The sequence below is a fragment of the Acomys minous genome (genome assembly GCF_964271855.1).
Source record: "Acomys minous genome assembly, chromosome: 16".
NCBI lineage: Eukaryota > Metazoa > Chordata > Mammalia > Rodentia > Muridae > Acomys > Acomys minous.
The window spans coordinates 56,153,437-56,223,504 of record NC_140498.1 but is presented as its reverse complement, the minus strand read 5'-3'; the positions used below and the strand labels follow the sequence as shown (position 1 = coordinate 56,223,504).

Genomic DNA, 70,068 nt, shown 5'->3' with positions numbered 1-70,068 from the left:
GGCCAGAGACGGCTAACCATCAGAGTAGGTTCTGCGCCAGACATGTCCCCAGTCTCAGCCATGGCAAGCCTTTGGGGAGCCCAGGTCTCTCCTTTTCTTCTTCTTCTCCTTCTTCTTCTCCTTCTTCTTCTCCTTCTTCTTCTTCTCCTTCTTCCTCTTCTTCTTCTTTTCTCCTTCTCCTTCTCCTTCTCCTTCTCCTTCTTCTTCTTCTTCTTCTTCTTTTCTTCTTCTTCGTTCCTCACTGTGCCTTCTTGACTGCTAAGCTGACTAACTTGTCACCAGAGTTTCATCAAGTTCCCAAGCTGACTGACAGAGGGGATGGAGTTAGGAGCACTCGCTTCTAGGGGACCTGAGTCCGGTCCCTAGCATGCATGTTTTGGGCAGCTTGTAGCCACCTATCACGCCAGCCCCAGGGGATCCAACAGCCTCATCTGGCCTCCCAGGGCACACCGCATACATGCGGAGAGACCTATAAATTGGTAATAAAAATAAGTCTTTAAATAAAACAAAACAAAACACTCTTGTGGGCAGTCGCTGGGCGTGGGGACACGCTCCTGGAATCTTGGCAACCAGGTGGCTGAAGCAGGTGGCTGCTGTAAGTTGAAGGCCAGCCTGGGCTACACAGCCCGTCTCAAAACAAAATGCTAAGTAGTTCATCGCAGCTACTACTGCCTACTAGCTGCAGACTACGGGCGGCCTTAAGTCAAGGAAGTCTCCAACTACAAGCTTACCTAATTTGCTAGTAACTGAAGGAGTCAAAGCTATCAGCCCAAAGCCAAGAGATAGAAAGTAGACAAAACCCCTCCGGAGTTACAGCCCAGAAGACACTGGGCTGCGTCTTCAGAAGTACCTAAAGGCCAGGAAGAAGGGGGAATGTGGCGCGTGGGCATCAGAGGCCGAGCTGCAGATGGCGCAGCCTCAGGCAGGCACCAGGCGCTCACAGAGCAATGCCATCTAAACACTGGAGGCCACTGAGAGTGGAAGGCCTGGGGGGGGGAAGGCCCTCTCAGGATGGGAGTCGGCTGCCGGTGGTCCCTTCGAGGTCGGCTTCTGAGGCAACAGGAAAGTCACCTTTATGGTCTCGGGAGCCTCCACACAGGAGCCTTCTCTGTCAACTGTCGGGGGACAGCTGTTAGCAAGGGGAACTTACAACAGGCATTGTGGAATACTGAGACTATCCGAAGACAAATTTAGATACTGCTTTAAGTTGGGTTTTTTTTTCTCACCCTGATTGGCTAGTGTAAAACCCTCATTTACAACCTTGACAGAACCCCCGACTAATTTCTGTCGTTGGCAGAGCTTTTTATAGTCACAGCATCGAGATGTAGAATGCATTTCCTCTTCTTTCTCAACATATCACATTTCTTGGCAGAAACATGTAGCAGAAAGTACCCAAAAAAAATTTTTTTTTATAATGAGAACAAAATCGAAATTCCACCCATCAGCCTTCTCTCGGAGATTACATCCGCCTGCTAGCCCGTCCCCTGCTTCAACTCCGAGTGACTCACAGTCAGACTTTGATTTCAGCAGCCTCCCATCCTATCACAGGGTCCCGTTGCCACAGTGCGGGACCCAAGACCTTACGGTTTCTAAGGCGTGACGTTGGCTTGGCTGCTGTCACTTCCCACTCGGGTTCCAGGGATAACTCCAGAACGGCCCTCCTCTCTTCCATGGAGGTTTAATTTATCTTCTAAGATTTACCTCTTTGAAACCGTGTGTGTGTGTGTGTGTGTGTGTGTGTGTGTGTGTGTGTGTGTGTACACGCACATGCACATGCATGGGAGTGTTCAACTATTGCAAGAAAAATATGGTTTGTAATGGCCTTTAAGGGTAAAGAAAAAAAAATTCAAGTCCAAATCCAAAGTACCACAAGATGCTGTGTGCCAACCACATGAAGGGTCTTTGCTCGACAGCCGGGAGGGAGGCCTCTGCCACTCCTGGTCACCATGCCTTGCTTTCTGGCCTGAAACAGCCTTCCCAGCTCAGCTCTGCTTGGTGACTAACTCCACCAGGAATATGACCCAGTTTGCTTGGCAGGATGTGATTTTTTTTTTTTAAACTCGCTGCTCTCTCTCTGGTCACGATTCTCTCCAGGCATTTAGCGACTCCCTCTTGGCACGCGTCTGGTGCCGAGCCGGATTGATAACTCTCTCCCCCCAGCTGTTCCCTTCCAGCCGGCCCTCCTCTCTCTGGTAAGCCCATCGTCCATTTGCTTTTCGGCAGCAGTCTGCTATCTCTAGGGTCTCCTTAAAATAGATAAACAGTGCTCTCCAAGGGAAGGCTCCAGGCAAAACTCAACAGCACACACCAACCCCATAATCTGCTCCAGAAGGCGCTGGATAAAAAGAATTGCAATAAGAAACACCCACCCTTACGGGCTTTTATCACTTACCAAGCACTTTTGCCCCACATGGTCTTATTTAATACTCACAGTAAGCCATTAGACAGGTATAAAGGCTATTTGCACCTTATAAAAAACAGTCCCTAAAGAAGTAAGGAATTCTGTGCAGGAAGGAGAGCTGGAGCTGGGATGGGTGGGGGGAGCTGTGCTTTTGAAAACTGCTATGTAAATGATATTTGCCCAGACACACAGGGCCAGGCATGCGTCTCCAGGGCAGAGCACTTTGCCAGCTCACACAAGACCCTGGATCCCATCCCCAGCACCTTGAGGGGGGCAAAATAGACATAAGGATCTCTGGTGTTCACTTCGATGGATTCTGGCAAAAGGCCTTCCCGATGCAACGCATAGAACCAGAATGTTTTGAGTTGAAGAATTTCCCCACTTTGGGAATATTTCCATGTACATGGTGATCTCATCTTGGGGATGGTACCCAAGTCCAAACACAACATCTGTTTATGTTTCCTATACGTAGTCTGAAATAATTTTCACACAATATGTTTAGCGTGCCTGAGTGTTGACTGTGCCCTGTCCTCGTGTCATCAGGCACAGAATTTTCCACTTGTGGCATCACGTACACGCTCAAAAGGTTCCAACATTTTAAATTTTGTTCTTTTTCTTGTGCACCATGCTACATCTCTGCAGTTAACAAAATGGGTACCATGGGCCTTGCCTAGTACCCTGAGGAGGTCCTTTCTCAAGGCTGGGCATTTAGACAAACGCCTCCTGTCCTGCTTGCTGAAAAGGGAATCTGTCTCCATATCTCTGGCCGGAGGAACTTGTGGCACTTCCATTAACATTTGACTGTGGTGCCTATTCACTTTTCAGTTCAATGGCAGCCAGTCGGCTCGCTCTGTCCCGGCTCACAAGCCCCATTCCCGGGTAACCCTAAGCATCTTTCCCCTGTTGCTTCCTGCTTTCCCAGGAAGACAGCTTTGACAGGTTTGTTTTGGTTTTTTGAGACAGGGTTTCTCTGTGTAGCCTTGGCTGTCCTGGACTCGCTTTGTAGACCAGGTTGCCCTGGAACTCACAGCAATCCACCTGCCTCTGTCTCTCTAGTGCTGGGATTAAAGGCGTACGCCACCATGCCCGAGACCTTGGCAGTTTTTAACAAGCCTTTTTCCTTTTTCCATCCCCAGAGAGGCTATTTTCATTCAGGTCCCACATCTAGCTAGAGCTGGTGGGTTTTGGAAAGGCAGCTCAGCTGGTTGAGTGGACCTCAAGGTTTGCAATTTATGGGAAATAATTCCGAAATGAAAGCTGCAGTAGCAAATGAAACCTGCCACGCACCACCTTCAGAAACATCTGTATCACTGTTAGGGGGCTGGAGAAATGTCTCGGCGGTTTAGAGAGGGCTGCTGTTGCAGAGAACCAGGGTTCAGTTGGCAGCACCCACATTGTGGCTCACAAGTACCTTTAACTCCAGTTTCAGAGGCTCTGATGCCCCCTTCTGGCTTCTTTGCGCACTGCACTCTTGTGACACATCCATACATGGAGTTGACAAAATACTCATACACACAGTAATAAAAATATAAATATCCCTGTTAGGAATTGGATCTAGAATGTCCCCACAGGCTCATGTTTTCAAGCCTTTGGTCTCCAGCCTGGGCCACTAATTCCAAGGGGCCTGGCTGGTGAATGCACCAGAGACAGGCCTCTGAAAGTTACTGTTGGCTGCAGCCTGCACTCTTTCCTTCCTGCTTGTCATGTGTGGTGGGCAAACAGTTGCCGTACACTCCCACCACCACTAACAGAAATGTCCCGTATTGCCTTCCCCAACACGACAGACCAAAATCACTGAGACCCTGGGCCAAACTAAGCAAATCTACCCCACTCCCAACCCCTGTCAAGTTGGTTTTTTTTTGTTGTTTTGTTTTTGTTGTTGTTTTGTTTTGTTTTGTCAGCAGTTCTGGCGATAAGTAACTAATTCGATCACCAAGTCTTGCCCTCACCCTTCCAGAACTTTCTGGTTAACCTTCAACTCTCGACATGAGGCTCCGAGGCCATTACTTTGAAAGGGGAAGGGGGAAAAAACGTCTGAATTTTCATATCAGAAAATTCACTTTCTGTAGTCAACATACCCATTAGGCACCTGGATCCAATACCTAGAGGCTTTGCAACCAGAGACTTCTATTTATGGGTGAAAAAGGAGAGAAAACAAATGCTAAAAGCCTGCCGTGCTGTTTTCTCAGCCTGTGTGAGTCACTCCCCATGTAGTTGTGAAGTTCGGCCCTTCTAGAAACATCCATTTAGGGAAACGCTGCTTTAGACAATCTTATCCAGCCAGACAAGTGGCACAGGCCTGCAATCCCAGCACTCAGGAGGCAGAGGCAGGAGGATCTCTGTGAGTTCCAGGCCAGCCAGGTCTACAGTGCGAGTCCCAGGGATACACAGAGAAAGCGTGGCGGTAGGGAGGAAGGCACAATCTTATCTGTGGCACCATCTGCCCACCTTTATCCGAACTCTGTGTCGGGCCTTGCAAACTCAAGCTGCTTCCTCTTGGATCCTGTTTACACCCAGTGGCGGCTGGTAAATAATTAACAGCTAATTCCCCAGGAGGAGAAAAGCCCTAGTGTGCAGAATTCTGCAGAATTCCAAGATGAGCGGATGTGAGGGTCTGCCTCTGTGACTGTTTCCAGAGCCCTGCCATCTTGAATGGCTTTGATTCATCTTGCACCCCACTTGCCCACAGGCAACCCAGGAGCCAAATGTCTGACCTGAAGGCAGGGTGCTTAGTGGCTGCCCAGCACCCTCTACCCAGTCCCCCAGGCCCTCTCCACTCAAGTCGACAGTTTGCGAGGATTCCAACAAAGCTCCCAAGTCCCTTTGAAGTGCAGCCTTCATGTGACTCAGACTGAGAATTCCCAGCGTCTTCAGGGCAGGGCAGTCTGCCTTGCAGCCTTGTCTTTCTTGTCTGGTCTCTCTGAATAGCTGGACTGGGGTGTGCTTAGAGTCTGTCTGAACATCAGTGTACTTTGGGGGCTTTACTTGATTTCCCTTTTAATAGACAAATTGCAGAAAACACACACACACGTCACACACACACACAACTTCATTTCTGGCTTCCAGCTCTGCGTCCACAACCAGGAAGAGGCTAGAAGCAGCAGCGTCATGAACCGGAGTGAGCAGGGCGCATTCATAGACAGCCCTAAGAGCGGCTGCCACTCTTCTCCCCCCTCCCCCGACCCCCACCCCGTGATCCGCATGGTAGCCACAGAGCCAGGAGGGCAGGAGGGAGGCCTCAGGAAACGGGTTGGGTGGTAACAGGGCTGCATGGCTTTCTAATGGACATGGCATCCGTGCTGGCTCCTGGCTCTTGCTCCTGGCCTCCCTATGGCACATACTCAGCCTGCTTCCTCTCTCTTCCTTCCAGACCTTGACCAGAAGCTCCCTCACCTCCTCTCCGTTGCCCATCTGACTCCCAGGCCCCTTGCCTCATCTTGGCATACTGTAACATGACTTGTTTTTCTACGGTGGGTACCTGTTTTCTTTTTCTTTCTTTCTTTCTTTCTTTTTTTATTTTACGTGCATTGGTGTTTTGCCTGTATGTATGTCTGTGTGGGGGTGTCAGATCTTGGAGTTACAGTTCTAAGCGCCCATGTGGGTGCTGAGAATCGAACCCGGGTCCTTTGAAAGAGCAATCAGTGCTCTTAACCTTGAAGCCATCTCTCCAGCCCCCCCCCCATACCTGTTTTCTATGTGGGAGCCTTGGCTTGCCTTTTTAAGCCTTCTGGTGTTTGTACGCATTCAGCCAATTACCCAAGCTCCCTGTCTCTCGTCCTGTGCAGTGTCATTCCTGTTATGGAGGAGTTTAAAGAGGTCTTAACTTTCAGAGATCTTAAGGTCTAGACTGGGCAAGCTACTCGGACAGACTCCCAGATGTCAGGCGGTCTTCCTGTAGCCTTGGGTCTCAGAAGGGAGGGATGGAGGGAGGGAGGGATGGAGGGAAGGAGGAAGGGAGGAAGGAAGGGAGGGAAAATGGGCAGTAGGGGCTAAGGAGCAAATCCCCAGAGCTACAAGCACATAGGCAGCAGAACCCTCATCTGTCACAAAGTTCACCCACATAAAGACATCACGGTCAAGGATGAGTTCCTGTCAGCAGTGGACCGTTCTACAGGAGGATCCCCGAGGATTTCAGTTGAACTGCAAGTGCCCTGTCCCGGAGCTGGTGTTTTCTGTTTCCGTTCGGGAAATGCTCACTTTGCTGTTAAAGATGGTAGCCACGGGTTCAGTGAGCGCTGTACAGACCTGGGCCCAGTAAAAAGGCACTGTGGGTGTACGGTGGCCTCCAAGTCACACAAACGTGCCCTATGGTGTTTAGGACCACCTTGTCGCCGGTTCGGTTTCAGACCTGGGACTGAGATGCCTATAACATATCAAAGCAGACCTGGCCTCCAGATTCTCCCAGCATCCCTCAGTCCTTACCTGCTTCAGGGCACATAGCAGGCATAGCCTGCCCAGAACTTTCCAGCCCACAAGCTCTTTCTTCCTTCACTCCCCTTTCTCTCCCGCCCCCGTCCCCCTCGCCTTCCCCTTCCCCCCCGCACCCCCCCTCCCCCCGCTCCCCGCGCGTCTGCACAGCGACTTCCCTGACCCCGTTCCTTGGGACTAGTGAACCCACCCTTGCCCCCCACCCCCATACACCTGCCTTTGTACTTTAATTCGGCTTGACTTGGCTCACTCCGTCCATGGAAAAATACCCATCATCCCATGCCACGCTTCTCACGGTGCAGCTCAACCTCCGCCACACTCAGCCTTAAAACGTCAAGGTCCTTAAGACACTGGTTCTTAAGTTACGCTCCTACCTTTTTCTCATAGGGTTTTACAGGTTGGACTTGGGTGGAGAGGGTGGTTTCGGGGAGGACAGATTGTGGCCATCAGCCCCCAAGGACAAAGAGAGCGGGGCGGAGGGTGGGGGTGGGGATAGGGATGGAGGCAGAGCCTCCGAGGGCTGTGAGCATCGAAAAGATCCTTCTGGAACCAGCTACAGGGAGGCAGATCAGGAGTGAGGGGGATATATAGAACTTTGGGGAAGGGGTGGGGATTCCAGGGTGGGTGAACGTCATTGGCTGGAGGTCTAAAGTACCGAGACACCTCATTAGCATGGAGAGGCTTGCTTGCTGAGCAAAGAACAGGGTCTAGGGGAGGGGTGGCGGGGCGTCCTTCGTTTTGCTGAGCTCAGGCTTTCTGGTCATGAAGGACTGAAGGACCTCAGCCTTAGTAGTGGAGTCCAACGGCAGTGGCAGATCCAGAGGTCAGATGGAATTGTTTTATAAAACAAACATTTATTTTATTTTACCCCCCCCCCCCCGGTTCTAGTCTGCTCTCTATCATTGCGACGAACCCCATGACCAAAAGCAACTTGGGGAGGAGACAGCTTATTTCAGCTCACAGCTTGTAGCCCATCGCTAAGGGAGGAAGTTGGAGGCAGCCGCTGTTGCAGAGGCCACAGGCGGGGGGAGGGGGAGGGCGGGACCAGCTTGCTCTCCTTGCCTCACGCAACCTCCTTTCTTATACAATCCAGACCCACCTGGTCAGAGGTGGCACTGCCCACAGTGGGCTGCCAACCACCACCACCACCACCCCGCCCCTGCCACATCAATCATTAATCAAGAATTGGCCCCACAGACTTGCCCACTTGTTGGAGGAAGGTCCCACTGTGTTTTCAAATGCTGATGTCAGTGCCCTGAGGTCTGGTTACCGCCCTGCCACGGGCATTGCTCTGAGTGTTGAACTGTCTCCTGTCACCGTGTGATGATATGGAACGTTCCCCGGTTATCCCTGATTGGCTAAATAAAGATGCTGGAGCCTGTGACTGGGTAGAGGAGAAGGAGGTGGAGCTTTAGGGTCGCGGCCTGGGGTCCAGAGAGGAGAGAAAGCAGAAGAGGTAGCAAGAGAAAGCCCGAGAGAGATGAGGCGCCCTGAGGCAAGATGGCGCTGAGCACGTGGCTGTAGGACCAGCCTGATGGAGTAGAAGCCGCCCGGCAGTCATCAGCTTGGCAAGCGATCGGCTTTTATGTGGGTTTTAAAGGTACTAGGATTAGAGTAGCTCAGAATCTGCCCAGCATAGTGCTTACAGCTTAAAAATAAATCACAGTCTCTCTGTGTCAGTCATTGAGAAACTAGCTGGTTAAAGAAAATTACTGCCTAAATAATTTACTGTATTAATTAATATATAGAAAGAATAATTTGTCTTACATCTACTGGCTAGCTCCTCCGGTCCCCTCTTTCTAAGTGGCTCTAGTTGTGTCAAGTTGGAAAAAAAGAAGCCCCTAATCAGCACACCAGCTCTCAGGGTGGGAATGCCACCTTAGTGTCTGAAAACTTCCCAAACTTCAGAACACTCCACTGAAAATGTGGTTAGCGTGTTGGCATTTCCACCGATTGTCTGCCAGTGAACACAGATGCACGAAGACACACATTGGAGTGGCTCACAGAGATGAGCAGAAACACAGAAAGCATCCTCTGTGTGTGTGTGTGTGTGTGTGTGTGTGAGAGAGAGAGAGAGAGAGAGAGAGAGGGAGAGAGAGAGAGAGAGAGAGAGAGAGAGAGAGAGAGAGATCGATTTTTCCTTCATAGATAGTGAGAATTTTAAATTGTCCATATATTCTGGAGTCGACTTTCTCCTCTGTGAAAATAAGGGCTTTATAATACCTGTCCCAGCCCCCAACTAGTGACATAGAGACCTTTGTCTGTGTGTGTGTGTGTGTGTGTGTTTGTGTGTCTGTCTGTCTGTCTCGCTCTGTCTCTCTGGGCCCCAGAAGTCCTACCTCAACTCTCCTCTCCTGTCCAGCTATTGGCTGTTCATCTCTTTATTAACCAATCAGAAGCAATGGAGGACAATTTTTACACAACATCGAGACAGGAGATGCTTCTTAACAACAGCAATGCCCACATCCAGACTGCAGCCAGATCTCTGGGCCCAGAAATCAGCAACTGAATACACAGTGCTCAAAAACATGCTACAGTGCTCACCATAACCTTGTTCTTAGTCCACCTAGTAGAAAATAAATACTCCAATATTGCACACTGTTCTCCCAAGGGCCCTCGGCTTTAGATGCTGTCCTGCATCCTCTGCTCAGCCATGGGACTGAGTGGTGATTGCAGGCTTGTTTAACCTCAGGCAAAGACACAGGGGTGAGGGGCTGGAGAGATGGCTCAGCGATTAAGAGCACTGACAGCTCTTCCAGAGGTCCTGAGTTCAATTCCCAGCAAACACATGGTGGCTCACAACCATCTATAATGTGATCTGATGCATACTGTATACATAATAAATAAATCTTTAAAAAAAAAAAAAAGACACAGGGGTGGGAAGTAGAGATGCTGTCACAAAGGATGAGCTCTGTGTCACTGGGGGGAGGGGAGGTCCTTGAAGCACTGATGAAAATGTTGCTCCAGGCTTGCCTTCCCCACAGTGGTTTCCCCACCAGGCAAGGCCTGAAAGGCTCATCTTTGACTTTTCCAAATCAAACCCCACTTCTGACTCCCAGGAATAACTGAGGCTTGGGCCAAACCTGTGCTCAGGACAGCCCCAGAGACCCTGGGAGAAAGAGGGCGTGCACACCGGAAAAGCCCTGACAGGAATGCTTGCCTGGATCCCAAGGACAAAGCTGGCTTGACTCTGGCCTGTGACTGACAGAATGCTGTGCCTGCTGCTTTTCCGCAAGCCCCACCTTCTCCAAACTTTGTGACACATTTGGCATGGGAACAATGTCCCAGGCCTTAAGAAAGGATGCTGCGACCCTCAAAGGTCAGTCTAGGGGCCTCACCTCTTCTCACTGGAATCAGTTAAGAACCAGAAGCCAAGCCGTGTGCTTTGAGCTGAAGCCAGGCCTTCTCTGCAGTAGCTCAGAGTTGTCCCTCTCTCTGTCTCTGTCTCTCTGTCTCTGTCTGTCTGTCTGTCTGTCTGTCTGTCTGTCTCTCTCCAGGCTACCTCCCTATCACTCACTCTGCAGTAGAGCCTCCCCCTCCCCCAGTGCACGTACGGTGTCCAGCACTGCCTAGATACCCAGTGGGAACCTCACAGCTCATAGCTGTCCCCTTTATCTTTCCAGATCTCCACCCATTCACGCATTCATTAATTTTATTGAGACAGAGTCTCAGTCTGTAGTCCAGGGTAGTGTGACACTCACAATAGACCAGGATGGCCTTGAACTCTCAGCAGTCTTCTTGCCTTGACTCTCAGGTGATGGGATAACAGGCATGAGTCACTACATCCGCCCTTACCATTGTTTGTTTTTTTTTTTAATTTGCACGTATTTATGGAATATAGTATGATATTTCAATATATATCTAAATTAGGTAAGTTGCATTTGGGTAATTAGTGTAGCCATCATTTCTTTGTGTTGCAAATATTCAGCACTCAGCCATTTTGAAATATAAACTCTAATTATCCTGCTGTGCTATAGGACTTTAGAATTCATTCCGTTGTGGTGGTGTACGCTTGCAGTCCCAGCACTCTGGATGCAGAGGCAAGCCAATTGCTGTGAGTTCGAGGTCAGCCTGGTCTACAAGGTGAGTCCGGGACAGCCAAGGTTACACAGAGTAACTCTGTCTCAAAAAAAGCAAAGAGTATGTTCCTCCTATACAGCTTTGCTGTGTGTGTGTGTGTGTGTGTGTGTGTGTGTTGTTTTGTTTTGTTTTTTGAGACAAGGTTTCTCTGTGTAGCCTTGGCTGTCCTGGACTCACCTTGTAGACCAAGCTGGCCTCGAACACACAGCGATCTGCCTGCCTCTGCCTCCCTGAGTGCTGGGATTAAAGGCGTGCGCCACCATGCGAGCTCCTCCTATCCATCTTTTACCCTCCACCCAATAATTTTGAACCAGACAGCAGCATCCCCATCCACCTCTCCACCCAAGATGGAACCTGTGAACGGTCTTTGTGCCCTCAGCTCTTTCTCTCATATGCTTCGGTGTAACCAACCAAGCATCAAGTCCTGCCTGCTTTACTTACCTGATGCTATGGTTGACATGCGCCCCTCAGAGCTCATGTGTTGAAAACTTAATGCCCAGCACAGGGTTGTGGGGGATGGGAGGGATGTCTAACAGCAGGTGATTAGGTCTGCCGTGTGCTGCGGTGGGTTAATTAGCACAGGAGTGGCCTTGCTTCCTCTCCCGTGTTTCCTTGCTCTCCCCTCTTCCACCGTGGGATGATGCAGGAGGATGACTGTCACCAGGTGCCAAAGCCTCAGCCTCATTAGCCTCTGGACAGGCAAAGGATAAAGGTCTTTATAAACGACCCCGTGTCGGGTATTCTGTCACAGCAACAGAAGGCACTAGGACAAGGGCTGCACCTCTTCCCACTCACTGCAGCATGTGGACTTCTCATGGCCCCATCCCTGCTGACCGGCCAGTGCAAGCCAAGCTCCATCCTCCAGACGCCATGCCTGACCTGGCCTCCCCGTACTTCTCTCCACCTCGCCTTGCCTGAGATTTTAGGTGCCATCGACTCTTCGTCTCTTGGCTTCCTGTCACCCATCTGTCCACACCTCCGCTTTTCCTGTTGTCCTGAAGGCTGATGTCCCGAGCTGTCTCTGACTCCATCTCTTCTCTTCTGGGGTGAGATGACCTCCCCCCAGGCTATGACCTTCCGTGACCACCTCTGAGATACTCCTTTGTTCATTGGTTGGGTTTTGATGTTTTATTTGGGCCCCACCTTTATCATCTTCCTGCCTCAGCTACTCTGGGATGACAGGCACGTGCCACACACCAACCCAATTATTCTCGGATTAAAAAGAAATACACACACACACACACACACACACACACACACACACACACACACACGAGAGAGAGTCTGTGTGCACCGTGGAATGCATGTGGAAGTCAGAGGACTTATGGGAATCCAGCTGGGGTCACCTGACCTGGCAGTAAATGCCTCTACCCACTGAGCCATCTCACCAGCCACGTTCTGAGCTTAAGCCCTGTGTTCCTTCCCACGAATGAGAGCTCCTTGGGGGCAGGGGTGGTGATGCGCACCCTCACTGAGTCACCTTTCCCTAGACTAGGGCTTGACCAATCTAGGGAATCACAGGCAGGGGTGGGGGCCCAGGCAAGTTCCGGCCACGGAAGGTCAGTCTGCAGACCGACCCAAGAGGAGGCAGAAACTAGGCCACCTGAGGATATATGGACGAGGTGCCCCGTTTTACAGGAACCTGACCACTGTTAAAAACATTCCCGGGAGCTCCTAAAACAAAGGCGTGGAGGTGGGGGGGGGCGAGACCCTGTTTCCTCCTTCTCGATCCCTGGAAGCAATGGGTTTGAGACCCTGGTAGCTCCAGCCCACCTATCCGCTCTCCCTCAGGAGTCGGCCAAGGTCTTCAACAGCCTCCCTAGACACACCTGTACAAGCTCAGACGGCTCAGGGTTGCCCAGTGGCTCCGGGGGCCACTCTCCTGCATGGTACAGGCTCATACCGCTAGATTGGCTTAAATTAGCAACAGCCTGCTGACATCCCAGTGTCCCATCTTGACTCTTGGCTTGACAGCTCTCACGCCGCTGGTCGCTCTAGTCCCGCGGAGCCACAGGTCTGAGGGAGCTGGCCTTGTGCTATGGCCGGGCCTCCCTGGCTACTCTTTCCACATCTGTAGGTTCGCCAGCCACTAATTAAAGACGTGCAGGGTGAAAAAACTGCACACGTAGTGAACACACAAAATGCCTGGGAAGTGTGTCAGCTGCTTGTAAAGTGTGTATGAAGGGACTGTGAGTTCAAGGCCAGCCTCGGCTACATTGCAAGATTCTATTCAAAACAAAACAAAACAAAATTGCCTAGTGATGATTGAAGTCCACAAGAGGAATATAGAGGTTCTATAGAAACACTACATGGTCTTACAGAAAAGGCCCAGGCCCTGTGGATTCTGACATCTGTGGGACCCTGCAGCAAGTACCCCAGTGGACGCCACAGAGCTCTGTATCACCCCTCTGACGCCGTGCTTCTGGCCTGGACAGCATCTGCTTTCTGCTCAATACGCACGGAGCACTCCCTGACTTCGTGTCACCTACAGATTGTGCAATCATGAGCAATGGCAGGGTGCCATCCGACGTGGGCCCCTTCACAGATGTGTGACTTTGGGCAAATTTCCCTCCTGAGATTCCATTTCTTCTGGGTCACATGGAATGACCCCAGTGCCTGGCTTCCAGGGCTACCTTCGGACATCAGTGGGTTAAGAAAAAGTACTAGACAGCGGAGGCTAGTAGCACACACCAAGTATTTGGGAGAGAGACAAATCTCTGTTGTGAGTTTGAGGCCAGCCTGGACTACATAATGAGTTCCAGGACAGGCGGGGCTACGTAGTGAAAGCCTGTCATGAAAAAAAAAAAAAAACAGAGGGAGAGAGTTTTAGATATGAAATATAAAATATGCACCACACAACAGATATGATATGGAGAGGTTTATAATATGAGCATGGGTGGGGGGTGGGGGGAGGCACCCCAGAAAGAGAGACAGAGAAAGAGAGACAGAGGGAGAGAGAGGTAGGTGGGTGGGTTTGTCCTTTTGTAGGGCCACTCCTAATGGCAGGTAGGTAATGATGTCATAGGTTGCTAGGCAGACTGGGCAGTATGCTAAGGGGCGGGGGAAGGAGGAGGGAGGGAGGGAGGGAAAAAAGAAAGAAAACAAAAAGGTACTGGGAGGGGCGCGAGATGGCAGCAAGGAAAGCCAGAAATATTTCTGTGTGCAGGCTTGTCAGCCCTTCACAAACCTCTAACAAGCAGCTGCTTTACAACAGGAAACAGATACTGGCAAACCAAAAGCAGGCAGCTCCGAGTGCCTCCATCACCCCCAAGGGCAGTGTTCAACCCAAATCCCCACCCCTTCGAGCCAGGCCTCTCTCCATTCCCAGGAACCAGATGTTAGCAGAGCTCAGGAAATCCTCTTGTCGTAAGCCCCGGCCTTCCTGCACGGCCACCCCGGAGCTTTATCCACAGCACTAACGGGCTGCAGTCCTGTGAGCACAGAATGTGTTTGAACAGACTCAAAGATAGGAAGTGTCTCACAGTTAAAAATAGCCCCTCCATTAAGACCTGGCCCAGCCAGCTACACTGCTAGGGTCAGTGCTGCTGAGAGAGGGCCGGGGGTGGGGGAGCGGAGGGGGCCAAGCTTCCTCGCCGCGGCGTCAGCATGCACCCGTCTCTTGTCCTGGGAACATCTAGTGTTCTAGCAGAGTGGGTGGCTGCAGATGGGCGACCGCGCCATCAGCTAAGAAAGGTCATGTGGCAGGAAGCACGTCGGTATGTGACAGCTTCCTGGGCCATGTGTTGTAACCGCCAGGCTACGCTTCTATAGTTACAGCCGCGGGAAGAAACCCCAGCTGCAATCCTTGAGGACGCCTCCAGAGGTGATCGGTGCCCTGGGGAGGAGGGAGGGGGAGGCGGGAGGGGGAGTCGGGAGGGTGGGGTGGGGGCGGGGGACCCGGGCAGGAAAAGTTTTCCTCTGTTTAGGTTCCAGGGTGCCAAACAGCAGGAGGCTTAGGCAGAAATGTCACAGGCCGGTGCTTAGATGGGGCTCTGGGACCTTTTAGCTGGAAAAGGTTATCCACTCACGGGCCTCGGCAAGCATAGCCAGCCGGTGAGTCAACTTTCGGTTGCCATTGAACTTCCTTTAAGCCGCTTGTTTTGCTCAGAGCAAGCAAACAAGCTCTAATCCCTTAGGCTGCTGGCTGCGTAGTTCCAAGCACGCCCCAAAGCGCCGCCTTCACCTCACGCCTTTGCCCCGCGCTCTGTGTGGCTGCAGGCTGGCCCCTCCTGCCCCGGCCTTCAGTCCTCTCTGCAGCCACTCTTTCCCTCGCGCTCCTTTGTAGGTGACTCCTGGCCCGGCCACACAGACGAGCACGGCGGAAGGTAAGTTAGAAGGACGGACCTCCACGCTGCAGCGCCGGCCAATGCATTAGCAACGCAAACGTCACACCTGCTGGCCAGAGCGTCTCTGAGACGATGGCCCTGGCGTAAAATGAGCAGACGTTTGCTGCCGCTCAGAAATGTACAAGACACCCAAGTCCCCAGCCCCGTGACAGCGAGAAGCCCTTCTTCAAAACCACTCATTAAAAAAAACAAAAACAAACAAACAAACAAACAAACAAACCGCCTGGCTATAGTTTTAGAGTGTGTCCGGTTCTTTGTAATTAATTTCTAATTTTTAAGATATATCCTTATTGCCTGGCGGTGGTGGCACACGCCTTTAATCCCAGCACTTGGGAGGCAGAGGCAGGCGGATCGCTATGAGTTCGAGGCCAGCCTGGTCTACAAAGCGAGACCAGGATAGTCAAGGCTAACACAGAGAAACCCTGTCTCGAAAAACAGACAGACAAACAAACAAACAAGATATATCCTATTTAGAGACAGTGTGTACCCGGGTTGGCCTTGAACTTGCTATCTCCTGTGTTCTGGGGTTACAGGAATGAACCCCACCCCACCCCCATCTCCAGTCTCTCACTGTGTAGCCCTAGCCAGCTTCAACATCTCCACTGCTGGGCCTAAAGCACGTGACACCCCACCTGGCAGAAACAGTCTCTGTCAAAGTTAGAAAATAGCTTCCTTTCAGCTCTACTCAAACCAGAGAAAAGTTCAGCTTGAATGTTCCTTTCTATTTTGTTTCTGTAAAAACAGTAGCCATGGGGGCGGCACACAGAGCAATGGAGGGAGAATGGCTGCCCAGAACCCTTCATCTGTTACACTTATTGGTGTGTGTGGGGACAGTTGTGCCACAGGGTGAGCACCTGTGCGTGTTTGTGTATGTGTGTGTGTGTGTGTTTGTTCATGGTGTATATGTGTGTGGTGTGTGTGTGTGCATGTGTGGTATGTGTGTAGTGTGTGTGTGTGTTCGTGGTGTATGTCTGGGTGGTGGGTGTGTATGCATGTGTGTGTGTTTGTGTGTGCATATGTGTTGTGTATGTGCATGTGGTGTGTGTGTGTGTTCATGGTATATGTGCATGTGGTATGTGTGTGTGTGTTCGTGGTGTATATGCATGGTGTGGTGTGTGTATATGCATGTATGTGTGTTTGTGTGTGCATGCGTGGTGTGTGTGTAAGCATGTGTGTGTTTGTGTGTGCATGTGTGGTGTGTGTGTGGGTGTGTGTTCGTGGTGTATGAATGTGTGGTGTGTATGTATGCATGTATGTGTGCATGTGTGTGCATGTGTGATATGTGTGTGTGTGTGTATACAATTTGCAGGAGCCCCCTCTCTCTACTATGTGAATCCCAGGGACTGAACTCAGTTCAGTAGGTAGGTAAATGCCTTGACCCAGGGAGCCATCTTACTGACCCTCAGAAGAATTTCATTTTAAAAATTGTTTTAAACTATGTATACGTGTGTCGATCCGTGGGTTAGTTTGTGTTTGCGAGTCCAGCTCCCCTGGAGGTGGAGTTACTACCAGCAACTGTGAGCTGCCTGGCTTGCGTTCTGAGAACCGAACTCGGAGCCTCGGCAAGAGTGTCAAGAGCTCTAACCACTGAGCCGCCTCCCCTGCCCCAGGTTGCCTTTATAAACACGCTTCCCTCTGTTCTTTCAATCTTTCAATTTCCCACAGAATGCGATGCTAAGTAGTTCAGGGTTGTGCCCGGCATTGTGGCGGAGCCGGATGTACGTTCCTGAGGACAGGATAGTGGGACCTTTCCGGGCCCTCACACTCACAGCCTTCCTGTCTCCAGCAGGCTGTCGTGATTTAAAAATAAGCAAGTGAGCTCCAATGGCCTCCTGTTATTAACATTTTTTAATTAAATAGAATAAGAAATGTAGATGTCTGTTTTTGTCCTGCTGGCTATAGGAAAGACTTTAAATAGAAAAAAATAATAATAAGACAGGATAATTAAATAACTCCAGTGACAAGAAGACTCCAGCACAAGCCGCCAAGGACAGTGCACCACTGTGTTGCTGTGCTCAAAGCAAGTGTGGCTGAAATGCGACCACCCAGCCAGCCAGGAGCCCAGGAGTTAGCACCTCCTGGCCTCCTCGGGAGGCACCCAGGAAGCCCCGCCTCCTACCAAACACGCCCCCCTGTTCCAGGCCGGCATTGGCTCATAAGCCTTGTTCACCTCCTACTTCAGAGACTTTCATGGCGGCTTCAGGATATTCACCACCACTAAAGAGCAGACACTACCGGAATCCCTTTACCGAATGCAGAAGTCGGGTTCTCAACCCGTGGGTCGCGACCCCATGGGGGGGAGGTGTCACATATCCAATGTTTACATTGTAATTTGTAACAGTGACCAAAGCACAGTTATGTGATGACAATAGAATTATTTTTATGGTGGGGGTCAGCACAACGCGGGGGACTGCTTTCAAGGGCTGCAGCGTTGAGAAGGCTGAGAACCACTGCCCTATGGCAAGGCTGACTTTTTCTCTTTCCACTGAAGAAGATTGTGTGTGTGTGTGTGTGTGTATGTGTGTGTGTGTGTGTGTGTGTGTCTGTTAAGAGCATTTGCTACCCCCCCCACCCCCCCACCCCCCCCCGTGGAGGATCCACAACCTCTAGCTCCAGGTGGTCTCATGCCTTAACCTCCATGGGTACCTGCCCCTGTGTGCACATACACGCATACACATAATTATTAAAAATTAGTAAACCTACTGGCCAGATGTGGTGACGCACACCTTTAACCCCAGCACTCAAGGCAGAGGCAGGCGGATCTCTGTTAGTTTGAAGTCATCTTGATCTACATAGTGAGTCTCCAGGTGGTGGCGCATAGTGAGTCCCCAGGTGGTGGCGCATAGTGAGTCCCCAGGTGGTGGCGCATAGTGAGTCCCCAGGTGGTGGTGCGCATAGTGAGTCCCCAGGTGGTGGCGCATAGTGAGTCCCAAGGTGGTGGCGCATTCGTGTGATCTCAGCACTACAGAGGCGGAGCGGGGTGTTCCTGAGCTCAAGGAGAGCGAGACCTCGGAGAAGATGGGCGTTGAGGGGACGTGGTCCAAAAGCTGAGCTGCATGAGGGAAGTCGGGGCGCTTGTGAGAAAGCTCCAGGAAGACAAGAGTCTTGTGACCTCAGTTTCTTCAAAAAAAATCACAAATTAGCCGGGCGTGGTAGCACATGCCTTTTTAATCCCAGCACTCGGGAGGCAGAGGCAGGTGGATCGCAGTGAGTTCGAGGCCAGCCTGGTCTACAAAGGGAATCCAGGACAGCCAAGGCTACACAGAGAGACCCTCTCTCGAAAAACCAAAACAAACAAACAAACAAACAAAAATCACAAATTACTCTTGGAATGTGCTTCAGCGCCCCTCCCGGGTGTAGCGGAGAAGAGTGAGTTTGCTTCAGACTATTCATTACAGCGTCCTTTGTTATCCTGCGCCTCTATGGAAATGCATGTTTTGCCATGTCTGCCTGATTGCACACTTTACTCGGGTGGCTCTTCGTAACCCTCAGAGGATCAGTTGTCTGGTGCTCTGAATACATTTGGCCATTGCCTGAGGCCTTAGTCCGCTTTGTTTTCAGGCTCCATTCTCCCAGGTTCCACTGCCTTTAGAGCGGTCAACGGGGCCTGGGGAGGAGCAGGGGGGTGGCGAAGATATGGCCCGAGTCGGCCTCCCACGGTGTCCCTCAATCTCGGCTCACAAGCCTGGCTCTGACACTGTAAACACCGTGTACCTTCAGAACTCTTTGCCCTACCATAGTCCACAGGAGCTGTGGTGACAGTGGTGGCCTTAAGGGGCACTGGACTTAGGCCAGGGAGAAGTGTTTCCCGAACGCCCACTCTGCCCACGCGGGCCTGAGGCCACCCCTCAGCCACTGCCTAGGGTCTCTTTCTAGGAATGCATCCCATCTCAGATCCTCTCTAGGCCAAGAGAGTGTCCCTGCGTCCCAGTGTCTGGGGCAGAAGTAAGAGGGGCCATCGCTGAGGGAAACACACAGGTATCGATCCCATGTGACAGGCGGCCTGTTGGCCTCCCACCCACACACCTAGCATGTTCACAGTCAACCTGAGGAGACGTGGTGGCCAGCAGTTTGCCACTGCCTGAATCACAACCATCCTCAGCTTGGCCATGGAGAGAGCTCCTGTCCAAGCAACCTGGCGTGCCAGAGGGGACCAGGTCCGCGCCACCTCACCCAGGCCGAACTGTCTTTTGACCGTGAACTGGCAAGAGTTCCAGTCAAGCGTGGGAACACACTGTAAGAGGCACCAGTGGCCAACCTGACTGCTGTGTACACACCAGACACCCAGATGGCCCTGGTGAGCGTACCACGTGCCCTCCTGACACACCCCGGCTGTAAACATTGAGCAGGTGTGAGAGGCTGTGTGGAAGAAGCCGGGCCTGCTGTCCACAGTTTTAACTGGTTTTTTTCTTTCAGAGTTATTTATTTTATGTGTATGTGTATATGACTGAGTGCCTGCGTGTGCACCACAGAGGCCAGAGCGGAGCGCCTTCATCCCAGCACTGGGGAAACAGAGGTACATGGAGCTCTGAGTTCAAGGCCAGCCTGGTCTACACAGAGAAACCCTGTCTCAAAACCAATTTATCTAGATAGATAGATAGGTACGTATATAAATACATAGATAACAGTAATTTTTTGGTCTTTTTTTGAGACAGGGTTTCTCTGTGTAGCCCTAGCTGTCCTTGACTCACTTTGTAGACCAGGCTGGCCTCGAATTCACAGAGCTCTACCAGCCTCTGCCTTCCAAGTGCTGGGATTAAAGGTGTGCGCCACCTCACTCGGCTGATAACGGTAATTTATGAAAGCTCATATCGTGTTTTGGGTCATGCTAGCACTACAGATACAAACATTAGAATAACCTGAATTGGGGGAGGTATGTGAGAGTTTTGCATGCCAGTTTTACCTTTCTGTGAGCCAAATAATATTTCAGAATTAGAAACTAAGCAGGACTTATGGCGTCTTGAGAAACAAGCAGTAGCACGGTGAGTTCTGGGCCAGCCTAGTGTTTGCAGACGTGGAGCGCTTGCCCTGTCTGTGCCGGAGCCTTTTATGAAAGCACTCAGCGTGGTCAAGTGCATCATCCTGGGCCTGGAGAGATGGCTCAGTGGTTAGAGCACTGGCTGCTCCTCCAGAGGACCAGGGTTCAGTTCCCAGCACCCATATGGCGGCTCACAGTTGCCTGTAACTATATGAGGACCTAAGTCCTCTCCTATGCTCGATGGGAGCCGCATGCATGTGGTGTACATACATGCATACTCAGACAGACATTCACATACATAAAACAGAAGTAAATCCATCCTTTTTTTAAAAAAATGAAATTTAAGGGCTGAAGAGGCGGCCCAGTGGATAAGAGCATTGTCTACTCTTCCAGGGGTCCTGAGTTCAATTCCCAGCAACCACATGGTGGCTCATAGCCATCTGTAATAGGATCTGGTACCTTCTTCTGGTGTGCATGCAGACACGTATATGTAATAAATAAACAAATAAATCCTTTAAAATGAAATTTAAAGTCAAATTTTTAAAAAAATAAATTAAGTCATCTTATAAACTCAGACACTTCATTCTTCTCCATCAGCCAATCGATTTGGCTAGAATGTCAAGGCTTTGGATGTTGCTGGTGAGAGTGAGGAAAAAAGAAAAGGCATTGAGGGGCACAGGGTCTAGCCTGCTCTCCCCGCGCTGTCCACAGCGGGCCATTTCTGACCCCCACTGTAGCACCCTGAGACCTGGCTGTTTCTTGAGCACCTTGGAGGAAGTCAAGTCTTCTATTGTCTGCCACGGATTCTGGAGTGACGCAGCCTGGGTTGGAACCACTGTCTGTTCGTGCCCTCAGAGGATTTCAGATGATCCCAGGGTTTACAAGTCTGAGCTTCCCGTGTCATGCTTGTGGGGGAAATGCCCAAGAAGCTGCTTCCAGGCCAAGCAAGGCTGCTCAAGCACAGGAGAGCCTTGGCTAGTGGACTGTTCATGTAGGACAGCCTTGGCTAGCTGACTTTCATGCAGGAGCGAGCCTAGGCTAGCAGGCTTTCATGTAGGGGAGAGCCTAGGCTAGCTGACTTTCATGCAGGAGAGAGCCTAGGCTAGCAGACTTTCATGCAGGGGAGAGCCTAGGCTAGCAGACTTTCATGCAGGAGAGAGCCTTGGCTAGCAGACTGCTCATGCAAGACAGCCTAGGCTAACCAACTCTCATTCAGGGGAGAGCCTAGGCTAGCCGACTTTCATGCAGGGGAGAGCCTAGGCTAGCAGACTTTCATGTAGGGGAGAGCCTAGGCTAGCAGACTTTCATGCAGGGGATAGCCTAGGTTAGCCGACTTTCATGCAGGGGAGAGCCTAGGCTAGCAGACTTTCATGCACAGGGGAGCCTTGGCTAGGAGACTTTCATGCAGGGGAGAGCCTAGGCTCGCAGACTACTCATGCAGGGCAGTCTAGGCTAGGGAGCAGGTTTAGGCCTGCGAGGTACTGCTTACTGAGTGCACTGTTGTCTTTCCGGTTGCCAGGGAGGGGTCAAGCTTGCAGCTTTCAGATCTACTTCCAACAAACAGAAGTAGCTAAGCAGATGCTCTGACTTAGTGCATGTCACACTTGGGTGAATTTTCCTACCAACAAACCAGGACTTTTCTATACTGAAAATCCCAGCAGGCCTGGGGAGATGGTTAAGAGCACTGGTTGCTCTTGCAGAGGACCAGGGTTCAGTTCCCAGCACTCACGTGGCAGCTCACAACTGCCTGGAACTCCAATTCCAGGGGATCTGATGCCCTGTTCTGGCTTCCATGGCCACCAGACACACATGTGCAAGCAAAACACTCAAACACATAAAATATAAATAAATAAATAAATCTTTTTAAAAAAATAAATAAATCTTAAAAAATAAAAAAAGTCCCAGGACTGAAGAGATGACACACAGGGTAACGTCCTGAATTTAATCTCTATAACTCTTCAAAGTTGTCCTCTGATCTCCACCACCCATGCCACGCTTATTAGAAGCCAGGCTGGGATTTGAACCCCAACTACCCCGAGCCCTCCACCCAGAGCCACGTGCCCAGCTCCAAAGACAGTTTAGCTTACCACAGCTTCAGGGAGGACGGAAAACGACGAGGCAATATCCAGGAAAGCTAAACAGCCTACAGGGCTCAGACAGCTCGCTTGCTTAGCCAGAGTCAGACCCCAGACATCAGTGATGTGGGGAGCTAAAATGCCCCCGGCCTGGGAACCGGTGCCCACACCTTGCCCTGGAAGCTTGGGGAATCAAGCCTGAGGCAGGCCTGTGGTACACTTCCCTCCGGGAAGGGACCCCTTGCTGCCTGCTCTTGGGCTCTTTGCACGCAGCAAGGATTGGTGCGTACAGAGTGTCTGGGCTTGCAGGCTCCCCGCAGATGGCATGCTGGTCGTTCTAGAATGTAATATGGTGACTGATTTAAAAACAGGAGCCTCTCCTCTGGGCCAGACAGAAGGGTGAAGGCCAGTGGCATGTTTGAGAGGCCCTCTATGGGAGGCCCGGCAGGACAGGGTGTGCTGTCGATAAGGGCTAAGGGCACAGGCAGATAAAAGCCCAGAGAGACCTCTGCCTTTGAGAGAGGAACGGAGAGCTTTCAGTCTGGGTGCAGAGCCTGGGGCCCCACTCCCTGAGTACTTTAATAGGTTAGGGAGCAGGGAGGCTCCCCCTGCAAACAGCCTGCCACACTCCGTAAAACTACGGCATGCCACATTTCTTGTAGTGAGACAGTGAAGGTCTGCCCTCCCCCTTACATACACACACACACACACACACACACACACACACACATGCGTGCACACACACACTCACACACACACATGCATGCACACACACACACACACACACACACACACACACACATGCGTGCACACACTCACACCCCCATTCCCCTAGCCAGGCACCAGCCCCATAGATCAGACATTTGTTTTGGTTTGGGTTTTGTTTTTAATTCCAGCTTTAAAAATCTTTCCCAGAGTGCTAGCAAGAGACCCCAACGGTCTCCTCACAGAGCAAGCAAAATACAGCCATGTCCAGGGTAATCCTGAGAAGCAAGGGGTGTGATAGCCATGTTGGGGCAAAGCAACAGAGCTGGGCCGAACACTGGAGTGCAGCCCTGCTGGCTCCCTATTCTCTCTCTTCCGTGTCAGTCTGGAAGGAGGAACCTTACTGGGCAGGAGGAGGGCAGTGGGGGGGGTTGAGTCCTGCAGTCCCAGGGGAGACTTTTTACTGTTTGAAATGTATAACGGACACATATCCCATAAGAGCCATCCAGGTGCGCTTGCCACAAGTACGTTTAAAGCTGTTTGAAGCCCAGATTTGGGGGGTGGGGTGGCTCAGGATTGAAGGCACTGCTTTGCACAAACTAGGCAAGGACTGGTTCAGCAAGCCCCAGCCCCAGCCCTAGTCCCAGCCCTTGAGAATATCTCTGAGGTACACTTTGAGTGGTGAGGGCAGATTCGCCGTGACGCCGTTAAAAACCAAACTTGAGACAGAGCACTGTACGGCCACTCAGAGGTGCACTCGCAGGCCCAGCCGTGGGGGTCGCGTGACCGTCTGCAGCTATCAGTGCTTCACATGTGGGGTTTTGTATTTTTGTCTGTTTGCTTAAGTGCATGGATGCTTTGCCTGACTATACGCATGCGCACCGCGTACCTGGTACCCACCGGAGTCAGAAGGCGGCATCAGATCCTCTGGAGCCGGAATCACGGGTGACTGTGAGCCCTTCTGTGAAGACCGTAACAAGGAAAACCTCATCAGTGAGTCTGGGTCAGAGGTCAAATGAAAGACTAAGTAGTTCTGGCCATCCGAAGACGGTTACGCACTGAGGGAGGGTGGGGCCAGTGTGGAAGGCAGCTACTCAGGGCACGCGGACATAGCTCGCTCAGACCTGCCTGGATACACAGCACTCCTCAGAGCGACATACTTCTGTGTGCGCCTCACCGTTACTAATCCAGATGAGCTGTTATCTGGGATTTGTTTTGGTTTGTTGATACGTGGTTTCAGGTAGCCCAGGCTAGCCTCAAACTGAGGCTCACACTGAATTCCTGACCTTCTTTTTGTTGCTGTTGTTCTTGAGTTTTTGTTTTGTTTTGGGGTGGGTTTTGTTGTTGTTTTCTTTTGTTTCGTTTTGAAGACAGGGTCTCACTGTGTGGCCCTGGCTGGTCTGGAACTAGCTACATAGACCAGACTGGACTTGTGATCACAGAGGTCTCCCTGCCTCTGCCTCCTGAGGGTGGGATCGAAGCTGCTCACTATCATGCCTAGATGACTCCTGGTCTTCTTGCTCCATCTCCCAAGCCCTAGGTTCACAGGCATGTTTTATTTATTTATTCATTTCTTTATTGGTATGTTTCAACAGAGACCATTGGATGAGATCAATGAAATATGCATCACATTTCCATAATATGTGCCCTTTCATTTTTTATAAGATTGATTATGTATACAGTGCTCTGCCTGCACATACACCTGCAGGCCAGAAGAGGGCATTAGGTCACATTATAGATGGTTGTGAGCCACCATGTGGTTGCTGGGACTTGAACTCGGAACCTCTGGAAGAACAGTCAGTGCTCTTAACCCCTGAGCTATCTTTCCAGCCCATATGTCCCCTTTTTCTTCAGAATCTTTCTTCAAGCCAGGCAGTGGTGGCGCACACCTTTAATTCCAGCACTTGGGAGGCAGAGGCAGAGGCAGGCAGATCTCTGTGAGTTCAAGGCCAGCCTGGTCTACAAAGTGAGTCCAGGACAGCCGGGGCTACACAGAGAAACCCTGTCTGGAAAAAAACAAAACAAACAAACAAAATCTTTCTTCATATTCTTTCATCCTCCCAATAATATAGTGACGGCAGCTAAAATGAAACACTGGCCAGGTATGGTGATGCCTGCCTATTATTGAAGTACTTGGGAAGTGGAGGCAGGAAGATTAGCAGTTACAGAGAGACCAGCCTGTGTTACAGGAGACTCTTATCTCAAAATAAAAATTAAAATAAAAAATAATAAAAAACCATGACCCCGGTTTTGTACATCGGACATCAGCAATTAGAGCCATAGTGTTTCAGTATATTCTCGGAAACCTGTGACAGCAGGGAGAAAATGTGGGTGGATGCATTGCTTAGCCGTTCTGTCAACTTTACACAAGTTCAGGTCATCTGGAAACAGAGAAACTGGGGAGAGAAAATGTCCCCATCAGACAGGCCTATGGTCAAGCCTTTGGAGGATTTTCTTGGTGGATGGATGGGGGAGGGCTCAGCCCACTGTGGGCGGTGCCATCCCCTGGGCTGGAGGATCCCGGGGCAGTAAAGCTGGCTGAGCAAGGCGTGGGGAGCAAGCAGGCCAGCAGCGATCCTCCAGTCCTCCGTGGTCTTTTTGCCAGCTCCTGCCTCCAGGTTGCTGTTCTGACTTCCCTCCAGGAAGTAGGTTTTGGTCATGGTATTTTATCCAAGCAATTAAAAGCATACTAAAAATGACTTTATTAAAGCCAGCCTTAAAAAAAAAATGATTCAATTAAACCCCATTCTTGTAAAACGTCTCTCAGACTTTTGGAGAACTTAAGAAATGAGGTTGGGGCTGGAGGGATGGCTCAGTGGTTAAGAGCACTGCCTGCTCTTCCAAAGGACCCGGGTTCAATTCCCAGCACCCACATGGCAGCTCACAACTGTCTGTAACTCCAGCTAAAATAAAAATAAATAAAATTATAAAAAAAGAAATGAGCCATTTTGCTGCATGTGTTGAATGACAAATAGAGCGCATGAATAATCAGTTTTTAATAAATAAGTCTCCTTGTTAAGTACGAACCCAAAGGCAAAGGTACCTAGCAAAAGTATTCTCATGGGCTCACACAATCACTGAATAACGTAACCAGGTTTGAAAACTGATGTGTTATATAGGCAACAGGTATGCTTGTCTTATTTGTTTTTGAGACAGGCTCTCACTGTGTATCCCTGGCTGTTCTGGAGCTTGCTATGTAGGCAGGGTCAGCCTCAAACTCAGAGTTCCACCCGAATAGGACTGTGTGTGTGTGTGTGTGTGTGTGTGTGTGTGTGTGTGTGTGTGTGTGTGTATATATATATATATATATAAATTTAATTTTATATGCATTGGTGTGAGAGTGTCGGATCACCTGGAACAGGAGTTACAGACAGACAGTTGTGAGGCACCATGTGGGTGCTGGGAATTGAACCTGGGTCATTTGGAAGAGTAGCCACTGCTCTTAACCACTGAGCCATCTCTCCAGCCCCAGGACTGTATCTTTATTACACAGTGTTTAGAAAAAAAGGACTTTTGGCACAATGTAAAAAAAAAAAAAAACAGAATTCTGAGATTGTGGTTGGTCGATTGGTTTTACTCTGCCGAGGCTTGACCCTCTCCCTCAACAAAGGCTGGCCACTTTTCCTCCTGCCCACTATTATCACGTCTACACTAACATCAACTAAACCCAACTTCACTTCCCGGATTTTGAAAACACCGAGGAAGACTACCCGACCCAGGGAAGGAGAAAGAAACTCCTAACTTCAGAGGCTGAGCAAGGAGCCCCCCTGGCAGGCGGTGCCTGGCCTCACCCGCCACGAGATTTTTCGGGGTAATGAAAACGGCGGCGCGGGCGCTCCCACAGCCTCACGCGCCTTCCCCCACCCTCTCTCCTCGGGAACTCTCCGTACTAACTTCCCAAAGCACAGAACAACATTTAGTTTTAAGCCCAGAACTTCTCCCAGGTCCATGTCCCAGCCTGGAATGAAAGCCAGGGAGATGGGGTGGGGCGGGCTCTTCCCTCCCCTAGAAAACACGTAGATGAAGTCGCCCACCGCCCCATACCTGCCATTGCAATCCTGAGGTCCCAGCCTTCCTAAAGCCTGCATGTTTCTCCCTGGGAGAAAGCACTAGTTAATGATTGCCAGCCGGGGGTGGGGAGGGGGGGGCGGGAGGGGGGCTGTGGGGGGGGACATGTGACCTGGACACGTGACTTGGCGCCGGCCGGGACGGTTTCCTTGAATAAGCTCCGGCTTATGGAGTTTGCAAGCCTGTGGAAGCCGTGGGTGCAACGTGATGGCCTGGCGGTTACACAACGCTGGAGAGCTGCGCTCGCCGCTGCCAGCCGCTCCGGGGCTGACTTCTAAAGGAACAGAAAACAAACAGGACTTGCCGTTTTGTTTTGTTTTGTTTTGTTTTTTCCCAAAGTGAGAGGAGTAGTCCGTTTTTCCCTTTAGAAAAATGCATCTTGGCAAAAGGCAAGGCCCAACCTCGCCAAATTGTTCTAGTCCTTTTGGGTCAAAAAGATAAACTACCGTGCAACAGGCGAAGAATCGACTCTCTTCAGATAAAGGTTCCAGGTCGATTTTTCTCTCTCTCCTAAAAGGCCTCAAAATATGTCCTTTTTATGTTTTTAAGAAAGGCTCATTAACAGGGCTGGCCAGGAACTTGCTGTGTAGACTAGTTGGCCTCACAAAGCTCTACCTGCCTCTGTTTCCCGGGATTAAAGATATATGCCACCAAATTCTGTTAGTTACTTCGCAACCCGCCCCCACCCCCGCCCACGCCCCAAAAGAAGAGGTTACGCTTCTAGTTTAGAATTATCAGTGTTTGGCTTTCATTGTATGCAAGGACCTGACTTCAACCTCCAATACAACAACAACGACAAAAGCCCTACAATTATTTTACAGTTTAACCTGCAAACGACAAGTCCCTTCTGGTTCCTTCCTCCTTTAATTTGTAAAAGATTAATAGTTGGGTTTCTGTTTTCAGGCTTGGGAAGAGCCATGCATGCGTATGTCTGCAGATTTGCCTCTAGAGAACCTCTCCCCCACCAAGCTGGCGGGATGGCTGCGTGCTTCTGAGACCGGTCCCGCTGGAGCGCTGCAAGGCTGCCTGGCTGTGGCAACAGCTACAGCATCAACCACAGGATCCGTCTCCAGCCAGGACTGGGAGGACTGACCCCTCCCGGAGGCGGGACTGCAGAGGGAGGTCCCCCCACCCCTCCCCACCCCGGAGCTGTCTCTGCCTTTGAGGAGGCTTTTTCTCCAGCCCAGGCCAAGAAGTTCTCTGGGGTGGATCCGTTCATTCGTTCCACAGCCTGCTAGGCGTAGTCGCAGGGGTCTGGGGAGCAGGAGCGGCATCCAGGGACAGGCAGGCACACAGACAGGCCAACAGAGCCCCGCCATCAGGGTTTCACTCCCGTCGTCTCCAGGCCCAGGTAGCTGGTACAGTCTGAGAGGCCCTTTTCTGTTCGCCTGGCACTGCCCAGGGCAGTGGACATGCCAGGTGACTCATGGTGTGGTGGTTTGAACACGAATGTCCCCCACAGGCTCATGTGTTCGTCATGGTTGTCTCCAGGGAGATGCAGGAGGCGTGGCCTTGATGGGATGAGTATGTCACTCCACGCCATTTCCCAGCTGGCTGCCTCTGCTTTGTGCTCCTGGTTCAGGATGTGAGCTCACAGCTTCCGGTTCCTGCCATCACGCCTCTACTCCCCTACACTGGACTCTTATCCCTCTTGAATATTAAGCCCAAATAATTTTTTTTTCTTCTATACAGTGCCTTCCTTATGGAGTGTTGCCATGGCAACAGGAAAGTAACAGACACACGGGGGGGGGGGGGAGGCAAGAATGGAACCTTTATTGGAGGCACAGGGGCGGGACTTTCTTTCCTAGGGACCCTTCAAGTCAACCTCAAGGGGTTCTCACTCACCTCACTTTATAAGGCTCCGACTGCTATTGGCAGCTGGGCTGAAAGAAGAGCAGGTCAACAAAAGGGTGCCCCAAACTTGAGAGGCCACGGGAGCACCCTCAGTCCTGCTTGTGCACAGCCAACTGGCCAGGCGCCTGCAGAGCTGGCCTGCCCAGAGTGCCGAGAGATCAGGTGTGGCTGACATGAGGCCACCGCCACTTGTCTTTCTTGCTGAATGGCATGTGTAGAAATGTCCTTGCTTCGACGGGGCTGAACACAGGCCTTTGGGAGACTGTAAAAGTAATTCTCCTGGCTCAGTTGATGTCTGGGAGGGTTACTGCCTCCTTCTGCTAACCTAGGCTTAGTTCTAGAAGCTTCTAGCCTCCGTACAATCTAACCTCAGCCTAGATATTTTCAGCCTCTGAGACTCACTGCTTAATGAGCTCACCCTTACTTGTTCTTTCTGAGCTCTGGGCTGCCTGGTTCAACTCAGCTGCTCTGGCTCAAACTCTTCAAGCTGACTGATTTAATCTGGCTTCTCTCTTGGCCCGGAATTGCTCTGCTTGGTCTCAAATTAACTCAGCAATCTTTCTAATTGTCTGTCTCCTTCTCATTTTCTGGCTTGTTCAGTCTTCACCTGAGTTCTCTCTATATAACCCATCTCTCTGCTACTGTCCTGGTGAAACTGCTCCTCTCTGTGTTAAACTGCCTCTTAAGGGGCTGGAGAGATGGCTCAGAGGCTAAGGGCACTGACTCCTCTTCCAGAGGCCCTGAGTTCAATTACCAGCAACCACATGGTGGCTCACAAGCATCTATAATGTGATCTGATGTCCTCTTCTGTCCTGCAGGTGTACATGCAGGCAAAGCACTGTATACATAATAATAAATAAATAAATCTTTTTTTAAAAAAACCTGCCTCTTAAGTAGCTTCCCTTTCCTCTCTCTTCTCATGAGAGTTGGGCGCATCCTATTCTGTCAAATCTTCTCTGATTCATCACCTTTTCTGCCACTCAATTAGACATCCTTTTCAAAGATGGGTGTTTCCTTCTACAAACTAACTTTACCTCCATCTGGGATTAAAGGCATGTATTGCCATGCCCGGATCTGAGCCTTTCCTTACCCGAATCTTGCTCTGTACCAGGCTGGCCTTGAACTCAGATCTGTTTGTCTCTGTCTCCTGGACTAAAGACGTGTTTGTATTCCAGTCAGGTCACCCAGACCTAGGAGATCTTTTGGACGTGACCTCTTGCCAGAACAGCCGTGTTCTGAATTAACATTCCTCTACAGGAGACACTTCTCATATCCAAACTCCTGCAGGGCGTGTCCTCAAAAAAGACGTAAAGGGTGGCAAGCAGCTGTCTGTACCCTCACGACCCTCGTGGCATCATTCACATTTTCCCAAAGGCCTGTCCGTGGACAGATGGAGAACCAAGGTGTGGTTTGTAAAGACAATGATTAAGTGTCCAGCCTTGCAGTGCTTGGGATGAGAAAAGGCTCAGACGTTTGAGTGCTTGGTCCCCAGCTGGTTGCCGTTTGGGGAGCGATGCCGCCTTGCTGGGGCAGGGATGCCACTGAGTGATGGCGTGCTTTCAGAGCTTATAGGCTTACCCCCTCCTTCTGGCTCCCTTTCTCTGCCCTGGTTAAAGAGCTCTCAGCTTCCTCCTCCCGCCACCATGCCTGTGCTGCCATGTCCCCCACCATGACGGACTCCTTTCCCTCTGGAATCTTAAGCCACAAAGAAAAAAAAAAGAAAAAGGAAACCTTTTCCTTCCATAAGTTGCTTTGGTTGTGGTTTTTTAGCGCAGCAATAGAAAGGTAACTAAAAGGAAGAAAATTCTAGCACGGCATGCTGGAACCTGGGCGTCACTGCAGTAAGTTGAACCCATCACTACACTGTGGTTATTGGGCCGTTCTCCTTATATGAGGGGGCCTAGAGGAGTCCAGTCCATAAGACAGAAACAGCGCTGGTCACTGGAGGGTTGGGGGGGTGTGTGAGGGGGGTGGGGAGACTAAGAGAGAAGTTAGTGCCAGAGCTTCATTGGAAAGATGAGAAGTTTCTAGAAACTAGGCAGACACAATAGCCAGAAAACAGTGTTTGTGTTCTTGGAATCACTCAACTGTCCACATAAAATATTAACACACTAAGCTATATATTGTCAGTATGCCACCATGTAGGAAGGTTGGTAGGAGCCAGGCAGTGGTGGCGCACGCCTTTAATCCCAGCACTAGAGAGGCAGAGGAAGGCGGATCGCTGTGAGTTCAAGTCCAGCCTGGTCTACAAAGTGAGTCCAGGACTGCCAAGGCTACACAGAGAAACCCTCTATTGGGGGGCAAAAAAAGAAGGTTAGTAGGATATTTCTAGCCTGTAGTAGTCTCAAATAGACTTTGGCTTCTTTAGGAATGACAGGTTTTTCAAAGATTGCATTGCAATCTCACCCCTTTGATGTCCTCAGAGATGAAAAGCCTGCGGTGCCATATCCTTCTAGTCCTTTAGCTTTGGTTTTGTGATACCTACAGTCTTCATCGGAGCATCCCCGACCTTCCTCAGCCTTTGGCCATTGGGCAGGTTTGCTGGCAAGAAAAAAAAATGGGGGTGTGGGAGAGGGAAGTGACAAGAGCAAGCCCAGCTAAGAATTGTTCCTGCTGCTCCCATCAGAGAAGGGTCATCGACTCGAGTGGAACTGGTCCTGGGGTCTGCGCGACCATGGTTTTTCTCGGCTTTTAATGGATTTTACTAAAGGTCCTGAAAAATCCTGAAGGAAGAGTGAGCGTAGGAACCAGGGTGGGAATGTGCGGGCGGAAGATGCCCAGGAAGGAGAAAGGTGCAGGCGGTAAGCCTAAAATGTCACCTAGGCCTCCGTGGAAGACGCTGAATTAGTGGTGAGGACGGCCCTGGAGAATCATCCCTCCTACCAGCTGTCAGGCTCCGTGACTCATTCATAAATTAACAAGCAGGGCAGTTATGGGAGACTTCTGTTGCTACAGTCCAGCGCATCTGTCCCCAGCTTCTACCTCCATCAAGGGTCAAGCTGACAAACAGATCAACACACTCAAGTAGAAGGGGCCTGGGTGGAGCAGTGGCCTTCGTTAGATTGCCCTGTGGGCATGATCTAAGGGGCAGTGCGTGCGTGCGTGCGTGCGTGCGTGCGTGCGCGTGCGCTCCACTCAATGCAGGAGGGCCTAGCTCACTGTGAGAGGTCCCGCCCCTAGGCAGGTGGGTCTGGTTCATACAACAAGCCACAAGTAGCTCTCCTCCATTGCCTCCCCTTCAGGCTGTGCCTCCAGGTCGCTGCCTTAATGGCCCTCTAAGGCGGCGCTCCTTACCCTTTAATACAGTCCCTCATGCTGTGGTGACCCCCAAATCAAAACTTTATTTCGTTGCTTCTTTATAACTGTACTGTTGCTACTGGTGTGAATTGTAATGTAAAGATCTGTGTTTTCCCGATCAAGGGCTCATTGCCCTGCCCCCCCACAAAGGGTCGAGGCGCACAGGTTGAGAGCCGCTGCTCTTAAGCTAAAACCAACTCTGTTTTTCCCCAGGTTGCTTTCGGTCATGGTGTTTGTCACAGCCACAGGAAGCCGACTAGGACACCAGGTGAAAGCTACGCGGAGCCCAGAATGGAGAGTCTTAACAGATGACGGAGCCATGAAGAGAACAGTATCTATGCCGGGCTGTACCACAGTCAGGAAGCGTGTTCCCGTAGCCCCATGTTTGGCAACACAACAAGAGGCTCACACACTGGTTCTGTTATCATTGCGATGACGGTTGTCCCCCATCCCCAAACCAAGAGCTTCTAGTGTAAAGGATGTGCACATACTTAGATAAGAAGCAAACCCCGGACTATTTCAAGCCAAGGCTTTCTGGAAATTTGCACGCTGCCAACGATGGCCTTTCATGGGCTCAGCATGGACAGGCAGTTCCAACTGAACTATAACGATTACCCGGTTTCCAATCTCTTGGGGTCTACAGGGCTCCCAGCGTACACAGCCGATACAGCCCCTGCTTGTTACATTCAGTAACGCTTGCAGATACATTAACAACTGAGTGTGAGAGACTGAGCTAAGTAGGGTCAGGAAAAAAACAAAATTGGGGGGGGGGCTGGGTACTAGGGGGAGGGGTCAGAGCATTGGGGTGGACCAAGTCATTATGGTAAGGTACACCCATTCAGGCAGATGGCCGCAAGTGACACAGACTGTGATGACATTCTGGATGGTCAGGAGAAGAGTGGCAGGGTGCCCTTGTGCTGGGGGGTGGGGGGAGGGGGTCTGGGGCAGATACCTCAGCTCCAGGCTGCCCTGCCTCTGAAGCTTCAGATGGGTGCTTCAGGTACTGGTACTTACATTTGTTTTGACCCCAGAAAGAAATAAGTAAGCTCTCCCCAAAACTGGATGTGAAACTCTACAGTGAGGGCTTGGCGGAAGGTTTTTTTTCCCCCCCGGAGGTGCGGGGTGGGGGGGTCAGTATTGATACTGAAACAGAGAATGCCTGTAATAGAACTGGGGGCCTCATGTTGCCCACAGATCTATTGGTCCTTATGAATAGATCACTCCGGGGCCTGCTCTAAAGCAGACCTGTCATTGGACAAACCAATTAATGCCAATTTCCTTTTTTTTTTTTTTTTTAAGAGGAGGGGATTGAAGATAGGGTTTTGCTGTATAGTTTTGACTGCCCTGGAACTCACTCTGTAGACCAGGCTAGCTTTGAACTCAGAGATAAACCTGCCTCTCCCTCCCAAGTATTGGATTAAAGGGCTGCTACCACCAGCAACACCTGTCAGTGCCAATTTGCAAAAACAGGTTAGTGGATATGGGCCTTCAAGCTGCCAACAGCTAGCATGATCGGGCACAGAGGCTGCCATAGAAAAGCCAGCAAATGTAACACCTTCCGAAGCCTGGCCCTGCTCGAGGCACCAAGGGGGAAGAACAGCATTCCTATCCTAGAGCCTTGCAGGCTGCTTTCTTTACAGCAGTCATGGCCTACGTAAACCAAAGATGTCTGCGCCACTTGATTGGGACCCTTGAGCCCTACAGAGCTGACAGGGACACTCACGGCTTTGGAGACTCTTGAGAGTCGCTGGCCAAGTGACCCCAGCCGGCGCCTCAGGCGTGGGACTGGAGGAGGCATTTCCAGCTCTGCTCAGCCTAAGTTTCCATAGCCAAGATTTCTTTCAACTTGAATTGTTTCCTTAAGTAGGCTTACCTGCCATAAAAAGACACATTCATTCATTGCACAAAAATATTGCTTCCCTCCCCCACTCCAGTGCAGAATGGATGAGCACAGTTGTGGGAGAGAGGCCTCCCAGCTGTGCAGAGGAAGTGAAGGGGCGCCTGAGGTGCCCTGTGAGCCAGGCAGGGGTGTGTCCATCAGGAGGTGCTATCGGGGCAAGCTTCTCCCTGGAAGATAAATGACGAAAGGCAGGAGATACAAAAGAAGCCAAAGTAGGGAGGGGAAACCACCTGGGATGAGACCATTTTTAAAAATTGCTTTTTCCTTCTGATAGTGGGGATCAGGCTCTTGTACATTCTAGGCAAGTGTTTTATCTGAGCTGCAGCCTAGGCCTGCCCAGGGATGAGGGGTCCACAGAGAGGAGAGGTCTAGAAGTCCAAAGCCCATGAAATACCTCTTACCTTAAACAACATCAGAGAATGCCCACTGTGGTCCGGGTCAGCCAGTCATCGGTGCAGAGATGCGGCATCTCAGAGTTGCAGCCTAGGACGCAGGAAACTGGGCCTTGGCGGTCGGTAAGGTCGCTACTCACCTCTCATCTTACCAGACGTGAAAAGGGGAAGGCCACCTGGGATAGCTGCAGGGTAGGGAACATCAGGAGGGCGCAGGCGCAGGCTAGGATTGATCCAGAGGCCCTCAACAAGCTGCCATGTGTCTTGAAAGCACAGAACACTCTGTTAGCAGATGGCTGTATTTCCAACTTGGTACAAAAATGGTCCCATTTAACCCTGACTACGTGTAATTCAAAGCGTTGATTTTTTAAAATCTTTTTTTAAAGATTTATTTATTATGTATACAGTGCTCTGCCTGCATGTACACCTGCAGACCAGAAGAGGGCACCAGATCTCATTCTAGATGGTTGTGAGCCACCATGTGGTTGCTGGGAATTGAACTCAGGACCTCTGGAAGAGCAGACAAGGCTCTTAACCTCTGAGCCATCTCTCCAGCCCCCAAAGTGTTGATTTTTTAACCTAGCCTCCGATTCAGGAACCTTGTCTTGCCTCCCCCATAAACTAGCATACAAGCACTACCCCTACAGTGGCTTTTTTTTTTCTCTGTTGTTTCAGGCCAGAAAAATTATACATTAGCCCAGGCTAGCCTTGACTATATGATCCCCCTGCCTCAGCCTCCCAGTGCTCCTTGACTCTTAGGGTTTTTTTGTTTTTTGTTTGTTTGTTTGTTTTTGGTTTTTCGAGACAGGGTTTCTCTGCAGCCCTGGCTGTCCTGGACTTGCTTTGTAGATCAGGCTAGCCTTGAGTTCACAGCGATCTGCCTGCCTCTGCCTCCCTAATGCTGGGATTAAAGGCGTGTGCCACCACGCCTGGCTAGACTTTTAGGTTTTACCATGGCCTCTCTAAGCTTAGAGGGCCGAGGCTAGACACTCTCCCCCCTACCCACGGGGGAAGAATTAACGTGTCTCATGTGTAAAGAAGAAACCTAACTTTCTAGTCACTGCTCCAAGATAAACATGTCATTACCTACACACACTGCCCTTCCCATAACAGCCATGAGTAAATTGCTCCCTACAAGACCACGCTGGGGGTGTAATTGAACCTTAGTGAGCGTTATTTGTGCCGTGGGGCGAGGGAGGGGGTGAGAAGAGAATGGGAAACACCCTATCACCTAAATTCAAATAGGAGAGAGGGAGGCAGTTGCGCCAATCACAATGGGGTGCCAAATTCAAGCAGGACTCCCTCCTCTCTGCATCCCACTGAATCTAACCGGTCTCAAACCAGTTATTTATACAAAGACATAGCCGAGGACCCCAGGGGCCATCCGCCTCCTGAGCCGGAGATAACAAGTGTGAAAGTAAAAACATCTGAAAAACTGTGCAATTATCACGGTTGTGGGGGTGCAGGGAGGACGGGCAAGAGAGAGGGCTGTAGAAACGGTTGGCATTCTGCAAATTCTAGCTCTTTTCTCTGCGGTGACTGTGGGTAGCGTTCCTAACCCCTCAGAGCTGCGGGTTTCCCCAGCTGTGAAGCAGGGGCAGCACGCAGTGCGCGCTCATCGGAGGAGGAAGCGACGGAAGCGATGCGTTAGCTGTCCACAGACTTGCTTAGGGCTCAGACGGGCAGTGGGAGGAACCGGTCCACATGGACTCCTGGTCCCAGGGTAGCGCAGCTTTAGGCTCTCCGTTCTAGAAGCATCAGTTTGCTTTGCAAGACAGACTCTTGCCCTTTGGCTTCAAGGTCGCTCTCGGCACAGCAACTTCAAATGCATGTTTTTAGGGATGGGTCAGATAGACAAAAGGCCACATTTATGCCACGAAAAAATATATAGATTTTAAGGGGGAAAGAGGGGGTGTGTGCCTATATGGGTGTATTGTCTGCCTGTATGTCTATGCACCACATGCGTGCCTGGTGCCTGAGAAGCCCAGGAGAGGGCATTGGATCCCCTGGAATTGTAGTTACAGGTGACTGTGAGCTGCCATGTGGGTGCTGGGAACCGAACCCAGGTCCTCTTCAAGAGCAGTACGTGTTCTTAACTGTTGAGCTAGCTACAGCTCCCAAATCTATTTAATAAAGATGTGTCCAACAGAAAATTAATAGCTATCACCGTTCAAAATTCACAAAGTTGCACTTTGCCAAACCACCGTGTTACCAAGATGAAGTGGATACCGTCCTTTTTTTTTTTTTTTTTGGTTTTTTTTTTTTTTTTTTTTTTTTTTTTTTGGTTTTTCGAGACAGGGTTTCTCTGTGTAGCCTTGGGTGTCCTGGACTCACTTTTGTAGACCAAGCTGGCCTTGAACTCACAGCGATCCACCTGCCTCTGCCTCCCAAGTGCTGGGATTAAAGGTGTGTGCTGTCTTTGTAAAGATAGAAATCCTAGAGCCGAGCGCACGCCTTTAATCCCAGCACTCGAGAGTCAGAGGCAGGTGGATCACTGTGAGTTCCAGGCCAGCCTGGACTACAAAGTGAGTCCGGGACAGCCAAATCCACACAGAGAAACCGTGTCTAACAGAAGAAGAAGGAGGAGGAGGAGGAGGAGGAGGAAAAAGAAAAAAAGAGAAAGAAAAAATTCTAGAGCTGGGCATGGTGGCTCATGCCTATGATCCCAGCACTCAGAAGGCAGAGGCAGGCAAATCACTGTGAGTTCAAGGCCAGCCTGGTCTACAAAGGGAGTCCAGGACAGCCAAGGTTACACAGAGAAACCCTGTCTCAAAAAAAAAGAAAAAAAAGAAAAAAGGAAAGAAAATTAATAAACCAACCCAAGATGCCTGCTTTTTATATGCCTGGGGCCTTCAGCATGTTTCACATTTATAAGGTGTTGGGAGGTAGAGACGGTGTGTGTGTGTGTGTGTGTGTGTGTGTGTGTGTGTGTGTGTACTCCATGCTGTCAAGCATGGCTTCAGATTTTAAATCTCGCCACTGTAGGTTACTGTCCTCTTTGGGCTGGAAGGGGAAAGGGAGCCTTGCCCTGGACTTGTTCCAGGCTCGCGGCTTCGCTGGGAGTGAGACTATTTAATGCCTTCAGAATCTGGTCTTGCCTTGAAGCCACGGACAAGTGTGTACTGCTCCCTTCTAAATAGGGAGCCGGCAAGAACAAACACAGGACTCCAGCTTTGCTTTGAAGCTCGGCATCCCCGGCATCCCCTGAGCCAAGCTTCTCCCAGGCACCGGAGCTTCCGGGCCACGCCGCGCACTGGAGAGAGCGCCCTGCTTTTTAACTGCTAACTTATTAATTCCAGCCTGCGTAGGTTTAGACTGAAGGTCACGGATCTGGTTCTGACCTTAGTACTAATAGGAATCCTGTGGGAATTCTGAGTGGTCAAAGGGACGCTGCGCTATTGCTAATAATTAATAATGGCAGTAACGTCCCGGGTCTCCTGTTTTCCTGGCGTTTAATCCCCCCGAAAGCTTTGAGTCACTTCGCACACGGATTGTTTAACCCGCTGCTGACCTGTAACCGATCCGGGACAGAGCATCGCCCTGTTGTGGAGAAAGGCAGCCGCGCTTGGCTTGTTTAAGCAGGAAGACACACATAGTGAAACTCAGTGTAAATTTCAGGTAGGCAGGCTATAATTACCCACTTGAAACGCAGCCAGGAAGTGAGTTAATACCCTCTCCTTCGTGAAAAGCGCCCAGGCAACTTTCTGGGCCTGAGACAGAGCTTGAATTTTCTTCTCCTCCGGTTTTCTAAGCCCGTGTGCTACCGGCTTTTGGGACGGGAAGGCATTCCACTACAGGGGTGGCCTGGGCAGTCCTGCACCAGCCACATTAGATGCCCATACACACACCCGTCTTCCAGTGTCACAACTGAAAATGTCCCCAGGCACAGCCAAATGTCTCCCGGGGTGATTACCCGGGCGGAGAACCGAACCGCTGGTGTGGTAGCTGCAGGTGGTCGGGAGGCTGGGAAAGCGCTAGCATTTCAAGACCTCTCATTCTTCGGGTTACTTGAAGAACGCTCATACCGAAGAGGGGCACACACTGCCTGTGCCCTTTAAGATTTATTTCCTTCCCACCCGCCCCCCAAATCGGAGAAATCCTCCCAGTACAGGTACTGGCACACCACTCTCTCCCTAGGGCATCCAAATCCGCCCCCCACCCCCCAGTGGCTGTCGTAGCTACTAATAAGAGTTCTGGGACACCCTCTCTAGGCCCAAGATGCACCTCAACTTCCTGGGAGACAGCACGAGCTGCAAACGGCTCTGACCACAGGCTGTTCTGGGCAGCATAAGCCCACAGACACCCCATCACCACCACCAACCGTGCCCTCAGTGCCAGGAGCCCCACCCCTGGCTATGCCAACACTCTTCCAAGAGTCCAGGAACGTGACCATCTCCTCCATAAGAAATGTATTTTATATCACAAATCCCACATCATTCATACGTACAACAAATAATGATGTTGAGTTTTCCAGTCCTTTAAACTTAAAAGCCTCCCTTAGGATCCAGGGATAAACCTGGCAAGGTGGCTACAGACCTGCAGTCTCAGTAGCCAGGAGGTAAAGTCAGGAAGCCCAGCTGTTCAGGGCTAGCCTAGGCTACAGAGTGAGCTCCAGGCCACCTTGGGCTACTCTCGACTTTGTTTCAAATAAAAAAACCAGAGCAAGCAAGCAAGCAAAAAGCCAGGCATTCCAAGGCTGAGCAGAAAGACAGAAAGTCCCTGGTCCACGGCAAGACCCTGACTCAGAAACCCCAAGGGAGAAACGCTGTAATTATATTATAGTCTCAAAAATAAAATAAAATAGTAATCTCAAAGGGCAATGATAGTGTATTGAGTTTCCATGTATCTCTCAGCCAGTTAAACGCTAACAGAGTTTGTGTTCTAATCAGGAAACTGGCACCAGGACAATGTTATAGGTCAAACTTTAGGCACCAGTTTCCCAGTATTGTCCCCCTATAGTTCCAGGGTCCTGAGGTTTTCAGAGTTCCTCAATCTTTCCTTACTTTTCAAAACCTCGGTGCTGGCTGATGGTGGTGCACACCTTCAGTCCCAGCACTCGGGAGGCAGAGGCAGGCGAGATCTTTGTGAGTTCGAGGCCAGCCTGGTCTACACAGGGAGTTCCAGGACAGCCAAGGCTACACAGAGAGACCCTGTCTCAAAACAAAACAAACAGGAAGGGAGGAAGGAAGGAAGGAAGAAAGGAAGGAAGGAAGGAAGGAAGGGGGAAAGCATTGATCAGAAACGTTGTTAACTGTCCCTCCTATGGTGATCAATATTGTCAACGGGCTGGAATATCAATATTCCATGGGCTGGAGTCTTGGGCTGAAAAAAACCATGAAAGAGTGAAGGACAAGGTAGCACACACCTTTAACCCCAGCAGAGGCAGAGGCAGGCGGATCTCTGTGAGTTTGAGGCCAGCCTGGTCTACAAAGCAAGTGCAGGACAGCCATGGCTACACACACACACACACACACACAAAACCCTATCTCGAAACCAGAACAAAGGTCTTGGGGAAACTGTCTTTGCCTTGTGAGATATTCTCTGACATTTTCTATCCTTCTTCAAAGATTATTTTTAATTTTGTGTGTGTGTGTGTGTGTGTGTGTGTGTCCGTCCATCGATGCGCGCTTGCACATGTGTGCACATGTATGCAGGTGACCAACAGAGTCCAGAAGAGGGAACCAGACGCCCTGGGGCTAGAATCGCACCGCAGCTGGCCCTGACTGGGATGCTGGCAACAGATCCCAGGGCCTCTGCGAGAGCGGCGCTCGCCCGCCCGTAGCCGCTGAGCCACCTCTCCAGCACCCATCCTGTTGTCCTTTAAGACCCTGGCTTCTCGACAGGGTTGGGTCGCACGCAGCTGGTTGGGAAGGGAAGCTCAGGGCAACTCCTCCTCCTGCGCTGCCTCAGGGACTCCACACAGCAGGCTCACACAGGCTCACACAGAACTCACACAGAAGAAACCCCTCTGCCCGGGGCGCTACACTGCGTGGCTTTCAGCCTCTTGACGTCTCCACCTGACTGAGCTCCTCTCGGCACTTACTTCAGCAGTGAACTGAGACGTTACTGCCATTTCTTCTCTCCTCTCTATGGGAGGCGGAATTGGAGGTGGGGGGGTGGGGGAGGGGAAGGGGGGTAGTGGGGGGGGGAGTGTCCACACCCTCTCCCACCTGTGTTTCCAGCTCTGACTTCTAGCGCCTTGAAGAAATTCCTCCTCCCTCCGTGGATATCCCACCACGTTAAACTCACTCACAGACGCTAACGTAGAGCTAGCGAAGCTCTTCCTGTTAACTGCAACGTTTGCACTTTGGCACTCAGCGTGGCTCAGAGAACAGACACGTAGCATGCTATCACACAGACTGGCTCCCCTTCTCCACCCACACCTGGGGACCGTACCCTCCTGTCCCCCCTACAGCTCAGCTTCCCCCCTGGATCTGCCCACCAGCCCCCTCCTCCCCTCTCTGTTTTCAGAGGCTAGCAAGCTTTACTGGTTTGGGTTTTGTGTGTTTGAGATAGGGTCTCACTATGGAGCCCAGGCTGGCCTTGAACTTTCAATCCTGCTGCCTCAGCTTCCTGAATGCTGGAGTTATAGGACTACTCCCAGCCCTACCTTTTTTTTTTTCCAACCCAGCCCTCCTGTACCACTAAGCTACACCTGGTTCCCTAAGAGCATCTTAAAATCATCTTCGTCACTCCACGTGCCCAGCTCCACCCCTAACCCCTAGAAGAAAGGGCCCTACTGTGCAGATCCGTCCTCGGAGATGCACTCAACAGACTTCACGTCAGTACCGTGAAATCCCCCCCCCCCCCCCCCCGTTTGAAACAAGCTCCCAGCAGCTAGGAGAACTCTAACCACCTCCGTGCTATCTGCCGCCTCACCTCTCACAACGCGGGCCTGGGCCACTGCGGTCCCTGCGAGGCGCCCTGACCCGCCCCTCCCACATCGCCGCGAGCAGACCCTGCCCACTGACTAGCAAGAACGTCTCCCTTCCTCGGAGGCACCAGCCCCAAAGCAGCCACTCAAGGTAGACTGCCCTCCGTTCCCTTCCAGCCCTTGGTGACAATGAAAACGGGTGACTTACAAAGCTGAGGCGAGACCTGCATAGCCCAGGCGAGTAGTAAATTGTACTTGATGTGTTTTCGAGGCATTGTAGTAGCTTTGGCGAATAGCGCTGTCACTACACACACACACACACACACACACACACACACACACACACACGTTAGGGCTCCGGCCTGAAGCAAGGGTTAGAGAAAGTTTACCAATCCTGCCTCCAGGGAACTTTTGTAAAAATTACCAGAGACGGTGAAATAAGCTTGTGTGTTTTTTGTTTGTTTGTTTGCTTGTTTTTATTTTGCTCTTTTTGAAACAAGACACCGAACCCAGACAGGCCTGGAATTTCGTGGTCCTTCTGCTCCGCCACCCACCCACCCCCACACTAGAAGATGCAACCGAAAGCACAGGGAGGGATCAGATGAGCCAGGATGGGGGACTCCACTCATTCGGTAATGAGTTTAATGGAATTCACTGGGCGGTGGGGGTATAGAGAGACTGGGCACACCAGACCCTTTAAACAGTAGGCGTCGGGGGGCCGGAGGGGGGGAGGGGGGGAGAGCAAGCCGACTGAAGATGTCGCCCAGGGCCAAAGCCAGGCGACATGTGGGCTCCTCTAGGCGAGTCTTCCGGAGAACTGTTGGAAGATCTTTCAGAGATGGAGGCCGTGCTGTGCCAGTAACAGCCGGATCAAGAACTGGCTTGCACAGGCCAAGCACAAGCAGGCGGCCTGGCCGCGGCCTGGGAACGCCGGCTCGGGGGAGCCGCACTACCGCCAGCCGCCGGCAGGTGTCGCTTTCCTGGCCGCCGAATCCACCGTGAGTTCAGCAAATGGAGGCGCTAGGAGGAGGTTGGGACGCAGGCAGAGGAACGGATTTCCTGGCCAAGGAACATCCTGGCTCTTGTTTCAGGGGCAGGGGTGATTTTTCTTTCTTTCTTTCTTCCTTTTAATCCAATACTTACAGGTCATTTACTGGGTGTCAGGCCCTGCAGGAGTGGTTGAGTGGCAGGCGAGTGAGGATCCTGTCCAGGTCACTCTGACCTCAATAGCAATGAGGGTTATTTTTATTTTTTTATTTTTTAAGGCAGTAACATGATTTCTGGTGCCCAGTGCTTGAACACTCAAGGTTAGGGAAGAAAACCCCCAGCTCTGAAGGCAAGCAAGGACCTTTGTCTCTAGTTTGCAATTCTTTAAACCCTCTGTGTTTCTTAGCATTGGTTTGAAGTTTTTCACCAGGGTCTGACTCACACCTGTGTGCTAGGGATGCAGTCGACAAAATGAATTTTTTAAGCCCTTGCTGCCAGGGAGCACACGCGAGCTGGTGAATGCGTAAGCCAGCGAGGGCATCCCAGCCTGATGTTGGCCCCTTAGGCATTTTAGCCCCACTAGGGCATAAGAGGGAGCCAGTCTAGGGTGAGACCAAAGCCCTAAGCGACAGAGTCCTGTGAAAACCAGCACCCGCGGCTAAAGCCCGTGGAGGAGCATCAGTTGCCTTCTGCCCAGGAACAGAAGCCACTGAGGCATTCCGACCCCTGGTGCTTACAGATCCGGTTCTGAGCTGTTGTGTTTAGTCTACCATAGCATTAACCTCCCTTCTAAACCTAGATTCCGGCTGAAGTTAGGAAGACGGTCCACATCTGTGTAGCCCAGTTTTTATCTGCTGCTTGGTTTTAGATTGCTTTTTCTGTGCTGAATTTGTTTGGGGCTTTTTTTTTTTTTTTTGGTAGTTTTAAAAATTCAGAATTCCAGGAAAAAGTTCTCTCCCCCGCCACCTCCGTGTGTGTGTGTGTGTGTGTGTGTGTGTGTGTGTGTGTGTGTATTTTTCCCTCACTAGGCTAACAGAACATTAGCCATGTGGTTCCAACTTCTGAGGTTTTTAGTGTGCAAAAATCTCATCATAAAGCCAGAGAAATTGTCACAAGTTCCCATAACACACTTTGGGGCCGTATCTCGGCCCTTGGCCTGTTTGGAGAGGGTGGGACTGAGGCTAAGCTGGAGATGACAGGGAAAGGCTGCCTGGCTTCCCGCCACATTGGTGTTTGGCCCGTTTTCCCTGAATGAGGAAACCGAGTTCTCCATAAGCATTTTATCTGCATCTGGTTTATCTGATAAACAGAATAATACAGGGCAGCAAGACGCCTCTGCTCATAGGTAAAGCACTTCCAGGCATGCCTGACAGAGCTGCCACACACACGCACTCACACACACACTCACATTCACACATATACACACCCACTCCCTCACTTACACACACACATTCACACACACTCACAGACATAAACACGCACACTATCACACACATATGCACACTCACACACACTCAAACACTCACATTCACACATACATACACACACTCACTTATACATGTACACACTCACAGACATAAACGCGCACACCATCACACACATACACACACTCACAGACATACACATGCATCACACTCACCATATACAGTCATATTCACACACATACACACTCACACACATACACATGCATACCCTCACACACACACACACACACACACACACACACACACACACACTAAATAGATAAATGAATGTTTTAAAAACATACAGAGCTCTGTATTTGGTGTTCTCTGAACTTTGTGTCCTTTTTGTTAGTGCCTGTTTCAAGAAAAGAGAAGTTCTGCCTCACTGAAGAACATCCCCCAGGGATGCTGCAGAGATGGCTCAGTGGTTAAGAGCACTGGCTGCTCTTCCAGAGGACCCAGTTCGATTCCCAGCACCTACATGGCAGCTCACAACTGTCTGTAACTCCAGGGTCCAATACAATCACAGAGACATGCACACAGGCAAAACACTGATGCACATAAGATAAATAAATAAAGTGAATAATTTTTAAAAGTTTTTTCAGGTTTCTCTGTGTAGCCTTGGCTATCCCGGACTATCTGTGTAGACCAAAATAAATCATTACAAAAAAGAAAGAAAGAAAGAGAGGGAAAGGAAAAAGAAAAGGCCTCAATCCTAGCACACACCTGTGATCCCAACACTCCGAGAGGCTGGGGATGAGGCTTACAAAGCCATATTGTTCCCACTAAGTCCCTGAAGCTTCTGAAAACCAAGTGACTGCCATGTGGTGGCAAAGTCTTCACTGCACCTGCCCCATCCCAGTTACCCTTAAAAAAATGCATCTAGATGGCTTCAAGGGCTCAATTTAAACTATTAACCTTTTAAATCCTGTCTTGTTAAACGTTTTAATTGTGCCTGCCTCTTAAAAGAATTTGGAGCCCAGTATGGTGGCATATTCCTGCAATCTGGTCAAGAAGGTCACCAGTTCCAAATCAGCCTGGCATAAAACACAGTAAGACCCTACAGGATCCGAGGCTATCAACTTAATAGATGACATATTAGCTGGGTGAAGGGGTGCACGCCTTTAATCCCAGCACTCAGGAGGCAGAGACAGGTGGATCGCTGTGAATTCCAGGCCAGCCTCGTCTACAAAGCAAGTCCAGGCCAGCCAAGGCTACACAGAGAAACTCTGTCTCGAAAACAAAAAACAAAACCCAACCAACCAAACAACAACAACAACAAAAATAGATGACATATTATTCTCTGTATCAGCCACTGTGTGGTGGTTTGAGAAATGTCCCCAACAGGCACATGTATTACACCCGGTCCCCAGCTGGTGGGGCCATTTGAGGCACGCTCAGGAAGTGGCACTTTTGCTGCAGGAAGTGCGTCACTGGGGGGTGGGCCTCAGGGTTTATACCCGTGCTTCCTTCCGGTTGAACACGTGACCGCTCAGCTTCCTGCTTGGTCTCCTTCCGCAGTGCTTCCCCCCCCCCCCCCATTACGGACTGCCCTTCTGAAACCATAAGCCGAAATAAGCTCTTTGTTCCATGAGTTGATTTTGGTCGTGGTGGCCTATGGCAGCAGCAGGTACCGTGTGTCACTAATGGCAGTGTTGTCTTGAGTGACTGGGGGGGGGGGCAGCGCTTCAGAGGAACAGTTACTCAGCTAGTCTCTCCTTCATTGCTGTGCTCCAGCAAGTGCTCCACACGAGGCTCTATGGCTGCCTCGGCCTTCCATCCCTCGTATTTGTTTAAACGATGAGGTGCAGTTCTGCTCGCGTCTCCTATTTTGGGGGGGTGCTGCTCTTTTACCAGTCCTGGATTTCCCAGCCCACCGCAGAGGGCAGCATCCCCTCAGCCACACCCGGAAGCTGGCCTCCTCCATTTGACTGTGGAATTTCCTAAGCGAATTACACGTTTCTGGAAACTGGTTCCTTAGGATCATCTGAATCATCTTCTCAATGTACACGCAGCTGCTGCAGGCACTGGTCACCCCCACCCTCAGCCAGGTATTCAAAATGAACAGTCTTCTTGTAATACAACTGTAATGCTTCCCGGGGCTGGAGACGTGGCTCAGTGCTTAGGGGCACACACTACTCTAGCAGAGGACCTGAGTTCGATTCCCAGTACCCACATCAGATGTGGTTGGTCGTCGCAGGCAGTCTGGGTCTGAAGGTCCAGGTCCCCTGCAAGCAGGCGGGGGTGGGGGAAGTGGGGGGGTAGGGTGAGGTGGGGGGAGGGGGATGCACGTTGGGCCAGTGCTTCCCCATGAAGGTCACAGGTCTCTCAACGGGGATCGGGGACTCGAGTGCCCCACAAGTGTCACAGCTTTGTTGGTTCATTCCCGGAATTACTGTCTCAGACAGTCGTAAGAAGTGAGGAGTCAAAAGCCGGGCGTGTGGTGCGCGCCTTTAATCCCAGCACTAGGGAGGCAGAGGCAGGCAGATCACTGAGTTCAAGGCCAGCCTGGTCTACAAATCGAGTCCAGGACAGCCAAGGCTACACAGAGAAACCCTGTCTCAAAAAAAAAAAAAAGAAGAAGAAGAAGAAGTGAGGAGTCTAAGGCCACTTTATTTGTGAATTAGGGAGTTATAAACCCTGGGCAGTGAGGGTGAATGTGTCTGAGCTCACGAGAGCTCAGTGTGCAGGACACGCCTCAGTAACTGGGCCTTTTCCACAGGAAGGAACACAGTACTGAATTGTCCTATGTGTGAGGGGATAGTGCCAGGGTACAATTTGAGACCATTTTTTTTGGAGGCTAAGATCTCAGCACCTGGGGTACTTCCTGGAATTCCTTATGCCTGTTATCAGGAAAAGTTGAGCCTGTATTTTCTATGTGACACTCCTTACAAAATTCTGGAGTCACCAAATCAGGTGGGGTGAGGGGTACCACTGAGGAAGGCAGTCCGTTCTTCATAGTCCGAGTGTGGAATTGGCTATCCAGAGATGCCCAGACCTCAGCCTTAACCAGTAGGGCTCTACAATCAGGCAGCTCACAACTGCCTGTAACTCCAACTCCAGGTGATCTGACAGCCCTTTGACCTCCAACTGTGCATGTGCTTGTGTATGCACACACACACACACACACACACACACACTCACACAAAACATAATTTAAAACTTTTTAAATGGTTTTAAAAATGTAATACTCTCTAGTGTGGATTTTTTATTCACCTCTTCTGTTTGCTCAAATGTGCCGTACACCTTTTAATACAGCCATAACAAACTAGAATCGAAAGCCTAAGACATGATGTGCTTCTGTCTAACCTAGCCTGGCACGGTGGCGCATACCTGTAATCCCAGTACTCGGGAGGCAGAGGCAGGCGGATCACTGTGAGTTCGAGGCCAGCCTGGTCTACAAAGTGAGTTCAGGACAGGCAAGGCTACACAGAGAAACCCTGCCTTGAAAAATAAATAAATAATACAATAATAAATAAATTACTTAATAACCTGCCACCTTCAGATTAAGAAAAATGAATGTTTTTTTTTTTTAAACTCCTCTTTGAGGGCTTGGCGTGGTGGCGCACGCCTGTAAACCCAGCATTTGGAAGGCAGAGACAGGCAGATAGATCTCTGTGAGTTCACGTTTCCCTCCATGCTTCTGACAGCTCAAGGTAACCACCTCCAACCGGAAATGGGGGGGGTCAGCTGGTTTTTATTTTGCCGTTGTTTTCTGGCTTTTTGAGATGAGCTCATACTATGTGGCCCTGAACTCAGGAGACTCCTGCAGGAGCTGGCCAAGCACTGGGGTTGTGTGTGCCTCCACACCTGGAAGACCGTGACAGTTTGAAGAAATGTCCCACATAGGCTCGAAGATTTGAACACTTGGTTCTCAGTTGGGGTGCGATTCCGGGTGGTGGTGAGACCTGAGGACATACCTCCCTGGAGGAGCTTTGGGTGTCCAGGGCTTCGCACCACTCCCGGCTTGCGCCCCCCCCCCCCCCGCCCCATTTCCACACCGCTTCCAGCTGGCTCTCTTCCCGGGGCTTCACACCACTTCCGGCTTGCTTCCCCCCCTCCCCCAGCTTCACATCGCTTCCGGCTGGCTCCCCTCCCGGGGCTTCACACCACTTCCGGCTGGCTCTCCTCCCAGGGCTTCACACCACCTCACTGCAGGATCCAAAAGCGCAGAATCCGCACTCAGAACGCGTCCGCGTCAAAGGCCCCAGCTATGCCAGGGTAGAAAACAGCCTTTGCCCGCGCTTCCCCCGCCCCATACCCGAGGTGGCAAGCACAGGGTTCACTGCAGCTAGCCATTGTCCCCGCGGGGTGGTACTTACGGAGGGCACACCCAGGGATGGAGTGACAGAAGCCCCCAGGCTGCCGGGGGAGGGGGGGAGGCTGGCCGTTTTGCCTTTTCTCCCTCCAGATCAGCACTCCTGGGAGGGGTTGCTCCTCGATGGCTGGTGGAGCCACTAACTCTGAAGAGGACCCATCTGAACAGCTGGAAACAACAAGCATAGTGGACGACGAGGACGTTCGAGGACAGGTGGGGAGGTGCAATGGACTAGGGCCCCGGAGAAGGGCAGGTTTCACAAGCCCCGCCCCCCCTTTCTAGGCCTCGGTTTTCACAGCAACATTAAGGGATAAAGTGCCATCATTGTTAACATCTCCTCTTGGTGAGCCGTGAAGAGTCACGTAGAACTTCGCTCGCCTTGATTTTATTATTCATCCATCGTTCATCATTTTCCACCCGGGCCGGTGGCAGCCTGTGCATACGGAAGTAAGTAGTTCGTGCTCCCTGAGATGATGGAAGAGGTGCTGAGGACCCAAGGGATTTCCCCCCCCCCCCCCAAGTGCTCTGCTGCAGCCAGCTTGGAGCTCCCCTCTCCCACAGCCAGCCAGGGCTGAAGATCTCCAGTACATAGGGAAATAACTTACCCAGGCCTGTGGAGTTTTACAGAGGCCCTGGGCATCTTGGGAATGACAGAAGAAACAGCATCCAGAGAGGCTCCTACCCACCAGGTGAGGCGTGGGGCCCGGGGCCCTACTGTGGCAGATGGACCTTAGGAACTAGCAGGGGACACAGCGTAGTTACAGCACGGAGCATAGCAAGAGCCAGGTGCGAAGGCGCCTCTGGGCCTCAGCAGTTGCGGAGGGAAGGACCCCACACACACGGCGCTGAGCTTCGCCTCACGTGGTCATCTCCTCTGCAGGGTACCTGGCACAGAGGGAGCCTCATGACCCTCGGGAGCTCCGTCCCTGCTATGGTACTGCAGCGCTGGTCCCTGTGAACATAGAGTGTCCTAGCTTTTGGGGTGAGTGTCCTGACTTTATAATCCAGTTACAAAGCAAGTGGGGGGTCAGAAAGGGCAATTGAGAGATGGCTCAGCTGTTAAGACCTCTTGCAGAGAACCCAGGTTCAGTTCCCAGCTCCTGCCTGTGGCTCACAACTGTCTACAACTCCAGTTCCAAGGGATCAGAATGACTTCTTGTTTCTCTCCATACACACCAAGCATGCTTGTGGTACCCAGACATACGTGCAGGCAAAATCCCATACACAGAAAAATAAATAATTTTTTAAAATAATGAAAAACGCCAGGGGTGGTGTCGTACGCCTTTAATCCCAGAACTCGGGAGGCAGAGGCAGGGCGGATCTCTTGAGTTCGACATCAGCCTGGTCTACAAAGCAAGTCCAAGACAGGCAGGGCTGTTACACAGAGAAACCCTGTCTCAAAAAAAAAAAAAAAAAAAAAAAGGCCGGGCATGGTGGCGCACGCCTTTAATCCCAGAACTCGGGAGGCAGAGGCAGGTGGATCGCTATGAGTTCAAGGCCAGCCTGGTCTACAAAGCAAGTCCAGGATAGTCATGGCTACACAGAGAGACCTTGTCTCGAAAAACCAAAACAAACAAACAAACCCAACAACAACATAGAGGCCCCTTTCTTAGGGGACAGTGCTGAGCAACGGGACCCACTTCCTTCCTCATTTGATCGTCAGTGTGAGCAGCTACAGGAGCCGCCTGCCTCCCTCTCCCTCTCCCAAGGCTTGGGTAGCCAGGTACTAAGGGCTTCAGTTCTTAACTTAAAATAATGGGGAGGGGCCTGGGAAGGCTCGGCATGATAGCTCACACCTGTAGTCCTAACACTCAGAGTGGGAGGCAGAAGGATCACTGCGAGTTTGAGCTCCAGGCTCAGGAAGACTACACGCGACCATCTCCACCAGACGGCACCCTGAGGTGCTGCTCTACCATATTTCCTCCCGAACACTTCCTGTGTGGACACTGGATGTGTGCCCACCCTTCCCGTTACTTCCTTAGCTGACTAGACTAGTCGTCTGGAGATGGGCTTGTGTGTGTGTGTGTGTGTGTGTGTGTGTGTGTGTGTGTGTGTGAAGGTGTGTCCTGGAGACTCCCAAACACACAGGTGCTAAGTGAACAGGACCAGGAAGCAGAAAAACTTCCTGAGGAGGGGAAAAGACTCTCTAACCATCAGAGATGCACATGACAGGGTGCTTTCATTCTTTTCTTTTTTTTTTTCTTCCCATTTTTCGAGACAGGGTTTCTCCGTGTAGCCCTGGCTGTCTTGGAACTCGCTTTGTAAGATTCATTTATTTATTATGTATACAGATCTCGTTATAGGTGGTTGTGAACCAACATGTGGCTGCTGGGAATTGAACTCATAACCTTTGGAAGAGCAGTCAGTGCTCTTAACCTCTGAGCCAGCTCTCCAGCCTGGAACTGGCTTTGTAGACCAATGCTCCCCGAGACCAGCTCCGGGACCAGCAAAGAGGCGAGAAGAGAGGTGTGGATCTGCGGTAGGGAGAATTAAGCAGGCGGTGAAGGGAACCGAGCCGATTGAACAACTAGCTTGAGTCCCGCAGCCTATCAGACTTGGCTGTAGGAACACCCTGAGGGCAGAAGAGGCAGCTGAGCACTGTCCATTGTGAAACTAGTTCTTGGCCTGTGCTGTCAACCAGGTGCCGCCCAGCCTGTCTGAACCCAACCGGGTTGCCCAAAGCCTGCGGATCGCTTAAGTCACAGCAGGGATGTTGGGTTCAGGTTTGAGACCCAGAGACCCAGGAAGAACTTTGTGGCTGGCCATGGCTGCGCGCCACACACACACACACACACACACACACACACACACACACACACACGAGAGAGAGAGAGAGAGAGAGAGAGAGAGAGAGAGAGAGAGAGAGAGAGAGAGAGAGAGAGAGAAACTTCAACTGTCAAGCTGGGACTAAAGGAGATGCGTAAATTGCTACAAGGATCGATCGATCAATGCCAGGAAAAGTCGGAGAGGCGGTTAGCGCGGCGCCTAGCACACCAGCTACTTTTCACTGCATGCAGGCGGAGGGACCCAGCTGGCCCAAGGGGAAACCAGGGGCGCACAGCCTTCGTCACACCCAGGTGGGAGCCCAAAAACCCGCCATCAATTTTGAGAGCAGAAATACCAGCCGGCTCCTTCCTGGGTGGTCTCAGCTTGATGTTACCGCGGCCACCTGACTGTTACACCCACCTTCTCGGCACAGCTAGGCGAGTGGAGGCGGATTTCCCGCCTTCCTCGCTGCGTGCTCCCCTTGGCTTCTCCCTCGGTCCCTTTCTCCAAAATAAAGCCTGTGGCTGCCCGCGTCACAGCACGGGAGGGAGGCAGCAGGCAGGCCGCGGACGCGAAGGGGAGCCGCAAGCCCGAACTTGCTCCTAAGAAATCTTGGCCTGGAGTGCAAGAACCATCTTCTGTGCCAGCAGCCCAGCGGGAGAGAGGAAGGGAGGGAGGGGAAGGGAAGAGGGGAGGAGAGAAGAGGAGGGAGGGGAAAGGTGACCGGGGTTGATGAGGCCAGGGAAGAGGGGGAAAGGGGACAGTCAAGGAGCAGAGGTTAAGATGGAGGGCAGTGGGGAAGGGAGAAGGAGAGGAAGCAGAGGAAGGGGAGGAAGAGAATAGTCAGAGTCTGTACCCGGAAGCTGGAAGCCTCAGGTAGTGGGGGAGGGGGCATGGGGACGGGGGCGGGGCAGCAGTAGCCTTCTGGACCTGACAGAGCCTGGTCTGTCCCGGGAGGCTCCGCGGGCTCCCGGAGACTAGGGCCCCCCAAGCGGACCCCGCAGCCTCCTGTGCTGCTCTTCGTGGGTTCTACGCCAGAGAACTCCAATTCCCGCGGCAGAGCCCGCGTCCTGCAGGCTCCCGTGGGCCGAGCCGCGGACCCCGCCGGCTGCAAGCCCCTCTGCTCCCGAGCACTCCACGGGTGCAACCTCGACTCTGCACTGACTGTTCTGTTTCCCTTGTGCTGGGTTAGCCTTGCCTCGACGGATGGCGTGGCAAAAAAAAAAAAAAAGGCTTAGAGGGTGAGGTTATCTTTAACCTTGCTGGAAATTAGCTAAGTCAACATCTCTGAGCAGCGCCATGCCAGTTCTTGGAATATTGATACTGGAAATAGTAACGACAAAGTCTAGCCACCCTCATGTCCACTGTCCTGCATACAGCAATGTGATAAAATCACAACAGTGGCAAAGGCTGGAGACTGGCAAACTTCTTAGGGTGTTTATCGTGTTGTGGGGTGGTAAAGCCTGCCATGCTATGTGTAGATCTTAGTGTGCACACTCGTGCATGTGAATGTCGCGCAGTGAGGGGGATCTTTTCTGTTTTAAAATTAGGCAGGGCGTGGTGGCACACACCTGTAATCCCAGCACTCGGGAGGCAGAGGCAGGCGGATCACTGTGAGTTCGAGGCCAGCCTGGTCTATAAAGTGAATCCAGGACAGCCAAGGCTACACAGAGAAACCTGTCTCAAAAAACAACAATAACAACAACAACAAAAAATAGTTCAAAGACCAGAGAATCACACATTTATAATTGGCCCAAGTTAAGGCAGCCCAATTGGGGGGTGGTGTGGGGAGTCCTTCTGGCCACATCTTATCCTCACCTGAAAACCCTGTGCTTATTTCATTATTCAACAGTGCTAACTGGTGAGACCTTCAAGAAAGCAAGTTCTGGGAGAGGAAAAGGGGCACTTCCCGTAAGACACGCCACAGTTAGGCGTAGACCTTGATGCCCCAACTCCTGCCTTCTCTGTCAGAGGTTTGTCAACACCAGGGGTGGTACTGATGGTTTTGCAGCTTGTCCTGTTGGTTGGTTTGTTTTAAGACTCACTTGTGTCTGCCTCCCCATTGCCAGGCCCAACCCAATGTCTAGTAGGTTTGTTTCCTTAAACTTTGAATTAATTACAACAATTTCCAAACTGGGATTTTTCTCAAGGAAAGCGGGTCGTGGTGTCGTTGAAGTAGAATATTATTTTGTTGTTATTTTGTTTTGTTTTTTTTTGAGACAGGGTCTCTCTGTGTATCCCTTGCTGTACTGGACTCATTCTGTAGACCAGGCTAGCTATGAACTCACTGAGATCCACCTGCCTCTGCCTCCCGAGTGCTGGGATTTAAAGTCTGTGCCACCGTGCCTAACGCCAAGCGTTTTGTTATCACTCTCTTACTGTTTTACATGTACAGGTATATGAGTGTTTTGCCTTAATGGTATGTGAGCACACCATTTGCATGCAGTGCCCAGAGAGGCAAGAAGAGGGTGTCAGATCCCTTGGTATAGGAAATACAGAGGGTTAAGAGCCTGGCTTCTCTTCCAGGGGATCTGGTTTGATTCCCGGCACCCATATGACAGCTCACAGTCCGTAACTCCAGTTCCAGGGGAGATGACCCCCTCTTCCGGCCTCTGCAGGCATTGCACATATGACACATAGACATACATAGAGGCAAAACACTCATACACATAAAATAAAATTTAAAATTTTTTTTTGAGGTTTGTTTGTTTGGTTTTGGTTTTTCAAGACAGGGTTTCCCTGTGTAGCAGCCTTGGCTGTCCTGGACTCGAGTTGTAGACCAGGTTGGCCTCGAGCTCACAGAGATCTACTTGCCTCTGCCTCTCGAGTGCTGGGATGAAAGGTATGCACCACCACACACCTGGCTCAAAATAAATCTTTTTAAAAATCTAGTTAACTCAGGCCGGGCATGGTGGTGCACCATGCCCGCCTCTAATCCCAGCACTCAGGAGGCAGAGGCAGGTGGAGCTTTGTGAGTCTTAGGCTAGCCTGGTCGATAGAGCCAGTGTCATGTCTACACAGTGAGACCCTGTCTCAACAGCAGCTTCTCCCGTTACTTTTTCTCACCTTTTTTGTTAGTGTGGTGGTAGGGCCTGTAGAACCGGATGCAGACAAGCACTAAGGAATGCCCCCAGGCCCCCTCCAGATGGCTCTTTATGCTCAATGGGAGGAACCCCACGCATCGTGGTGAGTAAAGATAAGTTGCCATGTTGCCACAACTTTTAGGGATTTCCTTATGGTGTTTTCTTTACTGTGTTGCCTGCCTCACTGCTTAATTGTCAGAGCATTAAATGTTCCGTGTCTTGGAGCTGAATCTGCTGTAGGAGGTGGCTGGAGAAACCCGCACGTGACTGCGTGGTAACGTATAGCCTCAAGACACAGGCTGAGGGAAAAGCGTGTTGAGCCAGTCCTGATGACTTCAGTTCCATTTCCAGAACATTCATGGTAGAAGGAAAGCGAGGACTGACCTCTGAAAGTTGCCCTGGCCTGTGCGGGTATGCACGCACGCACACACATACACGCGCGGTTCTGCATTCTGTTTCTCCCGGTGGTCCCTGGGCGCCACCAAACACCAAGCAGAGAAGGATGACGCCGAGTCCAGAACCAATGTGGAGTCCACAGGATTCCAGTCTAGTTGGGAGTTGTGGGTGCAGGGGAAGCAGACCTTCTCTGAGGACGAAGCTGCAACTTGGGGGGCGGGAGGGGGCGGGAGGGGGGATGTGTGGAAAAGATTAAGCTTTGTCACAAGGTATTCATGGTGTGCCCCAAGGGTAAAGCCCGCCAAGATTGCTTTCAGCCAACAGGGATGTGTCCCTGGCTGAATGCATTGTATTGGCTATGGCTTAGGTGCTGCTGGTGCCCTATTTGCATGTAGGTGCCGGCTACGTGACTGACCACCTTGTGCTACTGACGTCTCAGGCTGAGATTTTAAATCTCAAATTGGGAGATTTCCTGGGATTGAACGTGCTCCACCTCCACCTCACCAGTTCCATGCCAGTTCCCCTGGTGGGACAGTCCCCATGCCCTCCCCCACACCCCCCATACATTAGATAAACAGAGGGATACGGGAAAAGATAAAGGATCCAAGATTGTTAAACACGGAAAGGTTTAACAAGCCGGGCGTGGTGGCGCACGCCTTTAATCCCAGCACTCGGGAGGCAGAGGCAGGCAGATCGCTGTGAATTCGAGGCCATCCTGGTCTACAAAGCGAGTCCAGGACAGTGAAGACTACACAGAGGAACCCTGTCTCGAAAAACCAACCAACCAAACAACAACAACAACAACACGGAAAGGTTAATGTCCAAAGGCCAGTGCAAGAGCCTGAGACCCCAACCATCGTCAGTGCCGTCAATCGACTCAGAGCCTGTGAGTTTCCACACAGGAGACGGGCCAAGGTGTATGAACTGCCGGACAGTACAAACCAGCCATCGGATCCGCATTGCGAGTGAATGGAAGAGGGTCCGTGCTTCCTGCATCCCGTCATGCTTTTCTGCCGTGAACCTCCAGATAGAGCCTGCGAGCGACCTTTGGAAAGCCATGTTGCATATGAACTGTGAAAACACCAAGTTGGTGCGGTTCCTCTCAGGCGCTTCTGTCCTGGGGACACTGTTGAGGCAGAAGAAAATGGTTGACCTGGGGACACAGACCTACTTCATGGAGCAGCTCCCAGCTAGTCCTTTCTTGCTTGATAATGGCGTCTGTGCAATTACTGTGAAGAAAAATTTCTACGCATGTTCATGGACATTTTATTTGGCGCCTATTGATTGTTGAGTCAGGATCTGACCATGTAGCTCAGGCTAGCCTGTAACTTACTATGCATTCCAAGTTGACCTTGAGTTTGGTACCCTCATCTCTGTAGCTCCTAAGTCTTGAGGTGACGACAAGAGTGGATTCTTAGAGGTGTCTTTGTCTTCATTGCATGGACTCAGAATAGTGAGTGAAAGCGAGGTGATACCCTGAGCTGCAGTCGGCTCAGACTTCGATTCGCATCACCTGGATCTGCAGTCTAACACGTACTTTGTATGAAGTGTCATCACTGCCGGCGATACCCTTCTTTAACGTCGACCATTGACTGACTGACTGACTGACTGACTGATTGATTGACTCACTGACTGGTGGAGTTTCCTGTATCCCAGGTAGGCACTGAATTCGCTTTATAGCCAAGGTGATCCTCCTGCATCTCCCAATGCTGGGGTGACAGGCATGAGGTCCCCTTTTACACGCCACTGAGGATGGAATCTGGGACTCCCTCCACACATGCTAGGCGAGCACTCGGTCAACAGAGCTGCAACCCTAGCCTGACTGACTTGGTTTCTTTATTATTCAGTGCTGAGGACTGAGCGGAGGGCTCCACGCACGCACGCTAAGCAAGCCCTCTGCCATTAGGCACAGCTTGAGAGACTCCCCAAAAAAGAACAAATGAGTCCTGGTGTTTAAATGCCTAACCTCTCAACAGATTCGAAACTGCGCAGGCAGGTCTTCTGAGTCACCGAGTGGCTCTGGCCATGTCGCTTGGCCTTCACTGGGGCTCGTAGACAGTATTTTTCCTCTCCACGGTGGTGCCTTGGGGAACCAGGAAAAAAAAACTCATGTTGTGAAGTTACAGCAAATTTTTTTAAATGCCTCAGGGAAAACCCCGGTTTTGAAAAAAAAAAAAGAAAAAAAAAAGAGCCTCTTGTGAAATGCAGTTGCTTTGTAAGAAATGCTGGGACACGGTCTTCTTGGCTCAGAAACAAAAATATCTGTATAAGTCAAAACCAGAGCCAGAGCAACTCCAAGTAAGATTTTTAAGGAGGGAATTCTCATCCCTTTTAGATCTACGGGCGAGTCCTGCTCTTTTCTGCCTTCTCCAGAAATGAAAACACAGTGGGCATGTAGCTGCCTTATGGTCAGTACTTCCTAAAGAGACCTCAAGTTTGGCCTGCGGAACCTGGATGCAGGCTGTCCTCTCTACAGGGCGCCCCACAGCACTCTCCTTCAGGAACCTTCAACCACCGAAAAGATTACAGGCTGCTGGGAGGCTCCTCGGCTGTGCCTTTTGTCCACCTCCAAATGGATGAACTAGTCATAGTTTATGCCCTTGTGTGGCCCCTCGAGGGTATACACACATTCGTGGGAATGCCTTCTGCTCCTGGGCCACACACACACACACACACACACACACACACACACACACACACACAGTCTCACCATAGGGGGCTGTGTGAGGACCCACCTTTCAAGTCACGTACTCCATCTGTGTTTCCCATAACAAGTCAGGCTGGGATTCTAAGACCAGGCAAAGAACTTAGTTAAAAAGAAGTCATCGAGGCTGGACATGTGGACCAGCGGTTGAGCGCACCGCTCACCGCTCACCGCGCAGAGGACCCAGGTTCGTTTCTCAGCAACCGACCCGGCAGCTCATAACATCCAGGTCCAGGGGATCCAACGCCCCCTTCTAGCCTCCGTGGCCATCAGGCACACGTATGACGTTTGGGGGGGCTCACAAGGACGCCCTCAGCAAGAGACAAAGCACAAATCCATCTGTCAGTCACACAGGCTGGTAGATCAGGTAGATCTGGGGTTTTGTAGATGGGGGAATTCCCTGCAGATAATGAGTTTGGACGGAGCCCAGGGCAGAAGACAAAAGCACATTTTGAAATATTCCCACTGATGTTTCCTGCACACTCCGTGCAGTCACCTTACCTCTTCAAACTGCAGCTTCCTCAGGCAACCGAGGGCCGGCGCGTGGAGGCTGGCGTTCCCGCTCCCTCGACGTTCTGTTGATCTGTGATGACGGGGCCTCTCTAGCGCATGTTTGGCCATTCCACTGATTGGTGAACTATGTCAGACGTGGCCGCACTTGCTTTGAGGCTGGGAGTAGGACTGCGGTGGGGAGCCTTGGCGCTTAATAATTAGCTGGGGAAAATGAGCCACTTCAAACCGCAGCGCCTGTTCTTTCTTCCAACTGTCTGAACAGGTGACTCAAGAAACAGCAGTGAACTTACTCATAAGCAAGGATTCTTTTGAGCCACTAGAAAAGTGAGACACTTTGCTGTTCGTGCATGTTAGTGTGTGCACACTAATAAACATCGGCCACTTTTCATTAAAGACAAATATCCCCAAATAATAAAGTTGTCATAATTAACACACCTAGTCAGCACATGCCAAATACAAAATACAGTTAAGACTCACCACACACTGGATGACTTATTTTTTACTTATTAAAACATTTTTAGGGAGCTGGAGAGACAGCTCAGTGGTTAAAAGCACTCACTGTCTGTTATTCAGAAGGACCCAGATTCAGTTCCCAGCACCCACATGGCAGCTCACAACTGTCTGCCACTCTAGTTCTGAGGGAATTGATACATTTGATACACAAAATTAAATCAATTTTAAAAATTTGGGGGGCGGGGATTTGAGACAGGGTTTCTCTATGTTATTTTGACTGTCTTGAACTCACTTTGTAGACCAGGCTGGCCCTAACTCACAGAGATCCACCTGTTTCTGCCTCCCGAGGGCTGGGATTAAGGCGTGCACCACCACACCCAGCTAAAAAAATTTTTTAAATTTTATTTTGTGTTTGTGTGTGTGAGTGTGGGGGGGGGGAGAGAGACTAAGCCTATTTCTACGTACCACACAGGTATGTGAAATGGTAACTCTCAGAAGAGGGTGTTGGACACTCTATAACTAGAGTTAACAGTAACTTGCGGATCCTCTGTAAGAATAGCCAATACTCAGGAGGCAGAGGCAGGTGGATTGTCATGAGTTCGAGCCAGTCTGGTCTACAAAGTGAGTCCAGGAGGACAACCAAGGCTATACATAGAAACCCTGTCTTGAAAAAAGAAAAGAAAAAAACAGAGTGTGGTGGGGCATACCTCTAATCCCAGCACTAGGGAGGCAGAGCCAGGTGGATAGCTGTGAGCTTGAGGCCAGCCTTGTCTACAAAGCGAGCCCAGCCCACAGCCTCCTGCGTGGCTTTATTTTTGTTTTATTTCTTTTTTCAAGACAAGGTTTTCTCTGTGTAACCCTGGCTGTCCTGGACTCACTCTGTGGACCAGGCTGGCCTCGAACTCACAGAGATTCACCTGCCTCTGCCTCCCAAGGGCTGGGACTCAAGGGGTGCTCCACCGCATTTGTCCTGGGTGTGTTCTTGTTTTCATCAGTTTCTTTTCTTTCCCGGCTTGATATCCACAAGTGATTCCTCAAAACAAGGGAGTAGCGAAAGCCTCGGCACCTGGACTTGCAGGCACAGCCGGTTGCTAGAGTTTGGAAGTGAGCTCTCAAAATGGGTCTCCACAGCTCAAGCTCAGTCAAGTCCTTCCTCGACATGCGTGTGACCATGTTCGTCCAGGCGGCGATTCTGCCCCTACAAAACAAAGGGAAACTCTTGTCCTGCTGAGTAAGACCCAGTTCTGCCTGAGATGTTTAAGGTTCATTGTTAGCTTGGCCGCATCAAACTGCTGGGCACACCTAGTGATGATTTTCCCGATCAGCTATAGTTTGAAGATCTGCCCTAAATATGAAGGTGGAGGGCAGGGGGGCTCACCTTCGGGTGGCAGTCCTGGTAAAAGGAAGTCTGAGGGAGCTGGAGAGATGGCTCAGTGGTTAGGAGCGCTATCTGCTCTTCCAAAGGTCCTGAGTTCAATTCCCAGCAACCACATGGTGGCTCGCCACCACCTATACTGAGATCTGGTGCCTTCTTCTGGCGTGCAAGCTCACATGAATGCAGAACACTGTATAAATAAATAAATAAATCTTTTTTTTTTTTAAAGGAAGTCTGAGAAAGAAAACCTGATTTTGCCCACTGTGCCTTCACACATTGTTTCACTAAATCCAGCCACCCTGGGTAGAGGAATTTTCATCCAGCCACACGGCTGCTCTGGCAAGGGATCACACCCAAAGACCTTCTAGGACTGTGTGTGGTCTGGCTGGAATACAGACATGCCCTTAGTACACGCTGGGCTAGTTTGTAAAAGGAAGCAGCCATGTTTGAAAGTGACATCTAATTGAGGGGCAGACAAAGTGACGAATGAGAGAAAGATTTGACAGAAAGAGTCAGCGATGGGCTAGGAACAGGACAGGAAAGAGAGGCTACTTAAGAGCAGCTCAAAGGGAGGGAGGGAGGGAGGGAGGGAGGGAGAGGGCAGAGGGAGTCTTTTGTTTTGCTTTTTGAAGTTTTGTTTGATTTTCAAGCCAGGGTTTTTCTGTGTGGCCCTGGCTGTCCTGCACTTGCTTTGTAGACCAAACTGGCCTCGAACTAACAGAGAATCGGCCTGCCTCTGCATCCCCCAAGTGCTGGGATTACAGCTGTGCACCACCATGCCTGGCTTTACCAAGAGTTTTTGTTTGTTTGTTTGTTTGTTTTTAACAGAGACATGTGTGCAGAGAGAACAAGCTAGACACAGGAGAAGACAGGAGCCAGAAGATAAGGGCAAATTGTCAGGGACTGTTTGAGGCCAAGCAGAGCAGTTCAGTCAGAAGCTGAGTCAGTCAGTTTGGAGAGGCTTTGAGCCAGAACAGCTGAGTTGAACCAGCCAGCCAGAGTTCAGAAAGAACTAAAAAAAGGTGAGCTTATCCAGCGGTAAGTCTCAGAGGCCTAGGTTAGAGTGTACGGAGGCTGCAAGCTGAAGCCTTCAAGGTAGAGTCTATAAAGGCTAGAAGCTTCCAGGCCTAGGCCTAATTAGAAACACTTTGGGCTCAGCCCAAGCCATGTATTCGTAAAGCTTGGGTACGGTTCTCATCTCATCCCATCATTGGAGGAGATAAAAAAAAAAAAACATTTACAACCCTGATGGCATCTTGCCACAGCCGCTGCCGCTGTTTTCCTTAGGCCCCAGCTTCTTCGACCTTCCACGGTGGACCAAAGACAGACAGGGCTCCGCTTTGAAGTGCTGAGGCCTCCAGCCCCACAGACTAAAGAGCTACCAGGCTCTCAGCTGCCCCACCATGGGACAGCTACCGAACCCCTAACACACCATCCGTAGTGCGACCAGAAAAAGAAACAGTCTCAGCAAAACTCAAGGGAAGCTTTTCAGGCGGTGACAGTTCGGTCTGTACCTCCTGATGCTATCAGAAGCACGTGCTTTGGAGACCGCGCAGACCCGTCAGTCAGATGCGGTTCTTTTGGAACCGACATTAAAGAGAGATGCGTCACAGTCGCAGGTCTCTCTCGTGGCTGCTTGGCTCCGCCTCTGAGAATTCAAAGTGTACGGGATGATTCTAGTTCCAAAACAGTTTAGTTGCCAAAACTGGAGGTGGATTGGGCTTTTGGTCCCTGTTGACCCTGACGGAGGTTATCGCAGATAATAGTAAAATGAACAGGATAGGGAATGGGGCTTTATCGTTGTTTTAGGACAGTAGTTCTGGCTGGCCTTGGACTCACAGAGATCCTCCTGCCTCTGCCTCCCAGTGCTGGGACTAAAGGATGTGCCATAGACCTGACGATGGTGATTTTCGTTTTTGGTTTTTGGTTTCTTTTCCTTTTCTTTTAGACAGAGTCTCACTACATGGCCCCAGCTGACATGGAATCTGCTGTGTAGACTTTTGGACGCCATGAGTTAGTCTTCTTTTTAAGCCAAAATTTACATACACACACTTCAAAGGGGAAAAATTGAAACCTTTCTTATGAATTTCTTCCCTTTTCTTTTATTTCCTTCTTTCTTTTTTCTTTATTTTTTGTTTTGTTTTATGTTGTGTTGAAGTTATTTTTATAAAACTGTGTTTGTTTCTCTTATCTTATTTCTTAACTGGGCTACCACACAGATAATTGAGACTCTATTGTAACGCAAGGCTTCACAACACAATCTGAGCAGTTGAAGTCTGTTCTTAACCCTCTATGCTGTTTTGTCTTACTCCCAGCAAACATCCCAGAGATACTTGTACTTTGTAGCTTTCCTGGGCTCCAGCTCCTTCTTCCTGATCTTCCCTGGACCTCAACCCATGGCTGAATCCCCTGCTTCCTCTCCTAACTCCTCCTCCCCTGGCTGGCAGGAAGTCCCGCCTTATTCTATCCCCTGCTCATTGATTGGCTGTAATCTGCTTTATTGATATAACAATAGGGGATAATAGTTTACACAACATTTAGACAGGAAATCAGAATTTAAATTACACAATAACCTTACGTCTACAGTTGTGTTAGCTTTTCAAGACAGAGTTTCTCTGTGTGGCCTTGGCTGTCCTAGACTCCCTTTGTAGATCAGACCGGCCTTCAACTCTCAACAATCTGCCTGCCTCTGTCTCCCTGATGCTGGGATTTACAGACGTGCACCACCACACCCAGCTCCTTTACTTTTTTTTTTTAACCTATGTGTGTGTGTTTAAGTGTGTATGTGAGCGTGCGTGAATGGGCACACTTGTGTTCATACATGAATGTGTATGTACACACGTGGATGTCATAAAACAACCCTTGGGTCACCTTCAGGAGCAATGTCCACCTCCTTTGTGGCAGGATGTGTCACTGGCTTAGAGCTCACTGACTAAGCCAGACAGACGGGCCAATGAGCCCCAGAGATCCTCCTGCTCTGCTTCCTCGGAGCTGAGATTGTAAGCAGGCACCACTGTGTCTAACAGTTTTTCATTGTTGTTTTTATAACAAAAACTGCACTTAGAACTAGCCAGTTGGGGGGCTGGAGAGATGGCTCAGTGGTTAGGAGCACTGTCTGCTCTTCCAGAAGTCCTGAGTTCAATTCCCAGCAACTGCATGGTGGCTCACAACCATCTATCAAATGAGATCTGACTCCTCTTCTGGCATTCAAGTATACATGTAAATATAGCACTCATATAGTAAATAAATAAATCTTAAAAAAAAAAAAAAGAAGTAGCCAGTTGGACTAGGTTTAGATGACCTCCATTTTACTGGCAGCCGTCAGAGAGACAGAGCAGTGTCCCTGTCATGCCTAATCGTTGACTTTGGCCCCACCCCTGACACCACAGCCTGTTGGATCAGGTGTTCAGTGGCCTGGCATCCTCAGTGAACCCGGTGTGGTGTTGCCTTCCGTCTCTTCACAGCCCACTCAGTGGCCAGGGAACTCGATGACAGCACAGTGGTCCAGCCTCTTTCTCCCGTGTGCCTTGCTGAGGGCCTTCTGGCTGCAGCATCTTTGTCTCTGGAAGGTGGGTGATGGGAAGATCTTCTTATGGCTTCAAACAGCATTCAGCACTGACTTTTGTTTCCCAAGCCTTCACTTCACTTCCTCCTTCGCCTTTGGTGCCATCTTGACAAAAAGTTGGGCCCAGCATTTCTAGGAAGACTCTGGGATCAAACTCAGGCCCAGCTCTTCCTGTTTGTGTATGCCAAATGCTTTGCCATCTAAGGCAGTCTCTCTCTCTCTCTCTCTCTCTCTCTCTCTCTCTCTGTTTTTCCCAGAGAAAGTGTCTTTTCTTCTTCTTCCTCTTCCTCTTCTTCTTCTTCGATTTATTTATTACATATACAATGCTCTGCCTATATGTACACCTGCAGGCCAGAAGAGGGCACCAGATCTCATTATAGATGGTTGTGAGCCACTATATGGCTGCTGGGAATTGAACTCAGGACCTTTAGAAGAGCAGGCAGTGCTCTTAACCTCTGAGCCGTCTCTCCAGCCCCAGACAGAGTTTCTCTGTGTAGCCTTGGCTATCCTGGAACTTGCTCTGTAGACCAGGCTGGCCTCAAACTCACAAAGACCCGCCTGCCTCAGCCTTCCAGAGTGCTGGGATTACAGGTGTAGACAGCATTCTTTTATTTAAAATGTGTTACTTGTGTTTATTTGCTGTGTGGGTGTGTATGTGCTCTCTGGCATTTGGGGGTCAGAGGATAACTTGCCAAACTGCTGGACCTTCACAGACAAGCACAGCTGGGCTTGTGGACTGTGGACCTTCCATCACGGAAGGGGGTGTGGGGAGGGTCATGAAACCCTCACCGGAACATGCAGACACCCCTCCCAACCAGTTATATCCAGTTCTGCCCTAACTGCACATGACCTTAGGCATGGGGACTCTAGGGACCTACTCTAACCTCGCATTACACTGGAAACTGTGACCAGGAAACCACTAGAGGCGGAGGGTGTCACTTCACAGTCAGGTCATCTTGTGGGCAGTATGACACGAGGTGCCAGGTGGACACACCGTCCATTAATGTTTTACAGAGTTTAGTAGACACAGCGGATGCGTGCCACCACAGTCCCCAGGATGAGATCAAAGGCACAAAGCAGCACCAGGCTCTTTCTAACAACAGCGTTTTGATTTAGTAACTGGTTTGTCTGCGAATGTGCTGGGTGGCATGAAGTAATGCATGCTATTGTAGAAATTTATGCTGTAAATTATGTTTGAAATCAAAGCGGCTCTCCAACCTGTTCTCACTTCCTTTGGGCAATAGCTGTATAAATCTGAGGAATCACATTTTTATAGGACGAATTAATCAAACCTATGTAAAACTACCAGCATTTAAATTTAATAGCTAGTTTCTTAATAACTGCTTGGGATGGAATTAAGTAATGTGTATTCCTGGGGTGTTGTATTATGTCAGAGTGTAAATATTGACAAAAATCACGCATAGTTCCTCAGAAATCCAGATGACCTGAGACTGTAACTAGCTGACCAGTGAAGATAGCAGGGGAGATGGCTCAGGGACCTGCCAGAGGTCCTGGGTTTGGTTCCCAGCACCCACACGGTGGCATATAACTGCCTAGGACACCAGTTCCAGGGAACCGTGCTCCCTCTTCTGGCCTCTGAGGGTACTGCATGCATGTAGAGCACATGGGTTATGTGAAGGCAAACACTCATACATAAAAAATAAAATTAAAAAATTTAAATCTTAAGCTGGTCAGTGGTGGCACACACCTTTAATTTCAGCACTCAGAGGCAGGAGGATCTCTATGAGTTCAAGGCCATCCTGGGCTACTATGCTGGATAGTTTTATGTGTTTGTTTGTTTGTTTGTTTGTTTTGTTTTTCGAGACAGGGTCTCTCTGTGTAGCCTTGGCTGTCTTCGACTCACTTTGTAGACCAGGCTGGCCTCAAATTCCGAGTGATCCTCCTGCTTCTGCCTCCCAAGTGCTGGGATTAAAGGCGTGAGCCACCACCACCTAGCTTGTTTTATGTCTTCTGAGAAGAGGAAATATCAACTGGGAAAATACCTCTCTATAGGACCTGGCTGCAGGCAAGGCTGTAGGGCATTTTCTTGATTAGATGGGTGGGGGAGGCTTCCTACCTTCTACAGACCTTTATTTAAAAATACAGTCTAATATACTGATTAATCACTCTTATATACTTATAGGGTCTTTAAGAGAGGGACAGAGAGCTGGGCGGTGGTGGCTCATGCCTTTAATCCCAGCACTTGGGAGGCAGAGGCAGAATTGCTGTGAGTTCGAGGCCAGCCTGGTCTACAAAGTGGGTCCATGACAGCCAGAACTACCCAGAAAATTACTGTTTCAAAATTTTATTTTTTGTTTTATTTTGTTTTTTGAGTCAGGGTTTCTCTGTGTAGCCTTGGCTGTCCTGGACTCACTTTGTAGACCTGACTGACCTCGAACTCACAGCAATCCACCTGCCCCTGCCTCCGGAGGGGGATTAAAGGCGTGCGCCACCACCACCTGGCCCAAGATTTTTTTTTAAAGGCTATTTTTTATAGATTTATTATTTATACAGTATTCTCCCCACGTGTGTGCCTGCCCACCACAAGAAAGCACCAGATTGCATTACAGATGATTGTGAGCCACCATGTGGTGCTCTTAACCTCTGAGCCATCTCTCCAGCCCTTAAACCTCCTGTTTTAGATACTTTATTTCTCCAGCCAGGGACTCTTGTAGCCCAGGTTGGCCCAGGCTTGCTATGTAGCTGAGGGTGGCCTTGCATGTCTGATTGCCCTGCCTACTGGAATTGCAGCATAGGCCATGGCAGGGAGCCCCTGTTCAGGCCCCTCCCGGTTCTCCTGCTCAGACTCTGCACTGCTGAGGTTTGCAAGTGTGAGCCACTACACCTGCTTTACCAGGTGAATTCCTAACATTTAAATTATGAGCCCAGTATTTGTGGCTCACGCCTCTAACACCAGCACTAGGGAGGCAGAGGCAAGTGGATCTCTGTGAGTTTGAAGCCAGCCTGATCGACAAAGCAAGTCCAGGACAGCTAAGGCTACACAGGGAAACCCTGTCTCAAAAACAAAACAACAGGGCCGGAGAGATGGCTCAGTGGTTAAAGAGCACTGTCTGCTCTTCCAAGGGTCCTGAGTTCACTCCCCAGCAACTACATGGTGGCTCACAAGCATCTGTAATGAGATCCAACAACCTCTTCTGGCCTGCAGGTGTACATGCAGATAGAAACTCATATACATAAAATAAATGAATAAATCCTTTAAAAATTGAAAACAATAGCAACCAAAAGAATTGTAGAACTGTGTGTGTGTGTATGTGTATGTGTGTATGTGTGTGTGTGTATGTGTGTATGTGTGTGTGTATGTGTGTATGTGTGTGTGTGTATGTGTGTATGTGTGTGTGTATGTGTGTATGTGTGTGTATGTGTGTGTGTATGTGTGTGTGTATGTGTGTATGTGTGTGTGTATGTGTGTGTGTATGTGTGTATGTGTGTGTGTATGTGTGTATGTGTGTGTATGTGTGTATGTATGTGTGTATGTATGTGTGTGTGTGTATGTGTGTGTATGTGTGTATGTGTGTATGTGTGTGTGTATGTGTGTATGTGTGTGTATGTGTGTATGTGTGTATGTGTGTGTGTATGTGTGTATGTATGTGTGTGTGTATGTGTGTGTATGTGTGTGTATGTGTGTGTATGTGTGTGTATGTGTGTATGTGTGTGTGTATGTGTGTATGTATGTGTGTGTGTGTGTATGTGTGTGTATGTGTGTATGTGTGTGTGTATGTGTGTATGTGTGTATGTGTGTGTGTATGTGTGTGTGTGTGTGTGTGTACTGTGGCCTTCTCCTGTGACAGGGTGCTAGATAGTCCTCGGCCCTTACATGTTTCATATTTCTTCTCATAAAGCCAAGAGATGCTCCCCACGCTGGTCGCAGCATCACAGGGCTGACCAGCCAGTCTCTTATACCTAACAGTAGCTTCGGGAGAGCAGCCTTCAGGTGACACCCACACCTAGGACCTTCACCACCAGGAGAAAGGAGGGGGTTAATTCCACCTTGCACTTTACCAGGCTGGACCTGGGGCACACCACCAGAAAGCCCAGATGGACGCATGCTCCCAGGGCTGCCCCAGACACACACACACACACACACACACACACACACACACACACACACCCCAGAACCCAGGAGGTAAATGCACGTTCCCAGGTCTGCGCACACACACATACACACACACACACACACACACACACACACACACACACACACACGGCAGGACCCAGGAGGAGAACCAAAGCTCTCTGAGGAATCGGGCACCTGCCTCTGATCTGCTGCTGCAGCTGAGGTCTAAAACCTTCCAGAGGGTGAGTGAGGCCCTGGACACCACTCTATGGGACTCCCTCAGGCCAGCTTTCTCACCTCAGCATCAGTGGGTCCCCATTTCTAGCAGGGGCCTGGGCTTAGTGTCTGCAGCAGCCACTGTCTCCTCCTCCTCCCCCCTCTCTCCTCACCACAGCCACTCCTGTAGCTCTGGCTGGCCTGGAGCTCTCTCTGTATTCCCGGAAGTCATCTAAGGTGTAATCCTCCTGCCTCAGTCTCCTGAGTGCCACCACACCTGACTCCTAGATTTCCTTATTTCTTCTACATCTTCCCTCCCTCCCTCCTTCTTTCTTTCTGTTTGTTTGGGGGCACGTTCTTACTCTATACTCAGGGTAGCCTGGAACTCATTCTGTAGCTAAGGTTGGTCTTGAACTTGTGACAATCCTCCTGCCTCAGCTTCTCAAGTGCCTGGCTCTGTACTTCCTTTTTTTGTCTTTGCTTTCTGAGATAGGGTCTTGCATGCATGCAGTTCAAACTGACCTCAGTCTCACTATGTAGCCCAGGCTGGCCTTGAACTCCTGGCAATCCTCCTGCCTCAGATTCCTAAGTGCTGGGCTTATAGGTGTGCCCCATTACACCCAGCTTACAGTTTGCGTTTTATAGACAACACAATCAGACATTTTTATACTGAAGTTACTCACTAATGGGTCAAAAACATTTTGTCATTTTTGAAAAGTCACCTGTAGAGACCATTTGTCCCCATTAATCTCCAAATAACACAGTGTAACTACATCCATAGCTTCCTGATCGAATGTCACCTGGGGGATGATTTCAAGTATTCAGGAGGATGTGTGTACATTCCTGGCAAATGGCCATCCATCTATAGGAAGAACTTGACTGACCACCTGTGGAGTTTTGTATCCTCGGAGAGGACTTGACATCAACACCCTAAAGGATTTCAGGGTCCTTGTGATTTTACATTCGGGAGACTGGCCCTAGGAGAAGGAGCTGGAGACACAAGAAAAGGCGGGAAACGTAGAAAGGGCTGGGAACACGGCAAGGCCTTCGGTTGCACTGGCATAACTGGAGGATGTGGACTCCGATCCGATGGGGCAGGGCCGGGGGGGGGGGGGGGGGGGGGAGGGGGCGGGGGAGGGGAGGACCAAGCCAGTTAGTTGTCAGGGGATGGCTGGGCTCTTTAAACACAGGCTGGGCTGTGCGCTGCGGGTTCTGAGAGCCGGCTTCCCCAGGCACTCACGTTTGCCTCTTCCCTCAGTGTCAGCAAAAGAGATTGCTGCGGGCTGACCACCTTCTCCCTTCCCTTCCCTGTCCCCCATCAGCAGGATGCACCGGTGAGAAAGCGAAAGCTACCCTTTGCACCAGTGCGCTGGCCTCCGTAGCTGGGCTCGCAAGGGCATGCGGGAGGCCGGAGAGGCCTTGGCTCCTGCGGTGGCAGCGGCTGGCACGCAGCCCCGGGCAGCCACCTCCAGCTGCAGCTGTTGCTGCTATTTGCAACATCCTGAGCTGGCTCCGGAGCTCCTGGGAGAGTGAACAGCACAGGGGAGAGTCCTGAGGAAAACGGGAAGAGTGCGTTCCTTCCCGACCCTGGAAGGGGCTGGGTAAAGAAGTGGCTGGCCTCAGGGAAGGGATGGGGGCCTGGGGGCCTGAGCAGGTCGCCTTATCCCAGCCACCGAAACAGCGAGAGCACTTGGGAAACTGCTAGGAAAGTTTCACAAAGAACCCACTTCCTGGTATCCCCTCAGAAAGGCCTCCTCAGACAACGATGCTCCCATTAACCGTTTGCTTTATTATTTTCATGAGTTTAGCAGCACCTAAAATCCTCTTTATATGTGTGTCCTTGTTAACTGTGTGTCGAATCATCAGGTAGGTCACAGACACTGCGTAGGAGGCAGGTGGTCTCCTTTCCTCCGGGGCCAAGCCCAGTGTCTGGCCCGTATGGTACACAAGTGGATAGGTCCAAGACAAGCCAGTCGCTTACCAATTCCTCAGGGATTTGGATTTTTCAACCTTCGGCTTGGACGACGTGATTTCATGCACCTACTGAACGGAACTGGTTATATTTGGGAGTGTAGGAATGCATCTTCAGACGCCGGGCGTGGTGGCGCATGCCTTTAATCCCAGCACTCGGGAGGCAGAGGCAGGCGGATCTCTGTGAGTTCAAGGCCAGCCTGGTCTACAAGGTAAGTCCAGGACAGCCAGGGCTTCACACAGACCCTGTCTTGAAAAACTGGAAAAAAGGAAAAAAGAAAAAAAAAATGTGTCTTCAACTTTGAAGACATGCCTTAGTGGCCCAGGTTCAGGTCCCCACCCACCCCTTGGGGGCTCATCACCTCCTGTAACTCCAGTCCCTGGGGATCTGCTGCCCTCTTCTGGTCACTGGGGGGTACCAGGCACATATATGCTATACATACATACATAATACATACATACATACATGTAAGAAACCCATACCCATACTTTTGTTTTTTGTTTTTTTGAGACAGGGTTTCTCTGTGTAGCCTTGACTGTCCTGGACTTGCTTTGTAGATCAGGCTGGCCTCGAACTCACAGTGATGCACCTGCTTCTGCCTCCCTAGTGCTGGGATTAAAGGCGTGCCCCACCACGCCCAGGGGCCCCCCCCCATACCCATACTTGATACCCTCTTCTGCATGCACATACCCATAAGTAGAAGGTAAAGAATAATGTGTTCTTTCTAGCTTTATTATTATTGTTGTTGTTGTTGTTATAGTCTTTGGAGACACGGCCTTGCTGT

General features: G+C 50.6%; 5 long non-coding RNA genes across 9 annotated transcripts; 2 read left to right on the top strand and 3 right to left on the bottom strand.

Annotated features, from left to right (window-relative positions):
* Positions 1-18,173: 18,173 nt before the first annotated feature.
* LOC311585745 lies at positions 18,174-27,138 on the bottom strand. The gene is made up of 3 exons (XR_014775333.1): positions 27,058-27,138; positions 23,914-23,974; positions 18,174-18,307 (listed from the first exon to the last, which is right to left on the bottom strand). It is a non-coding gene; the product is annotated as an uncharacterized lncRNA (long non-coding RNA).
* LOC311585743 lies at positions 20,876-29,800 on the top strand. Of its 2 annotated transcripts, none has more exons than XR_014775327.1 (2): positions 20,876-24,006; positions 27,985-29,800. It is a non-coding gene; the product is annotated as an uncharacterized lncRNA (long non-coding RNA). The 2 variants fall into 2 exon arrangements; XR_014775328.1 differs by lacking the exon at positions 20,876-24,006 and adding an exon at positions 26,332-26,824.
* Positions 29,801-29,918: 118 nt separating this feature from the next.
* On the bottom strand, positions 29,919-42,010 carry LOC311585747. Of its 3 annotated transcripts, none has more exons than XR_014775335.1 (4): positions 41,607-42,010; positions 34,534-34,709; positions 33,956-34,299; positions 29,919-31,476 (listed from the first exon to the last, which is right to left on the bottom strand). It is a non-coding gene; the product is annotated as an uncharacterized lncRNA (long non-coding RNA). The 3 variants fall into 3 exon arrangements; XR_014775336.1 differs by lacking the exon at positions 41,607-42,010 and adding an exon at positions 38,036-38,107; XR_014775337.1 differs by lacking the exon at positions 41,607-42,010 and adding an exon at positions 38,036-38,107 and having other exon boundaries at positions 34,106-34,299.
* LOC311585741 lies at positions 41,354-55,191 on the top strand. Its single transcript, XR_014775324.1, has 7 exons — positions 41,354-41,635; positions 44,201-45,478; positions 45,721-45,899; positions 47,162-49,148; positions 52,785-52,905; positions 54,011-54,118; positions 54,215-55,191. It is a non-coding gene; the product is annotated as an uncharacterized lncRNA (long non-coding RNA).
* LOC311585742 lies at positions 55,035-61,058 on the bottom strand. 2 transcript variants are annotated; one of them, XR_014775325.1, is made up of 3 exons: positions 60,971-61,058; positions 57,617-59,646; positions 55,035-56,494 (listed from the first exon to the last, which is right to left on the bottom strand). It is a non-coding gene; the product is annotated as an uncharacterized lncRNA (long non-coding RNA). The 2 variants fall into 2 exon arrangements; XR_014775326.1 differs by lacking the exon at positions 60,971-61,058 and having other exon boundaries at positions 57,617-59,661.
* Between the last annotated feature and the right edge of the window lie 9,010 nt (positions 61,059-70,068).